The sequence below is a fragment of the Lepisma saccharinum genome, chromosome 3 (assembly GCF_977018435.1).
Source record: "Lepisma saccharinum chromosome 3, izLepSacc3.1, whole genome shotgun sequence".
Classification (NCBI taxonomy): domain Eukaryota; kingdom Metazoa; phylum Arthropoda; class Insecta; order Zygentoma; family Lepismatidae; genus Lepisma; species Lepisma saccharinum.
Genome location: NC_139231.1, coordinates 31809361 through 31877660, shown reverse-complemented (window position 1 = coordinate 31877660; position 68300 = coordinate 31809361). Strand labels below are relative to the sequence as shown.

Genomic DNA, 68300 nt, shown 5'->3' with positions numbered 1-68300 from the left:
GGCGGACTTCGCTTAATCCGGACAGGCAAAATAAAAAGAAAAGCAGAATGCAAGGTTTTAAATGTGGCTAGAAGTCAAGAAGATAACTTTCCAAAGAAAAGGCAGTCAACCACTGATGAAAATCTGTTTCCCGCAGACTTTGTAGTGTACTATATAGTGTATTTAGGCCTATGCCCTTTAAATACACCATAATAAACGTGTTTTGTTGCTATAAACGGAGTTTTAATGCACTTTCTACTGTTCTTTTAGGTTATTTCAGTTAATCCGGACTTTCGTTAAACCGGTCAACTTATCCCCCATTAGTCCGGAAGAACGAGGTTTTACTGTACTTGAATTCTTATGCAAATGACAATTTTAGATTATTCACTCACAAGATAGGATAAAGTTACAGCATTGCATTTAATTTCAAAAATTGAGGTTCGCACGGAAAGTCCTACACCCACACATACACTCCCTTGCCAGCATGTAGAGCGCCCGCCGTAAGCATGGGCAAGAATTATAGCAAAAGAATTTAACCCTGTCCCGGAAATCTCTTTAGGAAGCCAACGAAAACAAGACATCTGCTCAAGTAGTGACTTGAGAGGGCCGGACCAATGAAGTGTCTTTGGCAGTGTCTCTGCTGGCATAATATTATTTCCGTGGCGTATTTTCGACAGTAAAAAGAAATTTAGCGTTGAAACAAGAAAACTTGCAGTAATATCCGATTGACAGAATCTCTCAACAACTTAATTTCCTCAGTGTTTCGAAAAAAAGCATATCTGTTAAAAGTAGGCAATTTTTTTGCAAAAAAATCTAGAAGGGGATCCTATTTACACTATACTATATTCATTAATCCGAAGCCAGTCTCTTTTGATTCTTGCAAAATCAGTATCAGTTGTAGAAAACCCTGATGTTTCAGAAAGAAGACAAAGTTTTTTTCTTCCTTCTACGTAAGGTGCGGGTGGAGAGCTTAATGCACCCCCCAAAAAAAGTGGTTTATTTTGCACTGCAGACTTTGAGAAACCTTTGTTCCTTAATGTAAAGACTTAATGTGGAAGATTAGTGACACTATAATCGAAGAAATCAAGGGGTTGCTAATTGTTTGTCGAGTGTCAAACAACCGTTTTTGACTTTAGGGTCATTCCACATCAAATCAACGCAAGAAACTAAGATTTTGTCACCCATCTCCTAAGTTGTTTTCACTCTATCTCAAACGGTTTTCATTTTACAGCACTTTGAAATGTCATTAAATCAGTGTTGTCTGTCACTCTTGAGACCCTCGACACAAGATACACTTGCTTACATTTTATTTCTTTTCTCCTTAACCAATCATCAGATCTGTTCGAAATTTTACACAAAGTTCAATGAAATAATGAGGATTTCAGAAAAAATACATCAGTACTCAAACAATTTTACAAATGCCTATAAAAAGACTTTTAATGGACTTGTAGCCTAATTTTTGTGGTGGGAAAACTAGGTTACGAAAATCTGAATTTTCATCATGTGGGTATGAAGAAACCAAAGGCTTTTTTTGTTGAAAATCATTGCAAAGACATGCTCTTTCTCTACAATTTTTTTTGTTTTTTTATTCCTTCTAACAAAAATTTTACGTTTTTTGGACATTGCCTAAAATTTCAGGGTCAATCCGCACCAAATGGTCCAGCACTGGTCGCTCGACCATTTTTAATTTTTTTTATTTGTTTGTCGTTGTAACCCCTGTATAAGGGTAGTTCAAAACAGGCATTATTTTTATAAAACTAGACTTTCTTTGAAAATGGCGGCCATTTTTGTTTCATGACTTGCAACATTTTTGGCCTATGTAAACAGTTCCGATAATTATGATAACTCAGCTAAGAAAAATTATAGAAATCTGGAGTAAAAAACATTGCTTTCAGTACATTTCAGGCTACATTTTATGTTCCTTATCTTTTTTCACCACATCTAATGCAAATGGCTGAAATTTAGGGTCAAAACTGACTGATATTCAATTTTGAAGGTAAATCAATGTATAAGATATATTTTTTTTATTAGGTAAGCAATGAAATATCAGAGCTGTTCTATTTTTTTTAGTATTTTTAGAATTTAGAATTTTCCATCTGGTTGGAGGGAGGTTGTAAGTTCACTCTTAGGGGATATAAAGGTAAATTTAGAACCAAAATTACCATAAATTAAGTCTTTGTGAACAATTGCTTCCCCGTCCACCCATGAAATTTTTAAATGTAAAACTACAAAAAGCTACAAAAATAACATCGACGATTTTTCAAACTTGTAAAAATTTTAATTTTGTCCTTGCAATGTGTTTGTTGTGTAGAGAGGCAGTCTCCAGAAGTCTGCGATATTGGGAACTTTTAGTTTCATAACCACTGATGCAAGGCTACTAGCAGCGGAGATTGCTCCTGCAATATGACCTCTTAATGCTAAGCCGTGTCTACCCAGACCCGGTGGAGTCACATAGTGGTTCGGATCCCTCTTTAAACTGTAGGTCCAGTCCTAATTAGTCTCTCTGTGCATAAAAGTGGACCTAAAACAAAAACTCAAACTCAAACTTGTCTACCAAGAAAAAGTAAATTGTCCTTGCCCCACAGTTTTGGCACCCATTAACAGAAGAATTTGAATTTAACAGGGTTGTAAAGCAAGGAGATGGACTGTCAGCAGTATTTCTTATTCTAGCGCTACACCATGTTATAAAATATATTGATCAAAGAGGAACAATATTTAATAAAACAAGTCAGATATGTGCATATGCCGATGATATTGCCATAGTAACAAGGTCACAGAAAAGAATAATTGAAATATATAAAAAAACTGGAGGAAAGAACAGAACGAACGGGACTTGCAATGAACGAACCAAAAAACTAAGTATATGATTCTGTCAACATCAAAAGCTAGAACACAACTACAAAACTTAAAAATAGGAAAAAAAATATTTGAAGGTGTGAGGAGACTTAAATATCTTGGCAACATGGTGGATAGTGAAGCCCAAATTAGTACAACCATTAAAGATAGGATACAAGCAGGAAATAAAGCATACTTTGCTAGTCAAAGTATGCTCAGAACAGAAGTAAATTAATTAGTAGAGCTGCAAAAACTCAGATATATAAAATTCTACCGTTAATAAGACCTGTCATTACATATGGAGCAGAGACGTGGACGCTACCAGAAATAGAAAAAAATAATTTGAGAAGAATTGAAAGAAAGGTGGTAAGGAAAATATATGGACCAATATTGGAGAATGAACGATGGAGACATGCACGTCTAGAAATATGTTTCGGGGGGAGGGGTCCGAACCCAGTGTCTCAGGAATAATAATAATAATAATACTAATAATGTTTAAATTAAAATAATTATATTAAATCAAATTAATACTAATTACATAAATTAATATTATATTATTATTACACGATTAGGTAAAGAGACTGTATAAGAATATAGATATAACAGCGCATATTCATTACGTAGCTTACCTGTCATTAAGATTGGAATAATTTATATAAAAACAAGTGCCCTGGCAATGAAATTAATGTCAAATAAATGAATAATTGAATATTTGTCGAATAACAAAAATGATGTTACATGTAGTTGCTGGAGAAATGTAGTTTCTGATTAAAATTTTATGCATATTATTTTGATTAGTAGTGTACATAAATCTTCTTTGTAATGCCATTCAAAGCCGTATGATCCCAATATAATCCTTGCTTTCTAAAAACGTCAGAGGAAATTAATAACCATCGATTATGCAACAAATGTTAATATTTTAATTACTTAATTTTAGTACTTGGCAAGTCTTTCGGGGAGTCCGGACCCCTCGACCCCCTAAATACGTCCTTCCTGTCCTTTAAAGCCGTATGATTCCAATATAATCCTTGTCTTCCAATAAGTTCAGAGGAAATTATACAACAAATGCTAAATGAGTATATTTTCATTATTTAATTTTCGTGCTTAATAAGTCCTTCGTGTGTGTGTGTGTGGGGGGGGCGTCCGGACCTCCTAAATACGTCCTTCCTGTTCTTCAAAGCCGTATGATCCAAATATAATCCTTGTCTTCCAATAAGTCCAGAGGAAATTATTCAACAAATGGTAAACGAGTATATTTGCATTATTTAATTTTCGTACTTCATAAATGGAAGTAAGTACAAAGAATGGAAGTAACGGCAATGTCGAAAATAATAATGAATGCAAAAATATATTCATCGAGGAAAAGAGGAAGACCAAGATTAAGATGGTTGGAAGATGTGGAAGAAGATTTGAGAATTATGAAGATTAGAGTATGGAACGAGAAGATGAGAGATAGAAGACGGTGGAAGCTGATTGTTGAGGAGGCTCACCCACGGCTGTAGCGCCGAGTGGTAGGTAGGTAACTGCAAGGTCTCATCATGGCTCTCGTTTCTGTTTTCTAGCATGTTTCCCAGGAGATTTGAATAGGGGTTCACCGATTTCTGTGGTAAATACTTTACCCTGTTTTATAATACGCAACACAGTATGCACACATACACCACACGCTTTAGCCGTAAGTTCTCGATTCTGAGAAAACACTGTTTCAGCACGCACTTCTTCCGACAACAATTCCTTGAAGTAAGAATACACTGTAAAAATAAGATTTCTGTCTTGTGAACGTAATATTTTACCCTTGGTGCCTCTAGAGCGACATTATTAATTTGATTTGATTTGCTTTATTTTACTTCGCTTTTCTGTCACTTTTGGCTAATTGCGAAGATGGGAATGAGTAAAGATATGATAAAATTGATGGATGGACATTCACAAACATCCATGTCTAGGCCGGGATTCGAACCCGGGACCCCTGGCGTCGTAGCGCGATATGCTAACCACTCCACCATGGCGGCCGGCGCGACATGATTAAATAACACTCACGGAACACATACTATTGCACAACTATCGAACATAAGGGCTGCATTGCATTGCGCGCTACAACGGGAGGGATCCCGGGTTCGAATCCCGGCCCAAGCATTTATTTATTTATTTACATTAATGAACTCAACAGGCTGGCGCCCAGTTAGAGAGTTCAGCATAGGTGTTTGTAAGTGTCCCTTCATCAACTTGATTATACCATCATCACCCATCCTCATATTTGCGATTAGCCAAAAGTAGCAGAAAAGCGAAATAAAATAAATCAAATCATATAATCAATCAATAAGGGCTGTATTGAATCGTCTCACAGTCACAACTGTTCTTCGTGGCGTACGAGAAAAATTATCTTACACCGCCCTTGTTACGAAAACGCTGAACTGAAAGTGACTTAGACTCGCAATGTTGGTGAACGCCCACGACAATCAAGGGTCATTGTGTGTATTCAGCCGAATTTGACACCCATGGTATAGACTATGCCCATAGCTTTACCAAGACACAACTCAGCGGGGTCAACGAAAAATAAAAAGACGGAAGACGTGTTGTTTCCCTTGTTTCTTCGAGAAACGATAACTCCGGCTGTAGGCGACGGAAATTCATGGGACTTCGACAGTCAGGTTCATAATGTAGTGTCCCATGTAATGATGAACCTTAAAGTGGCGAGTTTTTTTTTTTCAAACAAAAAACAGAACACGGCGTTGAACTTGCGCGCCGCAGTTTTCTAACTGTACAACGTTGCACTCCTGCTATTGGCAGGTCGCCAACTTAGAGTATACTCTAAATTCTGTACTCTAAGGTCGCCAAGGACACGCTCTCCGTAGCACCATAGAATGTAGCACATACTAGCTCGTAGCTGTCAGAACTATATCGCTTGTGCATCGTATAATGAAGCGTTTCCTTTATAAAAGGAACACACTTGCAGATTCCTTATTAATCATTATTCTTAGAAAATAAGTCGTCTTTGCATTATGTTTTAAACGTTTTATTTGTTTACATTTAAACAAGTTTAAAACAAATAAAACTGTTTGTTTTGTTTCTTAAAAAATGACCAATTTTGCCAACACTGACCACAAACTATCAAATATTAGTATCAAAATGTGTTTTAAACAAGTCAGAAAAAAACATGTTTAAAACTTTGTTTTAAACATTTGTGAAAATACAAAGCCACGTGTTCCAAATAGGGGTGTGCGGAACAGAATTTTTTGGCTCGGGACGGAAAATTTTTTCAATCCCGACATTCGGGATTGGAAAAATTCGCCATTTCCCGACAAAGTTCTAAATTTCCCGAAGCTCTGGAAATCTTGAATTCCACAAGTCATCTTCACTTTAAGTGATTGTTTTGTATTTCAGGAATAAAAAACTAACAATTTCCGATAAGTTCCAGACACTTGCAATGCAGAAAACGTCGAGAATTAACGACTATTTAAAATGACTATTCGGTATTTACTCGAGCGCTCGGGATCGGGACGGGAATTTTTTCTCCACGATTGCGACTTTTCGGGATCCCGCACACTCCTAGTTTCAAACGTTTAAAACAAGTTGTTAAAACACTTTAGTTTTAAACATGCCAACCATTCTCGAAGTATGCTCGCGTCAAGTCATTACCTTCTCAATATGAAAGCCTCATGGCTTGCTTCGGTCACGTGACTAAACGTCATCAACTGGAGGCGAGATAGCCGCCATGTTCGATTTGCTTCTTCAGAATCAATGTTGGACCTTTTTAGTGAATATGGAATTGTAATGCAAATTTAGGAACTGTAATCGAGTTTACATGACGTGTAAATATGCTTAAATGTTGAAGAGGTATGGTGTAAGTGCTCAATTGCAGAGGAAATTATGATGAAAAAGGTGAGAGTAACGTTCACATTTCTTCAACATGTTGCTGAAAATGAGAAATGTGTAGGACAATTCCATGTGATTCGGTCCCTACAAAAAGATACAAGTTAAGTAACAAAGGTTTTATACTCATAAATAAATAAGAGTAATAGTTCATGATGTAAACATTTCATGTGTACAGAATAGGCATCTAATATACTCTTAAATGTGGTCATGTTTTATCTCTTGTCAACATTTTTTTTTTTTAGAAATATCAAATAATTTACCCTGAATTATTACAAACGTTGGTTAACGTTCAGATTATTGTTTATGACTGTAAATTAATTTGTTTCAAGATTTAGCCAACGTTTAAAATATTACGTTCGTGTCTACTAAAGCAATTTAGTGTAAATTTTATGTAAGCATTCGATAAAATTTTCATATTAATTAGCCTACACAAATTTTCAGTTTCAAAATGTTATTAATGAAAGAAAGCTATGCAACGGAGCAAAGTTGATACATGTGACATTTACATTCTTATTTTATCTCGCTTTATGCTTCTTTATGCTAATCGGAGGCTAATGGAAGATATGTTGTGCATTCAAATACAAGGGTAACAAGAACTTCGATGAAATATTCGTGTGTAATACTATCCAAGAATATATTACTTACGTTTCAAATACAAATGTTTTCACATACAAAGCATTTTGTTACCTAGCTATGTTAATATGAACTACAAATGTGTTAAATTTTATAAAACTGTTTCATATGAACTGCTTTTTATTTTTTGTCTTTGTGAAGCTTCAATTTTCGTAACTTTGATTATTAAACAGTGATTTATATCATAATTTATTAACATTCTTCACGATGTTATTAACAGAATGTAAAAACAGTTTAAGGAAATATTCCAAATGTTTATATCCCAAGTGAACGCTAAGATCGAAATATTAGTCTGATTTTTTTCAATGAAACTCTTAAGTTATTGTCACAGATCTTACTAACGACAATGAAAAGATTCAATTTGTTTATTATCTTTCGTTCAATACAGTCAATAGGATCGAAATTATAATATGACAAATGATTTAGGTTTAGTCTTTATTCAGATAAATGTTACATTGCTCTTGTACCAATTGTTTCGCTTTTGCTGCAAGGATATGGAAATTAAGCTTTTGTATTGCGATTATATAGCTAAGCAGAATATCTGCATTATCTGGTTGATTAATTTTGGGTAAAGGTAAAGACAATTTAATTGATTAGGTAACTTGGAAAGTTTACGGTCAACCTAACATGTTTTTATTTATTTAATCAATTGATTTTACATACAAAAGTTCGTATAAAAGCGGTTATGAGTTTTACTGTAGCTGACAAATATTCCCGATAATATTTTTCAAAGATATACAATGTTCAAATTTTTCCGACAGGAAGTTTCTAACGGTTTTCAACTCTTTCATTGTGCTATGGTAGGAATTTTTGTGGTGGCTTGAATGAAGATTTTGGTGCAAATATTCAATATTATACATTTTTCTTCTATATTCGTCGGGAGGGTAAATGTCAAAATTTAACTTCATAAAAGAAATAAATATACCTTAATTATCTACGGTAAAATTACGACAAGGGGTTTTACAGCGTTAAGACGATCGCCTCCAGATGATGACGTCTTGACTGAGCGCTGTGGCCTGAACCTCAAGATGGTCTTGGTCAAGTACGGTGGTCCTGCATCTTTCGGACGGACACGGTAGCCCACGATCGTGTTTCTCGGAAAGGAAGGAGGTTGAATAAGAGTTGTTATCACAGTCACCCTCACCCTCGTAAAGATTGGAAAAACTTGTCTGCACATATTCCAGTATTATTGTGTTTCGGTGTTTTGCAGTTATATGCAATTATAAAAAATGGGAAAACTCGACGTAACTGTGATGCGTTATTTATCGAAGGAGGATTTTCGTGTATTGACAGCTGTAAGTATGTCAGTTTGGAGAAATAAAATTATATCCGAAAAATATTTTCCTACTTGGCGCTGCTTCATTTTATTTTGGTAGGCGATATCGCATATTTACCATTTTGTTTTGTATTTTCGTTTCTAACACTATGCTTGATGCAAGTATTTATGTATATTGCAGTATGTCTAATTGTACAATGATCATTATAAACTACATGTAAGCCAAGCGTCAGGTTAACCTTGCAGCAGGTTTTATGTATCAATCCGCGCGAGAACTGAGCTCAGAATCTTCCGTGCCAGTCTTTCCTCAACCGCCGAGCTGCTTACATCGGAGACACTGAGAAAATCTACAGTATTGCCAACCGCACAACACATCAAAACCCGCATGCATGTCAAGTGGATTGTATTTTTGCTTCTCTTTGTCTCCTGAAACATAACATTTTAAAAGTACTTTCTGCGCATATATTATTTAATAAATGTGTCATTAATATAAGAGCGAAACAACTTCTAAACATGAGAGCATGTGTGTATATTTCGAGCACGCAAAAATAAAAATAAACAAAGATAAAAGTAAACAACGATAGGCTCCTCTTGAATTTAATGACAAATTATTGTTTTTGGTTTAGAAAGAAATAGATTTATGAAAAACTTGGTTGCTTCGTTCGCAATACATCCGTTACTGTAAGACACACGCACTTCAAGTTGTACCACCAAAAAAGCATGATTTGTTATTGGTGATATATACAATCAGGTGCATTGTCTGTCGCTATTACTCTGGTTTCAATTTATGAATCACTTCACTAAACCAGGATTCAAATCTTGGTCTGTCCATTTCTTGCTGATAATCACCCTTCCCTTTCTTTGCGCGGAACAGTAAATATGCGCCTTCAACAAAGCTTTCATTGCCGCCAGTGGGTGAAACAATAAGCCTCCCCCTTCCCCTCATCGTCGGTTTCTTCAGCCCTGGCGGTGGTTTTGCATGGTGGTATCCTTCCATGTTTTATTACCCCTTCCCCCACCCACCGAGTTGAAGGACGTCTCGTCCAAATAATAAACATGTTTCTTCTCACTGCGATATATTTTAATACCGCGGAGATTCTTTTGTCGTCAAACAACAAACAATCGTTTCCTCTTGCTAAACTCAAACCGCAAATCATTCAACACCCGTGATACAATTCGTGTGCACATTGACGGCAAATCACCTCACGCCCTGTTTTACTTTGATCTTGTTGCCGCAAGGAGGATTATGCATTTAAAACAACTTGCTTGACTTTGAAGAACATTTCCTTTCGGATGAAGCCCAAAATAACATTCGGGTAAAACCGCGCGCTGAACAGGAGATTCAGCCATTCTCGCCGCTCTACAATAAACATAGGGTTAAAATAGTGGGAGGTGCAACACTGGTACCAGCGATTTCACGCGCTCTGCAACGCATTCAGTCTCGCTCGACTCGCTCTAAAGTTTCAATGTCTCTTCAACGCATTACAGATTCGAGTTGGCGAATCTGCGGTTCTAAGTTCGTCTGCACAGTGATTGCAACCAATTAAGTCCATACCTGCTAATCAATGTATTATTTTGTCTGTATATTACAAATTAAATAACTGTTTTCTTGCAAGTATGCAGTTGTGTCGGAATAGAACCCGTCTCAGTGGAACTATATTCTTGCGCGCACGTTTGGATCTACATATGCTAAAACCTGCTGCAAGGTTGACCTGACGCAGGGCTTAGATATTTTTTCTCCCTTGCACTTCAACACAAAAATTGGTAAGAATTTACAATATAGAGAAAGTCTCCAATTTCTTTAATTTTCGGTATACTAACTAATTTTGGCCTCCTAATCACGAATCTGTTGTAAAAAACCGGGGGTCACGTCTGGAAATTGTACATTTTGATGAAAAATTGTTCGTTAGCGCCAAAAACCATCTACGGGTAATCCCAAAAACCATCCACGTGTAGCCCCACGAACCATTCACACGAGGTTAGGTTAGGTTCCATTAGCACTCATTTCACCCTCAAATTCATCGGAAAAATAGGGATCGTACTAGAATTGAACATCATAAATCATTTTCTTGTAAAACAACGGCGTGGTTGGACACAATGACAGGAGATTACATTTTTGTTCGTAAAACTGCACATATACACCTATATATATATAAAAAATTCAATTGGCTTTTTTTTTTTCAAATTTTCAAACGTGACCCCCGGTTTTTTTTTCAACAGATTCGTGATTAGGAGGTCAAAATTAGTTAGTATACCGAAAATTAACAAAAGTGGAGACTTTCTCTCTATTGTAAATTCGCTCCGGTATCCAAGTCTGTCGACACATCCTAATCAGAGGTTCCAGGATAAACCGTCCGTAATACGCAATCAGTGGCACATTTGGTAACAGTTTCATACATCGGAGTCACATTTCTTCAATTTTACACAAGAAACTACTTACGGTAATGAGTTTCTCCAAGGTTTACAATGTTCATCAAGGTATTTTCTTTCATCTTGGAATATATTTGGGTAACAGTTGTATAAGTCGGAGACGGATTTCTTCAAATTTACAGGAGAAAAGACTAGAAAGTACTTACGGAATTGCGTTCTTGAGGACTTTCTGAAGCCGGGGAAATTGTTTTTTTTCGAATCGTGCAACTTATTTGGCCTGTAAGTAAGGTATTTTTCGTCATTCATGCATCTGCGTTCTACGATAGCTCGTGCCGCCATTACCGTCGACTACGTGAATCAAATGTTCCGTGCGTTCGACTATGTAACCTCCTGTCAGTGTAGCAACCACGCGGTAGTTTTACAAGATGACATGTGAGTGGGGTTTTTTTCCTAAGGAATACGTGTCATATATCGTTTGAAAACTTATTTTATAAGGAATTCAACAACGTAAATCCCAAGGCGAGGAAAAATTTCCTGAAGGAGTAAGTTGAGAAAAACCGATGTTGTCTGGATATGCGTAATTGAACGTACTGAGGAATTTTTTAGATGATGAAGCACATATTTAGGGGTGAAATGAGTGCTAATGGAACCTAACCTAACCTCGTAGGCATACCTCGACCCCGTGAATGGATAGTGGGTCTATCGTGAACAGAAAGTGTAAAAAGAAAAAGGTACTTACCTGAAGAGATGTCGGGTGCCGCACCGCGAACGCAAAGAAGCAATCACCATGCAGATAAAGACGTAAAGTAGAGTCTAGCCTCAATTTTCACTTAAAAACCTTTTGTGAATAGTTTGTGCAGCATTTATCGGTTCATAAGTTTGGAAACATTGCACATCAGCTGACAATACTGCATATCAGCTGACGATAGACAACGTGAGTCAAGATTTACCCGCCGAATTAGCAACAACCAATAAATGATTATAATGTTAAAATAACGCTTTTTTCATGGGAAAAAAGTGATCCCCAGCTTGAAAAATGTTCTGCTATCCATATGAGGTAAGTAGCAATGATTTTTATTTTTTTAAAAATAAACGAGTTTAATGTGTCTCCGGCTTATACAACTGGTACCTATATTTGACCGGGAAATCATATATTTTTCAAGAGAAATATCTCATCGACCCAATTTTTGGTAAAAGCTTACTGTCCGTCGGACACCTATAACTTCTTTTTTTTGTTTAAAATTTTTGACTCAAATTTCCCACCGATTCCGGGCTCTGCCCCTGGGGTAATTGACCTACCGCCCCCAACCGCTAACGCGGCCCCACCTTCTCTCCGGCTCCCCTATAGACACCCTGTTAAAGGCATGTTAGAAATTGGCCGGAGTCCCCAAATGAGCCCCAAACTTTGAAATTTGAAGAAATTCGTTTCCAGGATACGGAAAAATTACCTGAATTTCACACAAAACACCTTCCTGATGTTAGACAATACTCAGGAACTTATTACGGTAAGTAGTTTCTTCTGTAGAAATGAAGAAATCTGTCCGGCGGATAGTAAACAAGTCCCCAATTTTTTAAGGGGGTATAGATAGAACCTCACAATTGTATGTTTAAGGTCAGTGGTGGCAATTGGGTTCCAAAAAAAAAGGGGGGCGAGGTGCAAGGAAAGTTTACTTTTTAATGGTAGACATGGCTTAGCATCAAGAGGCCATAGTGTGGAGGCAAAAAAATCGTCCCCACTGTTTAAGGCTGTCATTTTAATCAGAATGTTAAATTTGAACATTTTCCATGCATTAACATTGTGTGCCGGAACCATCCTCAGTATCTGTGTTTGTCCATTTCTTCTCATCAAACATCTATGGTGTCTTTGAGTTTTTTTTACAAAGCTGGATCGCGAAACAATTAATGCACAGTGAAAACCCTTTCGTTCCCAACATATCTAACATATTGTCTCCCAATATGATCAAATGCTTACTCATTTCTCTCCAGTGACGTGCCCAAGGTAGGGTTGGTGGTGCGTAACCCCTCTCCCTTCCGAAAATCATGGGCACGCCACTTTTTATCTTGGACACATTTTCTAAAATCAACTCACCAGACTGAAGTAAGATGCATTCTTCCTGCAGGTTTGGATAATATCCTTTAGTGTGGTGTCGCCTACCTTATCACCTAACTTTAACAAAGGCTAATTTTCCATCCTTGTGACTTGGATCTTCAAGATTTAGGAAGATTTCAGACTGAAGGGTCACGCGATACATGTCATTTGGAATGAGCCAATCAACAGCCACGTTTCACACCATAGCGACACAAAATGCCGCACAAACATACTTTCGACTTGTGAAATCCTCAGGCGACATAGTGTGAAATCACCATTAGTAAGCCACCGTCATCATCACCTCGAAGTGGTAGATCTTGTTGACCACAAAATAGAAATTTATCCTCAACTGGTGGGAATGCCCCTCACTATACAGGCAACATCTTACGATTTGACATACATAGGACATGTACTATGTAGAAATTTTAACGAAAAATCAGTCTTAAGTCAAGAGTGGCTCAGTTGGTAGAGCTATGATTCGGCTCCTGGCAGAGCTTGTAATATCCGCTAAAAAAATCTACATATGCAACATCATCTTGCTTTCGGCTGTCCCTTTGTGGTAGTTAAGTGTGTGTTGAACCCAGTAGGCTTAATGAAAAGTATTTTATTTAAGCCGTGAAATTCTCGGACTGCAAGCACAAAATTTGGTCCTGGCACAACTAAAGCATCACTGAAAACTTTGATTTTCAGTTTATCTGTGTAGCTAATTTATTTTTTAATAAGCCACTCCAATACCCGCTACTGCTGAAATATTCACTTCAGAGAGAGAGACCTTCGATCTCTTCAGCCCTCGACCTGAACCAGCACTACACTGAAGCTCCGGAAGTTCCGCTCTCGTCAACGTCTTCATCTTTGGACCCGAACTGGAACTAGTAGTCGACTTCGTTACTTTATGGTATTTAGTCCTTTTCATTTTCGAATCACCAGATCTTATAAAGCTACCAATGGACATTACTGATCACTAATCAACTGTATGAACTGTCACACTTACCCCTGAAGTCTCATTAACCGTTTCTTTGTACAGATCAACCGAGAAATTGAATCTGCGTATTTATATCCTCATTATATTCTAGAACGTTCCACAGATTAAATGATTCATAAATATTGCCAATAGTTCGACTCCTCTTATTCAAGGACGTTCCCTCTCTCGCTGTCCAGAGATTAAAAATTACAACAAATCACCCTATGTGTGGTGATTGTGTTGCTATGCAGCTTCCAAATGTTGACAAGTCTCTATATAGTGCTCGAGTTTGCTGCGACAACACCGAAAGTGCAAGAAATATCTAAATGCAATATTATGAACAACAGGGTTATAGAACATTCTCCGTCTTGCCATGATAGTATTTCTTTCCTTAAATTATCGTCCCATTATTCAAGAAGACAAAAACCTAATTTTATGTAATGTAAACCTAAAAGAAAATCCTTGGGTGGGGGGAGGGGCCTCCAGCCCTCTGATCCTCACCTTGCACATGTGCTGTTAACAATAACAGGATTAAAGAAAATTCTCCGTCTTCTCTGGATAATATTTATCTCCTTAAATCATTGTCACATTATTCAAGAAGACAAAAACCTAATTTTATATAACATAAATGGAAAAATTTCGTGAGGGGGGGGGACCTTGAACCACCTGATACCCACCTTGAATACACGTTACTAACAATAACAGGGTTACAGAACATTCTTCGTCTTGCCTCGATAATTATTTCTCTCCTTAAATTATCATCACATTATTTTATTTCACACCACAAGAAACTAAAAACCTCATTTTAACACCGAAAGTGCAAGAAATATCTAAATGCAATATTATGAACAACAGGGTTATAGAACATTCTCCGTCTTGCCATGATAGTATTTCTTTCCTTAAATTATCGTCCCATTATTCAAGAAGACAAAAACCTAATTTTATGTAATGTAAACCTAAAAGAAAATCCTTGGGTGGGGGGAGGGGCCTCCAGCCCTCTGATCCTCACCTTGCACATGTGCTGTTAACAATAACAGGATTAAAGAAAATTCTCCGTCTTCTCTGGATAATATTTATCTCCTTAAATCATTGTCACATTATTCAAGAAGACAAAAACCTAATTTTATATAACATAAATGGAAAAATTTCGTGGGGGGGGGGGACCTTGAACCACCTGATACCCACCTTGAATACACGTTACTAACAATAACAGGGTTACAGAACATTCTTCGTCTTGCCTCGATAATTATTTCTCTCCTTAAATTATCATCACATTATTTTATTTCACACCACAAGAAACTAAAAACCTCATTTTAACACCGAAAGTGCAAGAAATATCTAAATGCAATATTATGAACAACAGGGTTATAGAACATGATAGTATTTCTTTCCTTAAATTATCGTCCCATTATTCAAGAAGACAAAAACCTAATTTTATGTAATGTAAAGCTAAAAGAAAATCCTTGGGTGGGGGGAGGTGCCTCCAGCCCTCTGATCCTCACCTTGCACATGTGCTGTTAACAATAACAGGATTAAAGAAAATTCTCCGTCTTCTCTGGATAATATTTATCTCCTTAAATCATTGTCACATTATTCAAGAAGACAAAAACCTAATTTTATATAACATAAATGGAAAAATTTCGTGGGGGGGGGACCTTGAACCACCTGATACCCACCTTGAATACACGTTACTAACAATAACAGGGTTACAGAACATTCTCCGTCTTGCCTCGATAATTATTTCTCTCCTTAAATTATCATCACATTATTTTATTTCACACCACAAGAAACTAAAAACCTCATTTTATCTAGTGTAAACCAAAAACTTTCAGGGGGGGGGGGGCTCGAGCCCCTAAAGCCCCCCCCCTTGGACACATGCCTGCTAAGAACCCTAAACCTGACCCATTTAACCTAACAATAAAACATTTAGGGACATTTAAGGCCTTCACATGGGAGGTCATATGATGTAGTATTAGCAGCATTGCATATTCGAGGCAAGAGTAAACAAATGGAGACAGAATGTTTTGCTTGTAAATGTGCAATAAGTATCACTAAACCAAGGAAGTGTGTGTGTGTGTGCAAAGACATGAATAGAAATTGGCAGCCTCCGTGGCAGAGTGGTTAGCACAGCACGGCACGATGCCAGGGGTCCCGGGTTCGAATACTGGCCTGAGCATGTGATTGTATCTTCATTAATTTCATATATCATCACTCATTCTCATCTTTGTGATTAGCCAAAAGTGGCAGAAAAGCAAAGTAAAATAAAGCAAATCAATCAATGAATAGAAATTGAACAATGTTAATAGTGCAGTGTGCAATAATTATTCAGCAATTTTATTCATTATGGTGTACAGAAGAATGTGAAAATGTATTGGAAAGGAAGTTGCATGTGGTTATGTCATTAAAGTATGTATTGCATTATCAGGAGTTTCAATTGTTTACAGGTGGCAGTAGTGCATTGACTACAGTGAAACTGATGGATATATTTCAGACTATGTCTTGTAGTGAACATCATGTGCTGCATGTCTATGGTTTGTGAGGTATTAGCATAATTTCAAATCTGGGCACGAAAGTAGGTATTTGTATTTTCCGGTGAACGAGGTTGCAACACTGCATAAATCGGTAAGACTCTACTTACCTATACTGTGGGTATACTCTACTGTGATGATACTTCTTAATTTGTAATGACAAGGAAATTATTTCAGAGTATACAGAAATTTAAGGGGTAACATTATAGTATAGGGGTGACGGATTTCTTCAAATTTACAGGAGAAAATACTTACGGAAATCATTTTCTGTAACGTTGTGGAAGTTCGTGTATGTAGTTTTGATCCATTTTAACGCGAATACATGTTGGTTTCTGCGAAAATCTCTGTCCGACATGCTGTTTCTGCTGCCATTATTTGCTTTCTGCACAAGAGCACAATGTTCCTTGTGTTAGATGATGTAACCCCATAGTCAGTGTTTCAAACTCGCGATGTTTTCACTAGAACATGACGTGTCGAATTTTTTTCCCCCCTAACCTTACGGAAAATGGGTTTTGGGACTAACGTCTATGGTTTGTGAGGTATTAGCATAATTTCAAATCTGGGCACGAAAGTAGGTATTTGTATTTTCCGGTGAACGAGGTTGCAACACTGCATAAATCGGTAAGACTCTACTTTACGTTCTTTTCCTAAGGAATACATGTCATATATAGTTGGAAAGCTTATTGTATAAGGAATTCAACAACGTAAATCCCAAAGCGAGGAAAAATTACCTGGAGGAGGAAATCGATAAAAGTCGATGTTGACCGGATATGCGTAATTGAATGGACTGAGGAAATTTGTCGATGATGAGGCACATATTTAGGGGTGAAATGAGTGCTAATGGAACCTAACCTAACCTTGAAGGCATACCTCATCCCCGAGAATGGTTCGTGGGGCTACCCGTGCATGGTTTTTGGAGCTAACGTGAATGGTTTGTGGGTCTACCCGTGCATGGTTTTGGGGGCTAATGTGAATGGTTTGTGGGTCTATCGTGAACAGAAAGTGTGAAAAGAAAAAGGTACTTACCCGAAGAGATGTCGGCTGTCTGCAAACATGTTTTTTAACGATGCACTAGATTATTACTGGGGATAAGCGTATTTTACACTATCTACAAGTTTTTGGAACCTGTTCTTTTTCATGCACCATACACACACACACAACGCACCACGAACGCATAGAAGCAATCACCACCAAACGAGCAAAGCACACACATTCACAACGTGGACACAATATATCAGTTATTTGTAATTTCTATGCCCTGAAACTAATTTTATGTTAGCCTACATAAAACATTGAAATGTATCATTTATTTTCAACTTTGATGCAAGCTGTGGTCATTGTCACGAAGACACCTTCCTTTAGAAACAGCATTAAGCAGTGCTTTTCCTAGATTATGTGAACTGTGTAACCTAATACCTAAAGTATACAACATGTAAATGATATGTACATGTAGATTTAAGATGGAGACTAGTGATTTATTTTTATGGCCCCTAAATTGTCTAGTTTTTTCTAAAATCCACTTTCTGAAGCTAAAAGTTTTGTATAAAAGTAACTATGTCAAAATATATGCTCATATGTGATAATTTATGCAGATAAGGCCAACCCAAATTAATATGAACAAGGCCAGTTTTCGTAATTAATTATCAAGACTGTACATGGAAACCATTGTTAATACATTCAATTTTTCAGATTGAGATGGGAATGAAGAATCATGAGCTTGTTCCAGGTCCGTTGGCAGCCTCCATTGCAAATCTGCATCATGGTGGAGTACACAAGTTTCTTAGAGAAATGTGTAAACAAAAGTTGCTTAGTTATGAAAGAGGAAGACGCTGTAAGTACAACCTTATTATATGCCCCACTTTACTTTTTGCTATTATTATTATTAACTCCCATTTAATGTTTTCTTTTAAGTCCCTTTGTGGATGTAATTTCTCTGAAAATTTTCTACAATGGATGAGTGTAATATGAAATTGTTTATAACTACTACATGACATGCATAGGATATATGATGTTCATGGTTCCAATTGTGTAATGATTTTAGTCATACAGAAGGATGTGGAATGCATGTAGAATACTGGAAATGGTTGTGAAATTAAGGTTGCGTTTCGAAGAAATTGATTTGTGCAATTTAACCTTTTGGAGCCCAAGGCCAATTTCACATGTAACCCCGCTTGATGCCCGAGTCGATTTTGAGCAAAATGCAGATTTTCAATTAAGTGAGTGTAGATCGGAGGCTAATTGCCCTTGAGAGACGAGTGATATACCGTTGTACGCAGAATGAACCAGAGATTCAGACTATATACAATTTATGCAATTTGGTGGGGAGGGGGAGAACACTCAAAATACCAAAATGTCTGAAGAAAATGGGGATTGATCCCCCCCCCCCCCAAGAAAAAAGTACATGAAAGTGTTGACATGCACATGAAAATATTTGCTGACATGTAAGGGAAATGTAAGGAACACTAAAATATTTGCATTATTATCGTATGACCAATGTAACGCGAGTTGTACCCCCAAAAGGAATGATCAGCACGCCACTGATTCAAGCTTCAAAATGCAGCAGTACTTTGAAATGACTGTAGCTCAGAGGCATATGTATTTTTCTCAAATACAATGCAAGTTATCTTGCAACTCCAAAGCTTTACATTTATCGCAGTTATCATAAATACAACGTTTGTGGTTTTACCACCACTACTCTCCTAAGCTATGAAATATTATTTTAAAAGCTTTACTGCAAAATTGTGGACCAATGAAATTTCTGAAAATGACTCAGTCTAATTCCTTGTATTAAAAAAATGTATTCTAGACAGCTTCGAAAAAAACAAAAAAAAAACTATGTAGAGCATAGTATAGAACCTGCAACATTGAGAAAATCATATTTTGATATTTTTATTGTCAAATTATAGTGCAAGTACATTATGCTCCTGTAAGTTTTGTACACAAAGCTGAAATTGTGATAGATTATGAACGTGCACGACTTTCATGGGTATAGAGCTCCTAACCAGACATAAATAACATTTATCCTGCATAGGCAAGCAATGCATTATGATGAGAAATTAGCAAAATCATTTTAAGTGTGTTCGAATTTAATTTTGCCACAATTAACAACATTTCAATAAAATGTACTCAATTCTCTGTTAAAAAGTCCATTCTAGCATGATTTGAGGAAAATACAGTACTATGTTTCAACAGTCCCCCCCCCCCCCTAACCTTCCTAGTTCAATGCACCTAGGCCACCGCTTGATAAGGGCACTGATTCCACAGGAAAAAATCTTTTGGACAAGTGCATAACCACTCATGCACCGCTGACTGGACTTCGTTGTCATTCTGGAACCTCGATCCACTTAGTTCATCTTTCTTTCAGTGGGCCAAAGGTGTGGAAATCGGAAGGTGGAGTAAGCACTCAATTTTAGGTCCTTGATGGTAGACAATGTGACACTGGCAGTGTGTGGTCTCGCATTGTCATGGAGCAAAAGGACACCAGTGGACACCAGACCATGTAGTTTGTGCAGAATGGCTGGTTTCAGTTTTTCGTGTGAAAGGTTGGAGTAGGTGGTACTGTTTACATTATGACCTCTGGGCATGTAATGTTCAAGAATTGGCCTCTTGTGGTCCCAAACATGACCTTACCGCCATTCCGTTGAGCACACACTTTCTTCGGTTTGGGAGACGAAGGATGTCGCCATTCCATTGCTGTCCTCTTACATGAACCCAACTTTCATCTCCAGTGACAATATGATGAATAAATGCCTCACTGTCAGCTTCATAGTGACGCAAGAGCTCCCTGCACACATCAACACGTCTCTCCTTCATTTCCAGTGTCAAATGTTTCGGAACCCACCTCGAATTACACTTTCCTGAACCTCAGTATGTCATGACTGATATGGTGGGCTGATCCTACACTTATTTCCATCTGGGAAGCAATTTCACTGACAGTAATACACCAGTTCTCCCGTATCAAGTCCTCCACTTGAGCAATATTGCTTTCCGTGACTGCAGTGACAGAGCGACCTGGATGCGGAGAATCTTCAACACTGGCTATGCCCTGTTTGAATACTTTTTGACTTAGTTTTTTCGAGGTGGGTTTTTCTGGAAAAAACCCTTGTTGGAAAAAGTGGAGTGGGCCCACCTGGTCCAACCCTGATTTCTACTTGTTCAAAAGGTTTTCAACACTTCATATTTGTTCATACCTGTATGTTTGAATTGGGGGAATATTATATGTGTAACCCATTTGTTTTTCCCCTCTATAGATGATGGCTACAGATTAACCAATTCTGGGTATGATTATTTGGCCCTGAAGACACTGACTTCCAGAGGTGTTGTTTCGTCTTTTGGTAATCAAATTGGAACTGGGAAAGAGTCCAACATCTACATAGTGGCAAATGAAGAGGGGGAAGAATTGTGCTTGAAGCTGCACAGGTAACCAAAACAATTTATCTCTTGTAATAACTTTCTGGTGGTTAGGAAATTTACTTTTTCTGGAAATATCATGGAAATTCACTCACTCTGTTTCTGTTTTCTTGGTTTTGCAGGTTTTTGTGTGTAGGTTGTTGAACAAACCAAAAAAGAGGAAAGCAAGAAGTTTTAACTTCATTGTGGACAAACTATACTTCATTTGGTTGGACTAAGTGTTGCTGGTAGTTACAGCACAATTTGTTTTTTAAACACTCTAGGCAGTTTCATGTACATACATAAGTATGGTGATTTGTATAAACATTACAGATTTTTCACTTTATTACCAAAAAATGGATGACTACAGTCAACTGTTCAGTTACATCAGTGATTATATTTTAAGACAAGAGAAAGAAGCATGAGGACTGGAAAAAAGCAACATTTCTATCCTTTGAACACATTTTAACTATGATCTACAAGTAGATAAAGTTTGGTTCTTTCAGAAATAATTATTTAAAATAGGTCACTTCCAATTAATATGTGCACTTTTGTGAACTACATAAACCAACTTCATAACATTTCATAATTGTAAACAATTGTCAACATTTCTTTTTTTGTCAAAAAAATAAAGCAAGGAATTTTTTTTTTTTTTTTTTGAAAAGCTTGTCATACTGCAGTAGTTACTATATGTTAATTTAATTATTTATTCTGGTTGCAGGCTTGGGAGAACTTGCTTTCGGAATTTGAAAGAAAAACGTGATTACCACAAGCATAGGCATTCTGCATCATGGCTATATCTTTCTCGCATTGCAGCTACAAAGGAATTTGCATATATGAAAGCTTTACATGATCGTGGATTTCGTGTACCCAACCCCATTGATTTTAACAGACATTGTATTATAATGGAACTGGTGCAAGGAACGCTGTTGTAAGTACAAGTGATATAATTAAGATGTAATATTGCATTATATTTACTGTTAATATATATTACATATAGTAGGGTGAAGCAGATACCATATTGATGCCAATACCCTTTAACGATTCCCACCAATACCAATCCTAGAATATTGTAACATAACTTGTGCTTAGAATATTTAGAAATATTAATATACAAGTACAGCATGGTGGTTACATCAAGCTACGAGAGTTGTCCTTTAATATATTCGAAAGTAATACATAAGACATTGTTGGAATATTGAAGTAACTACCACAAGCTTTTGTGTGTTCAATTCAATTCAAAACATAGAGAAAGAGTTTAGATCACATTTGAGCCTATGAAGGTTCGCTTTTTCAACAAGTAACAAGTTTGCTAGCTAGCTTATTTGACTGGCTGCCAAATGAGAAGGAAATAGGAAACACACTCTAGACATTGGAAAAATTGGCCACTTCTTCAGTCATAGGTGAAATATGGCAGAAATGGAAGTGAGTGACCTGCAGAGTTGGGAGGTCCAGAGTGAATGTATAGTTGCCATGGAAAAACATAGTTCTCTTACTGTGTGTGGTAAGGTGTGATGCAACTTCATAAAGTGTTCTTGCAGTTGCAATCGTAAGCAATGCTTGAGGATGAAATTAAAAGGCTATTTGATTGAAATTCCATTGTCTGAATGTATCATTTGTGTAAATGATCTACGTAGCTTTTACGGACAAAAAATCTAAAGCCAGTAGAATAAGTGGAATTAAAAGGCTGAATCACACGGAACTGGATTTCTGGTTAGTTGGCGCTGAACTTGCTACCTGCCCGGATGTGATGGCTACCTGGCTGGCTGCTTGACTGGTTTTGAGGAATAGGCCATGTTCAAATTGCTGCTGGCTTTCCTCGATTGGATTCTGTGGAACAGCCAATTGGAGCAAATTTTGGCCATGTGAAGATAATCTGGGAGTTTACAAAGGAAATAATTTTATCTGTGGTTTCCGAGTGTTGCCTGTTTTTGTTTAGTTTCTCGATAAAAAAAAAGTAACGAGATGACATGCAGTGCATTTGTGTTCAGTTCATTAATATTTAGGTAGTAATGCAAGGCGATGAGATGTGTACGTGACAAATATGATTATCCGAAAATGAAAATTCTGCGAATCTCATGTATGAATAATGAATATGCATGCCCCGAGTTCATTAAAAAGCTTGTTCGGTACGCATTGATTAGCATATGTTTTCGAACCAATTTCTCCATACTTTTCTTTTTAATTTTTAATAAAAGCACAAAGGAGTAATTCTCCTACAACGTTTTGCAAATTGCTCATCCATCTCTACAGATTGTTTGCTCTGCGCAATGTTTTATAGGAACAAAAGTCTATCGACAAGTACGGTAACAAGTATCGTGGATGGTGAAAACTAGCAAATGGGTAGCCAGTCCAACACCAACTAGGGCATTCCTACTGGAAATCCAGTTCCGTGTGATTCAGGCTTAATATAATTTGCATTGAAGCCAGTAACTTACAAAGGTGCCCATATCTCAAATGATGATATATCATTGATATAAGATAATCGAGTACATACTTGTCTAAAGGTACAACTTCTTGCCAACGTTTTTAAAATCTATTTTATATAGTATGCCAAACGACTTCTTGATGTCAGAAATGCAAATATGTATATCTGTACTGGACCTATAGTTTAAATTGGGGCTCAAGCCCATCTGCAATATTCCTCCACTGGAAATTTAACCTGTGACCTTTTGATTACAAGGCAATGGCAGTACCTACTATGTTGTAAACATGTATTTTATTTGGTTACAGTTCAGTGAGATATTAAATAATATAAATTTCTACCAAGACATTAAATCAATGGCAACCTGCATAAACAGTAATAAATAGAGACCATGTTTTCATTGTGTAATGTCTTCACTGAAATCCTTTAATTTTTTTTTTTTTTTTATTGTTACAGGACTCATGTTTATGAAGTTGATGATGTAGAAGCCTTGTATGATGACCTGATGAATATCATCATGGAGTTGGGCAACCATGGAGTGATTCATGGTGATTTTAACGAATTCAATATCATTCTTGATAAGGAGGAGAAACCTGTTATGATTGATTTTCCACAGATGGTTTCAACTTTACACCCCAATGCTGAAATGTAAGTATCCATTCCTTTTTATGTATTTAGAAGGGGTTGAATTGAGTTGTCATGAAATAATTTGTGAGAACTTTCAGTAATGTTAATAGATGTAAAGATAGATGTCAGATTTTTAAAATGAATATGAAGTGCAGGAACATGGTCTATCAGTTTCAGCATGTACAAATACAATAATTGATAATGCATGGCTAATGCCTTGTAATATGAATACTTATATTCTTTTGTTTTCTCTTCAATACTTATCAACCAGGAATGAGACCAATATGCTATTGTACTTGATACTAATACACAGTTCCTTTATTTCCTATTCTTCCCTTTTTAAGTCAATTTGCTATTGTGACCCAAGTGGTTATGATGCAAAATAAATTATTAAAAAATGCTGTGTTATATTCATTTATGACCATACAAATTTCTACAGTATGTCTCATTCTCGATTTGTCCTTGGAGCGGTGGCCAGCTTGCCGGGCATTGGGTGTATCCAGATTGCTGGTGTCTAGTTTGCATGTGTTTGTTGTGTGTTAAGATGTTAACAAGTGTTTTAGATTGTTTTGTTTTAGTTTAGTTTACGTATTACTGATGCTTTTCCTCATGTTTTTTTTTGTCCAAATCTTACGTCATTACAAATCCTTGTAGGGAAGGAGGTTAGAAGGCATTTTGCAGCAGTGTTCCACAGGGAGACAGTGTTCAAACACGTGTGAAGAATTGAAAGAAATTATCAGGAGAGAAATTGAAGCAATTTCGGAAGAGGAACCAATATGTGTTACTGAAGATTTCCAAAAAACATGTTAGGAAAATGAATTTATAACTTCGGAAACAAGAGAAATAGAGCGGCGGTACATGGCTCGTTATCTTCAGCATGGGAGGGGCTACATGATGATGTAAGTGGTGTTGCGGCCAAGTCGTGTCCAGTGTGAAATAAATGCAAAATGGCACATACAGCCCATGAGAACTCAGCGAACAGTACAGTGCTTTGAAAATAACGGATTCTCCCCACTTTAAATGCTAAACCCTGGGCCACCTAGTCAGTTACCTTTTCATGCAAGGATCCAAGGTTACGAATTTGTGTAGGTAAGCATCCTGGTGTCAGCTGGGGTGAACTACGATCGCAACTGCAGGTTGCAGGGGGTGCAGAAGGGTTAAGATTCGGAAGGTTGAACGTGCGTCAACATGATAACCACTAAGCCAGGATGAAAAAAGACAAACGTAGCAACACACATCCAGGTGGGAGATTGATAGGTCCCGGGTTCAATCACGAAAAGGGTCTCCGTGCATGTGCATATATAGCACATGCAAACTCTGGTTAGAAGGGCAGGCTCTCAAAGAAGCTTGTTTATTTCAAGCTGAAGCTGTTGATTTCCTTTACGTTTTGGCATTAAACTGTAAAAGGAAGGACATGTGATCAAAATGTGAGAAACACATTGCATAAAGGACCAAATTTTAAATTTATTTAAAATTAAAATATATCTATAAAAGGCTTTAAATCGTAGTCAAAGCAAGTTTAACAATGGCAGAAAAAATCCCATTGTTGGTGAAAAAGGAAGATAAAGATGCATAGTGGGATCAAACTGTGAGGGAAACATTGCAGGGGAGCTCAGATTTTTAGGAAAAAACAAACGAAAGATGCTCGAAAACACTCGACCCTGGCTCCCAAGTCCACCGTCTGTTACTAACCATGCAGTAATAATTTTGAATAACTCGCTTGAAAATGAATGTAGAAAGGTGGGACTTTTTTCTTGCAAATTCATTTGTGGCATAGTGATAATTAGGGAATGTATTCTTAGGTGCTAAAGAAAGAGGGATTTAGGATTTTATAAACTCCATTTTAGTACTTTTAGGTGCTTATAATAAATTAATGGGTATAATTATTAATTAATAAAAATTTTATGAAATAACTAATTTTAGATGCAATTTGTACACAAAAGGGCACTAGATTCAGTGTGACGAATTCTGTTCTTCAATTATAAGAATATACCATTTCTACAATACAAAAACTTTATCATATTTTGAAGCACCCAGTGGTTAGGATCCCACTTTAAACTGTAGGTCCAGTCACGATTAGCCTGTCTGTGCATAAAGTGCAAAACAAAAATCTCAAACAGAAGGCAGGTCTTCTCTCCTCGATGAATGAGAGCAGTTATACTTTACAGGCCGAACCCTCCCCTTTTGCCTAGACTGTTATGTCAATTGGGGGGATGGATATGCAACATGATTGATCACTTGTGTGGCTGATTTTCCTAAGGTGCTCGAAACAACCAATCAGACGAGCGTATTCTTGGAATCTTCCCATACTCTTACAGTGTTGGAGGCCAGGAATAATGCCTGCCATGCTTACAACAACTGAATGATTTTGTAGCTAGAATTCTGTCCCAAAACAGCCTGCATCTTTGTTTGGCATGATACACCTTCAGTCCCTTTCTTTGCCTGGCGAGTGTACAGCATTCAACAACAGATAATGCCTCATCCAGCCAGTGTCGCTCCACATTTTTTCAGTTTTATGATGCAGGCTGGAAGATGGTGGAAGTTTTCACAGAGGAGATAGTGACACCTGTTTTTGCATTCCTTCGTTTGCTGCTCAAATTCGTTCAAGGTTCCAGGGGCATTTAAAAATCCCTTTGTGGCAGAAATTAAGGATCCTTCTTAGTAAAAAGTTATTTTTAAACTTACGCGAAAGGTTTAAAAGGCATTGTCAGGTACAAACAAGGCTTGTAGCCATTATAGGAATTTTTTGTTCATTTAGGCATTTTAGATTCCATAGAATTTCAGTGAAGGAATGCTGTGTACATCAAAAGCAATTTGTGTGATTTCAAATTAAATAAACAATTTATTATTTTCCACTGCATAAATGGACCTGGTGCATTTTAACTGTTCACTCCCAATAAGCCCATGAAGCCTGCTAAGCTTTGGCCTATGGATTTGCCAGGTTTGTGTGCTGTTTTGTAATTCTGTTTTTCTGGGATGCATCAGAGTTTGGTGGATGGGTCTGGTGCAGGTGGTGTCCCTAGCCATGGTCGGGAGTCCTCTTCTTCATTTGTGGGATGATTGCTTCTGGGTTTTTCCCCCATTTCTTTCACTTTTTGCAGGTTCTGGTCTGTGACGCTGGGTCTGTAGCCATTGAGAGAGGCTGTGGAGGCACATAGTGGTTCGGATCCCACTTTAAACTGTAGGTCCAGTCCCGATTAGCCGTACTGTGCATAAAGTGGACTTAAAACTCAAATCCATCAATCCCAATAAGCCCATCTACACTGGTACTGGAACTGCAATGACTAGAGACCAGATGTTTAGGCACTAAAAATATATAAAATAGGCAGGCAAATAAGCACTTATAATTTTCAAAATAGGCGGTAAAATAGGCATTAAAATACAAATAGGCAATAAAAAGGCAATGAAATTTAACTCAAAATAATGAAGATAGACATACAAAAAGAAATAGGTGTTTAAAAAATATACAAACATTCCAAGTACATTTTTTATAGTTGCTTAAAATAAACCAGGAGCTGATCATTAGAGGCAGCAGTCCAATATTGTACTTAATAAATCACTTTAAACAGGAGTCACGTCAGCCCAAAATTTTTCATTGTGTAATGGCTACACACAATAGTCTGACAAAAGAAATTGTTGGTTACTTCCAACCAGTACGCAAATTATTTAAATATACACTTTATCACTGCACACAGGGTTATTTCAGTTAAAAAATTTGCACTATATATTCCACACAGCAGTTCGAACTAAGAAACTGTTTAAATGCATTTCAAGTTTGTACTGTATGGTTTGGCAGTCTCTGAATAAGAATCACTAATTGCGGTTGTACATCACAACAAGGTATTTCTTCAGGTGATCAACTGACAAGTTATGTCTGCGATCGGACAACACATTTTTTAGAATTGAAAAAGATCCACAGATGTTACCGGAGCATACTTAAATATGTGGATCTAACTTTCAGAACTTTTGAATTGCCCTTAATTTGTCCAAGTCCTTATTAGCTGCAATAACTCACTGACATTTCTCACAAACAGCCTGACTTTTAGCACCTGATACAGCACAAATATGGTCAACTGCAGAATGAAAACGGTCCATAGAATTTATCAGTGTTTCACTTCTCTCTTCCAGTAATGTTATTGTGTCTGGTAAATTTGAATAATTGGTGGTGATGAATCCTAAGTCGTTTCGCACAACAGAATTGTTCAAAAGACGCTGTGTTATGCGAATTGATGTTGCATCATCTTCAGATAGGGAATGAATTACTTCAGCCGCCTTCTGATAAACCCGGGATGGTGCTTTGAGGAATATTTTCTTAGCATTGGAAATTACAGAGTCAACTTCGGGAAATGAAACACAAATTTCCTCTGCAACTCGAATGGAGAGCATGCACGAGACATGTTATGTGCAGCATAGTGGGGAAAATAACTTTAAGGGCCGTTGCTGCTTTTTTCATATATGGCGCTGCATCTGTTACAAACAAAAGCACATCTTCATGCTTAACACCATCCGGAAATTGTATGCACCGAGTTCAGTCATGTCCCAATTTTAAAGAGAATGCCTAAAATAGGCAATATCTGGCATTTATGAAATAATATAGGCAATATCGTATAAAATAGGCAAAATTAAATTGCCTTTAAATGAAGCTAATCCCTTCCCCCTGGCCTTCGCAACATTCATTTTCATCATATCTCTAACAGGAAAGAATAGGCATTTTGCCCAAGATCCGGTCTCTAGCAATGACATATGATACACAAATGACATTACCATTGGTTTGAGAACTAATAACCAGCAAGTGTGTTAAACCTCAATAATTAGACACAACACTTCTTCAGCAGTAATATTGCTCACTGTGATGGGCCACAGTTGGCTGACGTACATTTACAAACAATGCCAGCTTCCCCAACAATAACAAGTGCATAAACTGCAATCAGATGATAAGTCGCACTGCTGTTTCTTTTTCTATGGACTTGTCACCCATCAAAGCATGGCAGTTTTAACAAAGAAAACAATATGCATCGTATTTATCAGCAAATATGACAACCTCCTTTATACAATTCCTACAAGAACACGTGCCGGAGCCAAGAGTTGAAATGATCATGGAGCCACATAATTTATTTATTTTGAACAATTCCAAATGGATGAAACATGCAAATTATGTGAAATAAGCCTGTTGAAATATGTACAATTAAATAAGTTTTGCTTGAATATGTAAAAATATGTATTAAAGGTAGAAATATGGAAAAATATTGACAATAAAATGTGTCTTAAATCACTACAAACATTACTGTTCGTAAAGATATTACAAAATTCAGTGGTCATTTGTCAAACTAAAAGTATGTGTTTACATTTAAATCCTAGCCCTGGTGATAATTTTACCACCTTGTAATCAAGTTTGATCCTTGGTTGAGCTACAGTTCACAGTGTTTCAGTTACCACTTTAAACCAGAAGTCCAGTCCTGATTAGCTTGTATGAGCATGAGAGTGGATTTAAAGCAAACTTGGACAAGTTTTTGAAATACACAAAAACCATTCTCAAGTTTCATTCACACTTAAGCATGACATGGACAATCACTTACCTATAAAAGTAACATGTTTTTAAATTTCATATATGCTGCATCCCAGACAAAGTTTTTTTACTTCGGTCACCATTGTTTATAACTGTACATAATTGCAATGAATGGATATTTACAACTTATTAACTTTGCTACACTAAGTAGAATGTATGTGGAATTTGTTCTTGAATTTTATCACTGATGCACTATTAACTGAATTTTTCTCTTTTTAGGTTCTTTGATCGTGATGTGAAGTGCATTCGTAACTTTTTCAAGAAAAGATTTAGTTATGAAAGTGACTTATACCCAACTTTCAAGGATATCAAGTATGTGGTATTAATAATAGCTATTGTATCTACAGGGTAATTCAAAAGTTGCCATACATACATACAGCACACTCACTGTTCTTTTGTTTTAGGTGATACATTTATGCACGTCAGAAATAACACATTAATAATATGTTACTGCAATACAGAATTCACAACAAAGGGGGTCATATTGAACATATTGTGTAACCACAAAACTGCTTGTATGCTATTTATGGCGACTTTTGAATCACCCTGTAGATACAATTGCATTTCTCATGGAAAACTTAATTTATGTATAAATCAGTGTTGGAACAAATAAATCTGTCTCTGAAAAATATGTGCTTTTGTAAAATGAAGAATAATGAACAGAAGAAACCATAAAAATATCCATCAATATTTGTTTGTTCTGAAGAAACCCCATAATGAAAGTTAAGTACCTGGACCGAAAGCTAGTAGAATTTAATATTCCTTCTGCATGTTGTGCAGATTTTTCTTGATTGTATTCATTTCAAGGTAAAAACCTACCCCAAGCAAAAATTTCATGTAATATAGAGGTAAATTATATACAGGGTGTCATTTTAATGGCACCCACAGACCACGGAAACGTATAGAATACATCAAAACAAACAACTTTTCTCAGTAACATTTTTCTCGTTGGAGCGTCGTTTCGGCGCTACAGTCGTTCAAAAAAGCCCGTTTTGCCACCTGAATACTGGCAACCCAACACAACATTTGATAGCATTTGTGACGTCATATCCCGTCGTGAAGCGATGTATTACAGGGTTGCCAGGAACCAGCGGCGGCTCGTGACTTTTCAAAGATGCGTGCTACAACTGATGCTGTTTTTCATGTACTTATAATGACCCCTACCCCCCCTTCCCCCACCCACGAATGTTAAGTGGTCGACTTTCGATCTCGCCATCGAAGTTCAGGGTTGGAGTCTCGGCCCGGGTATGTGTACTCTTTGTGAATGCTCCTTCATTAATTTCATTATTACAAAGTACAATATTACAAAGAATACCCATACCCGGGCCAAGGCTCCAACCCGGAACTTCGATGGCGAGATCGAGTGCCTTTAAATACAGTGCTATTGTCAAGATGTTCTTTAACAACGTTGTCTAAACTGCTGACAAAATTAATGAGCCATAAAAATGCCCCAGGGTTTGCGGAGGAATCTTTCATCATGCAGTCTATGATTTTTGACAAGACGTAGCGATTTTTTTCAACTTGTTCATTATGCGATTCTAGATAAGCGTGGCTTAACTGCGTTGCTATGTTGACAGTTCCGAGAGAGACAAAATTTAACTCATTATTCATGTGCTTTTTGCTTTCACTATGCTTCTCATATATTCACTTAAATGTCCTAGATCTTTTACCCCTCCTTTAGACCACGAATCATTACTTCCAAAAAGTATGCAAGGAAAACAGAATAATGCATTTCGAATTTGACAACCACAAAGCCATAGTTCACTATCGTACAGTTTTCTATTAAATCACCTTCTATACGTAGCGTTCTTACCTCCCTTTGCATTTTGCGATAGATCTAAATCTGGCAACGGCCGTCCTACCGCTTTTCTTTCCAACTTTTCTTCAAGTGTTCTTTAATAGAAAGGTCGCTGCAACAAAGAATCCACCGAATTCATGGTACACTAACACACACTCACTTTCACTTCTAACAACAACAAACAGCTAATCCTTCACAACAATGACCACCACTTCACACGGCACGCGATTGTAACACAATGAACAGCGCGGAAAATTTTCGGGTCTGGAAGCGGGGGAAAAATGACGGTACTCTGTAAGTTTGTTTCTTGACGATTGAAGTGCTACGTAAACACAAGGAAATATATTTCTAGCATTTAAAAACAGGTAATTTAGATAAAATATAAAATTAAAATTTCCTAAACATAAATTACATAGCAGAATCCACTTTCGGAAGCAAGAAAGGCACGGACTATAGTTTCAGAGTTGCAATCTGTACAACTTACCACCGAAATAGATAAAATGCTAAGGGGTAGTGTCAATTCGCGTTCCAACTTTTTGCAGTTGCTGCTAATGTATACGACATGTTACAAACATTCCATAAGTCTACACTGATAACGTACAGAACGTTTGAAAATGACATTAAAAAACGTTGTTCTGTCAGAGGCAATAGGTTGTCGTAGACTTTCTTCTTATCCTGAGATGGCACACTTACCGTGCTGTGTCTTCCTGTAGCACGCTAGCAGACGATTTTTCTCGAGCTGAGACCCTATCCCCGTACGAATCGAGGAGTGGGGCTGTACAGTATTCATGCGCGGAGTGACGAAAAAGGGGCGAAAACGTGCTGTTGAGATTCTAGCACGGTACGGTATTCCTTACAGCCCCAATAGCGCGAGGGAAATGTTGAGGCTCTTAACATGAGAAGTTTCATTTCACTTTAGGGCTTCATTAAACTTCTTGCATCTGTGAGATTTGCTTTTTTCTTCTTTTCATTTTAACAAATTTAGCAACGTGCTATAGCACGGTAGCACGTATTAAGCAGCCGCCACTGCCAGGAACACACATATTCTGTGAAAAATGACATAGCTACAATCAGCCACATTATGTACCGTAAAACAAAACGAGAAAACACGTTCTGTAACTTAACAGGAAGTAAACAAACAATACGAAAAATGATAGAAAGAAAATATAATTCAAGTGGAAATGGCCATATCGAATTTTGTCTCAGCTTACATGTCAAATATTTGCAAATCTAGTTACCAAGTTGGCATCTAAAATTTCGTCTATCCACTTCGTTCTTCTGATACTAGTTGTCTGTGACACACTGAACAAATGACAAAATAGAAATGAAAGAACTCAAAATTCCAAAGATAATCGACACATAATATAATGTATATTCAGGGCATTGTGAGGCAAGTAGCAAAAATGGTTGAAAATACAGGGATATAAGTAGCAGTAACACAAACTCTCCGACGACTGTGTTTATCTACGCACGGGATTCACATGTAATAGTTTGCAACTCTGAACAGGGCAGTATATTCGTTACTGATTCGTCATTATGATGTTACTGTGGTTGTACGTGTTTTTAGCCGTAATGATACTTCCGTTATGAGCACAAAAGTACAACAAGGCATCTGGACACAAATCTGTAGATATCAAATTTGCAAATATTTGACATGTAGCTGTGCGTAAACAGCCACATGTAAGCTGCAAGTCCAATAAAATTTATTGTTGTTGATATTTGACATGTAGGCTGAGACAAAATCCGATATTGACACGTCATTTTGAATACGGTTTTTACCATTTCTCATATCGTTGGTTCACTTCCCCCTTCCCCTGAGATGACTGCTGATTTTCTGGCAGGTAGTCTATGGTGTTCGGTCTTCTGGATGAGTTTCTCGCTTTGTTTTACAGCTTATAATGTAGTTGGTAGTTTGTCATTTTTCACAAAATTTGTGTGTTCCTTGCAATCCTGCCGTGTGCTGTTTCACCGCAGGAAATGACGTCACAGATACGATCAAATGTATTGTTGGGTTGCCAGCATCCAGGTGGCAAAACGGTCTTTTTTGAAAGGCTGTAGCGTCGAATCGACGCCTCGACGAGAAAAATGTTACTGAGAAAAGTTGTTTGTTCTGATGTCCTCTATACGAATCTGTGGTCCGTGGGCGCCATTAAAATGACACCCTGTATATGAAAGAGCTATGGCAGTTATTATAGCTGTCTGAAAAGGTTGTGTGAAAAGTGTGCCTTGTCCACGAATTGAACCTGGATCCTTGGAATTCCATTCCAATGCTCTGCCACTGAGCTGACAACCAAACCTCGTGTTTATGAGAAAGGATATTTCACATACACTACTGACAAAAAGTTTAAGATCACCATGAAAAACGGCCAAAAAAATCAGTATGAAGTGTTGTATGTAACCAACAGTTCCTGTCCAAGAAAGACGTGACAATGATACACATAGAAAATGCAATGTAGTCTAGTTTGAACCTCGCAAGACACGAAACCAATTTTTTTCCGAATGTGTAGCATGTGGTTGGCAAAATGGAAAGTGACAAAAACATTGCTGAAGCTGGCAACATTGCAGCTGTGTGCATGAAACCGGTCAGTACGGTAGCCAGCCTCATGCTCATCCTTATCAGTGGCTCAGGGTCAGTTGCTGTTCATGCAGGCAACATTGCGAACCCATTATTGTGTGTGAGGTGTGCAAAGTAAGTGGAGCTGTGTGAAATGGCCCGTCATCGTGGGGAACTGGCGATTTCGGTTGAAAAGCGTGCTGTGATATGTGCACTGAAAAATGAAGGTTATTCGGAATGCGAGATAGCAAGAAAACTGAATATTTCCAAGACTGGTGTTCATTGTGCATTGGACAGATACTGTAAAACCAACAGTGATGCTGACCATGCACGTAGTGAAAGAGCTCGTGTAACGTCTGCAGCTGACGATAGATATATTACAGTAACTAGCAAACGGAACAGGCACCTAACAGCACCAGTCATCGCTGCTTCCCTGAATAACAGCAGAGTGATGCCTGTGTTTGTGTCAACGGTGAAGAATAGGTTGCGTGAAGAAGGGCTGCATGGCAGAGTAGCTGCTAGAAAGCCATTGTTACGACATGTGAACAAGACAAAATGATTGGCCTGGGCTAAAATGCACCAAGGTTGGACTGCGGATAAGTGGAAATGGATACTCTGGACTGACGAATCCAAATATGAATTATTTGGGAGCAATAGGTGAACCTTTGTGCGTCGAAAGGTCGGCAAGATAATGAAAGAAGAGTGTCTTGTTCCCACAGTGTGAAACATGGGGGTGGAAGTGTAATGGTGTGAGCATGTTTTGCCGGAAACCAGATGGGGGACCTTCATAAAATTCAGGGACCATTGGTAAAAGAAGGTTATCATCAGATATTTGTGCACCATGCCATCCCCTCTGGTTGTCATCTTGTTGGTAATGGGTTTATTTTTCAACAAGATAATGATCCCAAACATACATCCAAATTGTGCACGCGGTGTTTGGAACGCAAGCCAACAGCAGGTGCATTAGTTCTCATGACGTGGCCACCACAGTCTGCTGATCTTTCACCAATTGAACTGCTATGGGACCAAATCGATAGGGGCATCAGGAAGAAGTTACCCAGCAACACTCAACAGCTATGGGAATTCATCAACGATGCCTGGTGTAACATTCAACCATCCTATCTGGACAAACTATTGGAGCGCATGCCACGTGTTTGCGCTGCTGTCATTAAGACCCATGGCGGACATATTGATGAAAGGAAAATATGAGGTGACATTAGTATGTATAGTGGATGTACCTACGGTATGTTTGTACTGTACATTGCCAAGCAGATTCTTACATCTGTTTGTTGTACATTAATTACGAAATACATTCATTTCTACTGATTTTTGGCACTTTTTCCTGGTGGTCTTAAACTTTGTGTCGGTAGTGTAGCTCATGGGGAATTTTGTTTGTTTTGGACTACTAAATTCCAACTAAGTAACTGGTTGGAAAAAAGAAAAGTTGAAACCCAACATTCTTATTTTATTGGACAGTAAAAAAAAAAAAAAAAAGTCTCGACCCATAGTATTAAGGCTAAGATTTGTGGTATGAGCTTTTACGTTGAATGGAAAATGACCTTGGCATTTATCGCAGATAAATATTTAACCCCCACCCCTCCGTTGAAAGTGCACCAATAACTGAGGCCTGAATGAAACAAGTCTGTACTTCAACTTCATGGAAAGAAACGTGGGAGTATTGAAGAAGATGTGCTTTAATAACAAAGCTTGGTTTCATCTCTCCAGGCATGTAAATTCTCAAAACATGAAGAATTTGATACTGTGTAGTGCATCTTGATGCTTGCATGGCTGTTGTCAAAAATATTTGTAGGGTGGTAGGGCTATTAATAAAATTTGAATACTAGAAATAATAACAATAATCATTATTACCATACTCTTTATTATTATAAAATAATTACTGTTATAAATTAATAAAAATAAACTTTATTCCAAATATAGTATGTCATATTTGGGGGCAAATTTTAGTCGTGGTATTCATGTTGTATGATCTCTCACATAAAATTGTAATGTTCGTAATTTTGAAAACTTTGAAACCATTTATTCTTTGGTTTGATAGTAGAATATGAAAACAAATTGTTTCTTGTATTTTACACTCATTTTTTAAAATGTAACATATTTTACTTTGTTATTCTCTTTGAATACTAATTGCACTTTATTTATGTTATTAACAATGAAAATAATAAGCTTTCTGATTTTTGTAATTTGAGATGAACAATGATAATTTCCAGGGAGGGGGGAGGGGGTTGATGGACCATTTTGACCTTTCCCATTCCCGATGCGTATTACTAGAACTGACAAGTAAGCCCAAAAACATCTGAAATGTGCACACCTAACCCCTCTGAACCAAACTCCCAACATTTTATGTAACTAATGCTGTGACTGCAAAAGTTACAGCCTGTTGGTTGTAGTTTTATGTTTTTTTGGGTGTCTTGTGTCTACTACATGTATTGACGGCTTATCAGACGAAGTACTAAACTTTGATTCTGGTTTGATATTTACAGGAGAGAAGATATGCTTGATGCGGAGATTTCAGCCAGTGGTTTCACACGCCAGATGGAAAAAGATTTGCAGATCGAGTTAGGCCTCAACACTGAGGAAACTGAAACAGAAGAAAGTGATGAAGATGAAGAGAAGCATCAGCCGTTTGCTGAAGATGAAATTGACGAGTTGAGGAAAGAAGTGGAAAAGATGGTAAGTGACTGTAAATCAAAGCACAGTAAGGGAAGTGAGGAGCCACAAAAGTCCTTGGACGAAAGAAACTCTGATGGACAGGCTTGCATGCAACAGGTGGATCATGGGGAACCAAAAGACATTGCCGAGGAATCAGGGAAACCAGATTCCAAAGATTATGAACAGTATGTAGAAGAAGGAACTTGGAGTGACGTGAATAGCATGCGCAGTGTGTCGACTGCTTCGACAATTGCACCAGATGTGATTCGTTCAAGAGTGAAAAAGTCCATGGAGAAAAGAGAGAATAGTATTATTAAGAAGAGGATACATGCGAAAGGAGAAGCGAGTGCTGTAACTCGAAACAGACGAGAGAACAGAATTACAGTTAAGGAGTATACTGGATTCTCGATTTGGGAGTAGTGGAAACTGTTTTGCCTATGAAAAACAATAAAACAAATTCCAAATACTTAGTGCATTGTTATTTCATTGTGGTATTTTATCTATAAACTTAATATCAACATTTAAAGCATATTTACTAATGCAGCACAAATCATCTGTACAGAGTACACTAGTAGAAATCAAAGATATTTCTGAAAATGAGAGAAAAGTGATACCAACCTCATGACTTATGTTATTGCCCATTTGCAGAGGGAGATGATTGGTTTGGTAAAAAGTGAAATTAACCTGGAAAATCATTATAACCTGAGGGAAATGGCTTCTTTAATTTTCTAATACTTCCTGAGTACACAATGTTTGTCATAAAGTAGTATATTTTAGTTTGAAAGCATGCAGTATGTAGTACTTTATGCTGTTTATAAATCTCAGAAAATAGTTTTGTTGCTTTTTCCACCTCCAAATTATATCGAAAAGTTATTATTTTTATTACTTTTATTTGCAAACTCTTGAATCACCATGTAAATAAGCTGGTAGTTGAATTGGGGACCACCTCGATGGTGTAGTGGTAATGTCATCGCATTAGAATTAAGGGGTTCCGGGTTTGATACCCGGTGGAGGCACATTGCACAGTGGTTCGGATCCCACTATAAATTGTAGATCCAGTCCCGATTAACCTATCTGTGCATAAAGTAGTCTTAAAACAACAATTCAGACAAACAATAGTTTGAGATGGAGTGGGAGGCTGGAAAATAATCATTTTTTCTGACTATTGGAATACTCAGATACCTGGAATAGGATATTTGTCCTATAGCTGCTGAATGTCAATGTTACTAACATATTTTGCTTTCATGAAACTTGAAATAATTGCTTTAAAAGTAATCTGTAAGGAATTTAGAAAAAGTATTATAAATTCTTTTAGGGAAATGTTATTATACAATGCTTGGACAAATATGAATTATAATGTGTAAATAGATCTATACCTGCAATTCCTTTATTGAAACCAAAGTAGCTAATTTTCAAAATACTCTCCCTGTTTGCCAATATATTTGCGCCAGCACACTGGATGCTACTGGATGCCGCTCAGGAAAAAGTTCTTTGGTTGGTTTGCTTGTAGTTACTGAAAACAGAGCAGCCAGTGCTTACTATAGTTATACAAGTAGCTTTGAGGTGATTGTCACATTCCTCTCAAAATTGATTGACCATGCTTGTTATTGACTGGGCAGTGGTATGCAATTAATTTTTGAGCTCGTCCAGGCATGTGCAAAACATCCTTAAGCCACTGGGCCATTCGTTTTTACGACTAATTACTTTTTTTTCAAAATTTCTCGTTTGGAAAAACTGCTAGGTGCTTTTGTTGTTGTATAGATATCTGCAATAAATTCGTACATTACAGAAACTATATAAATAAATACTCTTTTAGCTCCAATGTGTATTTTTTTATATATATATTGATAGGTTTGTACCTGCCATTAGGCTATTATGTTGCTTGCCAGTGGAATCAGATATACTTATCCCCTCAACTCATAAGTATACCGTATTTGGTAGCTTTCCAAGTTAAGGTTTCATTAAGATTCTCTTCGGTAAACACACAGAGTAACACTGCAATAGAACTAACTTGATCAACAACATGCAACAACAGATCCATGCCATCAGAGGAGCATCTACTGTTGTGAGTGTCAGTATTTGCTTTCATACAGTCGGATCTGTCGTGTTGAAGAAGGATTTCTGTTTGCTTCTGTGTAGTTTGTTAACTAGAATGGCGAAGGATCTGATATCCCCTAAAACAGCGGAAAGGGGTCACTTTGACCCTTCATAAGAAATGCATTTAATATTGTAATTATTTTAGAATGGGAACATATTTTTAATTTATATTATTTTCTGTGCTTTATGTATTATAATCATCAACAACTGAACACTCCAGAATATGCAACATTTCACCAGATAAACTACTACTTGATGTGACATGTTCAGAGACGTCCTTCCTTGTCCAAGAACACTACCTACATGACAACATGTAAACTGTGACAAGTGGGAACATGCTAAGACAGGTTGACACAGGAACAGCAACCTAAGACTGATATTGCATCATGCATAACTGAATCTTTACCGGGGTCAAAATAACCCCTCCCGCTGTTCTAGTGGTATAACATGAAATTTCACAGAAATAAATGATATTTTGTAGATTTCAATATACCATCTTAACCCATTACTGCCCACTGCCGACATTTGTCGACATAAAATTTAATAATTTAGTACAATTTTTTTCTCATGGGTTTTGTGATATTTGTTTACAACGATAACTTTCGTGGATGAGTTGGCAACTACTTCAGCGACTGCAGCAGAGTGACCTTCAGTTTCCCTCCACAGAGCTTGGGGAGTCATTGTTGTTCACACGTGTTTGCATGGCTGCTAGCAATAGGTACGTTTTTTCGTATTATCCTAAATCTTAATTAGGTTATTTTTATGTGTGCATAAATAGCACATGTTGGTTATATTTACGCTATGTTCACTTTCGTTGAATGGTTGTTATAATCTTCTACGTACGTCGTTATAATTTAGTGTCGACATTTGTCGACAGTGAGCACGGACGGGTCCACTGTTTTCATCACCGGCCCTGTTACGATATCAGTTGTATAATTTTTCCAGGTTGACTGTAGAGCAGGTTGCTTGTGTATTAGAAGAGACAGACGACCTCTTAGATGCAATTGTATACATCGAGCCTCCTGAGAATGTTCTTCTAAGCGATGGTGATAGAGATGAAGATGAACCCGTTGGAGATATGAACAAACTTTCTGGTAATCAACTTCGGACAGGTGCAGTGCTGGTTTGCTCCAAAATCACCGATAAGTGAATAGTGCATTTGAAACAGGGTGAACCAGATGATGATGCGTGCGATAATGTTGCAGCTGTTTCAGTGTCCGATGTGCCTCAGTTTGATTTTGGAAGTCCTCCGCAAAAGCGACCAAAATCTGAAGCGTCAACAAGCAAAGATCCCGGTAGTTGTGTTCAAATTGAGAGTAAACAAATCAAGACTGGAGTAAAAGTTATACATTCACATCAGAGAATAAAGTCTCAAGTTCGTAAGTGGGAAAAGAGTGACATCGGAGACAAACCTCCGATCGAGTTCACACGGCCCGACTTTCTTCAAAATGATTTCACACCGGTACAATTGTTCGAAATGTGTTTTGGACGATGAAGTTATTGAATTTATAGTTCAATCCACAATTGAGTATGCTGTACAGAAGGGAAAACCTGCATTTACATTGGGCAAGGATGAACTCAAACTTTTCTTTGCAATATTATTCCTTTCTGGGTACAATGTAATGGCTAGAACCAGAATGTATTGGGAATTATCTGAAGATGTACATCACGCAGGTGTTTCGAAAGCAATGTCAAGGAATAGGTTTGAAGAAATACTGCGATACATACATTTTTGTGACAATTCAAAACTAGACGCTGTTGATTGTTTTGGGAAGATAAGGCCAGTTTGGTCTATGATAAATGAGCGTTGGCTTCAATTTTATCCAGGTGATACATATCTCTCAATTGACGAGTCAATGGTGCCATATTATGGGAGACATGGCGCCAAACAGCACATCCACGGGAAACCCATTCGCTTTGGTTTCAAAGTATGGGCATTGTCGACGCGTCTTGGATATCTTATTCAAGGAGAGCCGTATCAAGGTGCTGCGACGGGAAATACAATACCAGAATTGGGAGTAGGTGGCTCTGTAGTCTTGGATTTGATATCCGAACTTTCGGCTCGTTCACGGCTCTCTTTGTTTTTTGACAACTATTTTACTTCCATTCGTCTGCTGGAACATTTACAAGGAAACGGTCACGATGGAACTGGTACGGTTCGCCCAAATCATGTAGAAAATGCTCCACTTCCGGATGTTCGTGCAGGAAACAAGAGCGGGGAAGTTACCGTCAACTAACAGACAAAAGTACTGGCATTACTCTTGTACGCTACCATGATAACAACATCGTTACGGTAGCATCAACTGTCTCGGGTGTCACCTCTGGGACATGCAAGGCGATGGAGCAATGCGGACAAAAAATACATTTCAGTTCCTCAACCTTCGTGTGTTGCTCTATACAATACTTACATGGGTGGTGTTGACCGCATGGACCAAAACATTGCATGCTACTGGATTAGTATCAGGAACAAGAAGTGGTATTGGCCAATGATAAGTTATCTGCTTAACGTTTCCATGAACAACGCATGGCAACTTTACCGCCTGACTGCTAAAGGAAAAGAAGATGGGCTTGATCTGCTCTCATTTACGAGGTATGTAGTACGGAATTATATGCAGTCGTACGTGAAAAACCGTCCACTAGCAGGAAGGCCAAGCGTTAAAGTCTCATCCAGAGTATTGCCTGAAGTGCGATTTGATGGCACATCACATCATTTGGAAACTGTTTCCAAGCAAGTACGTTGTGGACATTGTGGAAAGGCTACAAGGAAGAAATGTAAGAAGTGCAATGTCGGATGCCATATACAGTGTTCAGAGGCATTTCACACACAGAAATAGATCAGCAACACTTACACAAAGTATGCATTGTTTTCTATTTCCAAAATTTAATTATGTTTTTATTTAGTTAGGTTCGAAAGTAGCAACTCAATTCAGAAATAATTGATAGAAATTTATTATGTACCGCTGCAAATGTAAAAATATGAATGAGCATTGTAATTTCTTGTAAATATGTTCATGTATCAATATAATCTGAATGTCAAACAATAAAAATATAAAATATGTGGAATTTCGTTGTAATAACTGCCCATATATTTAGTAAAATAATCATGTTTATTAAGGTTTTGTTATTCAGTATTGATGGTGCCATCCGTGCTCACTGTCGACATTTGTCGACATGCTAAAACTAAAAGACTATTGGTCGAAAAAAATAAGAATCATTATTTTGGCATTATTTTAGGCAAACTACAAAAGGGTTTCAAAGGATACAAGAAATTTCGAAAAATAAATAATTTGGGCAGTAATGGGTTAAGAAGGACAAAGAATTATGAGAAGTCACAAAATTTCGAGGAAAAATAAAAAGAACAGGATAGTTATTAAAGAAACTGTGAAGGTAGGGGTCATTTTGACCCCTCCCGCCATTCTAGTGATAATGTGGTAAGTGTTATTTGTAGGGCTGAGCCGATACTGATGTATCGGTATCTGCCAATTTCAACGGTATTGATATCAGTATCGGTTGAATTTTTTTTACCAAAACATTTTTTTAATATACCACGATTTCATATTACCCTTTTTTCTTTGACAAGAATGGAAATTACGTCTTCAGCTGTGTATGATTCACAATGGTGAACACTTTGAACACATTCTTTAACTGTGTTGTACAATAAGTTCCTAACATATACTTGTTTTGTTCTTCTCCTATGGTTCCAGACTTACTTAGTGCAATCAAGAGCAACATTTGTCCTTTTCAGGGCCGGTTTTTCAATTTGAGATTAAAAGTTCGGGTTGGGCAAATAACTAGAGGCTACTGCAATTTTGGGTTTCTCATCAGCGGTCAACTTCTCAACTGGAGGTTAAGTGGCACTGAACTTGATCTGTGCTTCATCTGGTGGTTAGCGAGATGACTCATAGTTTCCGAACAAACATGGCTGCCTCATTGGAAGGTAGATCTTCACCAGACAGTTTCTCATGCACATTGATCGAGAAATAATTCAAGAAAAAGCTACATTGGTGTAAAAATAAACTTGTTCCACTTGGCAAAGTTCAAGTGAAGTGCGCAGTAACAGGCAAAACAAAAACAAGTGGTCGCCAAACTTTGATTTGTGTCCACGTACTGTAGACATCTCTGACGTATGATATGATGAGGGAAAGGAAGGAAATCGGAAGGTGGCAAGTTGGTGTAGTGGATAAGGGTGGTAGCTTGGAGCGCGAGTTCCATTTTATGTCGTGAGTTCGAGTCTGCTGCTGATGTGGGTTTTTTTCCCTTTTTTTTTTTCCCTCGTTCATTTACCACGAATTTGACATTGATTGTGTTTTATTTTGCGCGATTCTAAAATATCAATTAAAAATTGTTGTTATATCATCGGGTAGAGTTACGGTGTAAACGTTGCGTATAGATGTTCAATAAAAATATTTAATTTCTCTGTGATGTTACTTTTTCCCGGTAAAAAAAAAAACTTGTACAAAGCGAGGTATTAACTTCTAGACAAAATATATGTGTAAAATCTCAACACATTTTCCTAATTACGTGGGATAGATAGTAATTATTTCCATCTGATGTCTCAAAATCCTGTATGAAAGAATACTTTATTTGTACTACATTTTACTATTTTGTGTTTTGTGAAGTCCATCTGGTTTATGGCAAAAGCCAAATGTGTAGTAATTGTTTTTGCTTTATATGTATATTTTGTAGCAATGCAATACATGCACATTAGGCTCTGTATTTGCAATGTAAACAATGAATTTCACCAACCGCAAGTGCCCGATTGTAGTTCTACCTTTTCACACCAGGCGAAATTTGATTTGAATTTAGAAATCTAAATGGCAGTGGGATCGAATTCCTCGCATCAGCATTACCAACATACAGTTGTTCCGTGCCCAACCTAATGTCAGCGAACCTCTGGTTATTTTCACATTGAAAAACCCAGTGTTGGTTAAGAGTGGAGGTGAACAACTAGTTGTTGGCTGACCAAAAAGTTGACCAGACATTAAAAAACCGGCCCTCAAAGGTTCATTCACATTTCCTTGTGACAGATTGAAAGGGCTGCACAAGTTGTACCATGTAGATTTTCCGAGAAATGCTGGATAAACCCTCAACCCCTGGGAAGCAGATGATTAACAAAATCAAAGGGATGAATAAAGTGAAAGCTGCACCCAAACTTCTCGAAGGCATGAAACTGCCTGGTAAAGGTCATGTGGAAATAAAAGAAATCGCTCATTTCCAATTCTGTTTTAAAACCAATATTACTACTATCATGCTGAGCTGATACCGGGCAGACGATTTCAGAGTATTAAGGTCATTGTGGAATTTGCTTTGTTTTACACTCATTAAAAATAGTTAAGCATATACCAGATTCTGTTGTGTTGAGGTGGAACCGATAGCATTTTATTTCATGTGAAATTCAGAACAGTAAATACAATGAAAACTTACACTTCTCGGTAAGTAGAGACTCAGTATGAAAAGAAAAAAACCCAAGAAAACACTCCTTAAGTGACTAAACCAGACAAAGTAAGGAGCCTCCTCAGTTAGAACATCACAAATGAAAGACAGTTTCACGTGAATCAATAATGTGTTGGTCCTCCACGAACCCCGAGGCACTCTTGAATGTGACGGTGATATCATCACCAAATCATTGAGCATTTCTTGAGGCAAACGGTCCCACTCCTCGATGGTAGCATCTTTTAGGGCCTGAATCGTTAGTGGTTGATGTTGGCGGTTGGAAATTGCTCTTTTAAGGACGGTCCATGCATGCTCTATGCAGTTCATGTCCGGGGACGATGCTGGCCAGTCCATTCTGCGGATCCCACATCTCCAGGTATTCATTCACAGCTGCTGCATGATGTGGACGAGCGTTATCGTCCTGTAGAGTAAACCCATCTCCCACAGTCTCTGCTAAACCACTATGGATCGGAAAATGTTGTGTTTGTACACTGCGGCCGTCATGTTTCCTTGAATGTGAACCAGTGGTTTACGGCGGCCGAACATAATACCTGACCAGAATGGTGCTGAACCTTCAAGCTGTTGGTGACATTCTTCTGATAATGATTCATTGTAACGTTCCCCTCGTGCCCTCCATATATGCACAGAGTTGTTATCAGGGTGTAAACCAATTCGCATTTCATCAGTGAACAACATTGATTGATCTCGTGTCCACATTTGATGTGCTCTAGCCCATCGGACGGGAGCCACCCCATGATGTCGTCGAAGTGAAGGAGTCTTGAGGGGTCTTCTCAAATGCAGTCCCCCATCATGGAGTCTGTTGCGCACAGTTTGGGTACTTACATTAACTCCTGAGCTGCCTCGAAGCTTGTGGCGTAGAGTAGTAGCTGTGAATGTAGGGTGTATATGTGTGCAGATATGCGTATGTACCGGTCTTCAGCTGCTGCTGTTTTGCGTGGATGGCCCGCGCGATGAAGATGTGCTACTGAATGGGTGTCTTGGAACTTTTTCCACAACCTGGACACAACACTTTGATTCACATGAACAATATTGGCAATGTCATGTTCTGTTCCATCAACGTGATGATTTTGATGCATTCTGCCATAGACACCATTTGACGAGGCATTTTGGTGCACACAGACAAGCTTCCTCAGAGACGAGGCACACTGAAACAGTTCCTTGGACGTCACCTTAGCTCTAGCGTATTAGATGTGTTGCCGCTACCTGTGCAGAAGAAGAAGAAGTCAAGGTTGCCATTATTGAAACATGATTTAAACAACGTACCTACTACCTAAACATAAATGAAACCTCAAAATTCGTCATTGGTGGGTAAACTGCAAATATGCTTAACTTTTTTTGATGAGTGTATCTACGTTCAAGGAGGGTTGTAGATTCCTTATGCTTTTCCCTTCTGTAGACTGCCATGACTTGTTTTTATTACAAATGACAAGAGAATAAGGGTCAAACAGAGCGGGTCAGATGATCGTTATTTTAAGAACTGTATTTGTTATTTTTACATCCCTTTCCTCCCTCTCCAGGTTAAGCGAAAGGACAAGAATGAAAAGTGTTTACATGAAATTGAAGACAAGACGCAATCCAACTACTTTTTGGTAACTGCAACACTTTTAAGAGTCTTGCAACTTCAAAAACTTTTTCTTTTTTTTTTGCATCCTCTGGGTCTAGAGAGAAGTTTGCTTTTTACCAAATATCAATTTATTTTAAAGTGTTGTCATGCTACATAAGAATTATTTGGGAGTTATTTCATGTCGTTAAAGGAATTTGATGTGATTAGTTAGTATGACTCGTGAGCCTTTGTTATTTTACAATGGAATTACACAAGTATCGGTATCAGAAAATGGTGGTATCATATCGGTTCAGTTATTAGTGTTGTTATAATGATGCAGCTGTGACGTGCTCATTGCATTTAAACAAAAATGTTTTGGAATCAAAACAATCTTACCATTTTATGCAAAAGGCTAACGACCACCTCACATCAGCATTGGCCAGTCAGAGGAAAAAGGCAGAACAACTTATCCATTAATATATGTGTATACTGAATCACATGCAACCTCTCCCCCCTTTTACTAACTAACTAACTAACTCTCGAGCTTCTTAAACCTGAAGGTTCATGGCTGCAGCAACACAGGCCTGCCATCTGTTCCTATCCTGAGCAAGATCTATAAACTCCTTTCCATCCCTACCGATTTCCCTTAGGTGTATCTCAACATTATCCCTCCATCTTCGTCTTGATCTTCCTACAGGCCTCTTACCATCAGGTTTCCTGTAAACTCTTCTTTCCTCTCCCATTCATGTCACATGGCCTGCCCACGTAAGTCTTCTTGATTTAATCATTCTAATAATATCTGGACATGAATACAAATTATGTAGTTCTAAATTATGTAACCTTCTCCACTCACCTGTCTCCTCATCCCTTTTCGGTCCAAATATTTTCCTAAGGATCTTATTTTCAAATACTCTCAATTTATTTTCCTCTTTCAATGTAAGGGACCAAGTTACGCATCCATATAATAATACAGGCAAAATTACTGTTTTGTATATTTTAACTTTTAGTTTCTTAGATATTAAATGAGAAGACAAAAGTTTATGGAGAGAAAAGTAACATGCATTTCCTGAATTAAGCCTGCTTTTCATTTCCTCTTTAACATAATTTTAATTTGTTAGTATTACTCCTAAGTACTTGAATTTGGAAACTGGTTCAAACGAGTTGTTATCAATAATTAGATTTTGATTATTACCTAACACTTGGTTTCAACCTGTAAGCAAATATTTAGTTTTCTCTTTGTTAACTTCCAAACCTATCTCTTTAGCTGCTTTGAAAAATATGTTGGCACTATTCTTAATTCGTATTTATATCATCCCCTAATAAGTCTACATCATCTGCATATGCTAACAGTTGAGTCACACTGTTTAATTTTAGTCTTTCGTTAGTTTCTTTTACCTTTCTTAACAGCGTATTCTAAGGCAAAATTAAAGAGCAATGGAGATAATGCATCTCCTTGTTTTAACCCATCATGAATTGTAAATTTGTCAGACATATTCATATCCACACGAATTTTACTTTGTTTCACTGGTGCATACTTTTATCATATTAACAAGCTTCTTAGTAGTTGCAAGGTGCAAGGTCTGGAATGTATGTGAATGATCGAATACCTCCCAGCGAAAATAATTCTATCATTATCATCCGCATACAGTCCAGACCTTGCGCATAGCAACTACCACCTCTTCCGCCATCTGAAGACCTTCCTGGTAGGCAAGCGTTTAGACACTGATGAAAAAGTGAAAACAACCTTGAGTAACTAGCTATCTCACAGGCGGCAGAGTTCTATGAGGAGGGTATACAAATACTCCTATTTCATTACTATAAATGATTAAACCGGCAAGGAAATTATGTAGAAAAATAGAGAAGTGTATGTAAATTCAGAAAATAAATGTTTTTTTTAATAACATTTGTTTACTTTGTTTTTATTGCAAAACGGACCTTACCTAAATGATATCCCTCGTAATTGCTTCGATTTGTATCATCAGATTTATTTAACCACTTAAGTCTAGCCTGATTTTTTATTTCTATTAGATTATGACATTCGTTATCAAACCATGGCTTACTTTTTCTTGGTTTATGGTATCCTATACTTTCTTGAGCTTCTGATTCTATTGCATTACGTATGTGTTCCCAATTCTTATTTACGTCTGTTTTATTTCTAATTTCATCATCATTTACGTAAATCCTGCAAAACATCAAATCTATTTGACAGTTTAATTTGATAATTTTTCTTAATTCTTTCATCAGCAAATTTTCCTGTATTAAATTTTAGAACTTTTAGATGTTGTTGCTTATGATTTATCACTGCGAGTCTTTCTCTTAATTTAGCAATTACTAAATAATGGTCACGGCACAGTCAGCACCTCTATGTGAACGAATATCAATTTCGGACTACAACTGGGGCGAGATCTGCTCTCGAGATCTATTTAAGGGGGGATTCAAATCCGTTGAGCGAGTTCCGCCCTGTCGTTAACCGTGCTTTTTGCATAAAGCTGAAGTTACGTTATTTCAACTGATTTCCTGTCGATTCCGGAGTCAGCGGACTTTTTTAAAGATCCACTGAAGGTCTCCGGTTTAATATGTTTGTAATAATTTACTTCCAGCACCTCAGCCGGACCCCTTGTCGAAGTGATTAGTCTATTGTGCTATGACGCCAGTGGTCCTGGGTTCGAGTCACGCCGTACGCTGGAGAGGATATGTTGCTTTAAAAAAATCAACTCTGTTTTCAATAATTCATTTTCATTTCTGTCACACGTTGGAAAACAGTTCTCTACATTAAAATTACTCGTCCAGGGAGAATCGAACTTTTATCGAATCGTGTGATAGCTTGAGGAGTTATAGCTGAAAATACTCTAGTATTTCGCCTTTAGCAAAGTTAAGCTGTTACATTACACGCATATGCTTCATGTATACCTTCCTAGCTTTGTGTTTTAACTATTGATAATATTAGAATACTTGGGGAAAATAATGGAAATTAACAAGCGCTTCTCAGGTTGTCGCCCGGTGATTTTGTTGAATTACTGCGTTGTGTAATCTATGAACTTCCCTTTCTAAACATAAAAACAAATCGATGATATTGGATAAAAATTATCATTTTCACAGGATTCAAACTCACGAACACCTCTGGTCTACTGGCAGATGCCTTATCAATCTTGACTTCACATTCCGCACTGTAATGTTAATTTATAATCGTATTTTTTTAATATATATATATATATATATATATATATATATATATATATATATATATATATATATATAATCACATGTGCTTTACAAGTAATAAATACTTCATCCCTCTCAAAAACCATGCGAATGTGTATTACTCAATATATATTACCTTTGGTGAATGATGTTAGAGGAGTGTTGTGAGCACGCAAAAACATGTTCTGCAGCTTGCCTGCGAGTTCAAGCGCACCAGGTGGGGGAGACTGCTCATTGCAGACACCACTTAGCTCGTACCCCGCTGTCTGGAAATACAAATAATTCCCACTGTACCTGCGTGGTATGGAGCGAAATAACGAGTCGATCACAGACTGAGGGACTTGAGCCATTCCTCCTTCAGCTGGCCGAACTTCTCGTGGGCATTCTTGGCTGTATTGTGCTTGAGGCATCGCTGCAGCTCATCCCACATGCTATCGATGGGATTCAAGTCCAGACTCTGGCTTGGCCACTCCATATGAATTATCTGATTGTGGTCGATCCACTCCTAGGTGACCCCGATCTATGTTTCGGGTCATTGTCCTCCTGCAGGATGAAGCTGCATCTGAGATGATGATGAGCTAATGGGTACATGACATTTGCGAGAATGTCCCTGTACATCTACCGTTCCCTGTTGCCCTCGATACGGTGAAGGGGATCCATCCCAAGTGCAGAGAAACACCCTCATAAAATCACATTCTCACCGCAATGCGCAGTTGGTACTTGGGGCCGTACCTTTTCCCAAGGAACGTCGTATCCACTCCCCTCCGTTTGTTTCAAAGAGAAGGTAATTGCTCCCATCGGTCCACAGCACATTGTTCCACTGGCTCCGTGTCCGTAAGGTGCTCCGTCGCCCACTTCAGTTTGGCCTTCTTGTTGTTGAGGGAGATCAATGGATTTTTCACAGGCCGACATCCGAACAAAACCCTCATCCCCAGCCACCTCTTCACAGCGTCCACGGACGGTGGCTTTACTCCTGTTGCCGTTATTTCCCGAGTAAAGTCCCTGGAAGATGGATGGAGATTATCACGGGTAGTAGGCAGAATGCTTCGATCGTACAGGGAATCAGTTCAGTCACACATAGCTGCTTGGACGTGGGCATCTTGACAATGCCTCACTGTACCATGGTCCACTGTAGAGCTCCGCAGATGGCCGAACTTGAGATGCCAAACAGCCTCCCGAGCTGAAGGAAGAATGGGGAACGAACCAGTGACGTGCGGTGACGTCGACACTTGGGGTAGCACACAGTGGCGTGCTCAAGGTGTTGGGGTTGGTGTGGGTTATACCACTCCCCCTTTAGGACACAATATTCCTAAAAATAGAACGTCAATAACAGGAAAAGATTGCAAAATGATGAATGAGTACTAAAAAAAGTACACGTAACCTCCACCCCCTTTCGAAAATAAAAAAGATTTGATTTGACTACTAAGCCAGAGATCCTGGATTCGAATCTCGGCGTGACCATGGGTATTCTTTGAGTGTGTCCCTTCATCAATTATATTGTATCATCTTCGCGATTAGCCAAAAGTGGCGGAGAAGCGAAGTAAAATAAACCAAATCAAGCAATCAATCAATGATTTGACTTGATTTTTGTTACTTAGCGCCGCTTTTTTATCATATTTGGTTAATTGCGAAGATGATACGATAAATTAATGAAAGGACAAACACAAAGAACACCCATGCCCAGGTCGGGGTTCGAACCTGGAACTCCTGGTGTCGTAGCGCGCTGTGATAACCACTCCCCCACTGTTGCTTGATTTGGTGTTTTAAGTACACTTTATGCACAGAAACAAAACAGGTAACAAAACACATTCTTTTGTAGTTTCTTCAATAATATTCATATGGCTTCTTGAGTTCTGAGATACATTTTTCATTTCAAATTATTTCATTATTCACTGCAGAGTACAACACAGGAACAAGAATGGGCGCTCATCACAGTTTCGAATCCCAGCCTGGATTGTTCGAGGTCCCTTCATCATTTTCATCATATCATCACTCATCCTCATTTTCGCGATAACCAAATGTGGCAGAAATGCGAAGAAAAATAAACCAAACCAACAACAATATGAACGTGCGTTCTCCTGCCCAAATAAATACATCCGTTAGAGGCCAAAAGATTAATATATTTAAATAAAACACTACTGAAAGGAGAGTGAGAGAGAGCCTGAGCAAATATTTGTAATTTAATCATTACATATTCAATATTTGAAAAAAAAATAATAAATAAAGAAAGAAAGCATAACATTTTTGTCTGCACATAACACGTTCCCATTTCATAAATAATAAAACTACATCCCATAAGGTTCTGTAAATACAGAGAACATACGTAAGTACTGCAGAAAATTTTCCCTTGAGTTCTTTAGAGGTTTTACAAAGAATCAAGGGAAATCAATCCCCTATCTGTCCTATAGGAGATAGACTGGGGAACCTGAAACCACGGGCTTTCAACCATTGCAGCGGGGGCGAGGGGACAAGGGTGGTAGAGGCAGAAATCTTCTCTTTTCCTTCGAGCGATTGTTTCTACCTGGAACTGCTAAGGCAGAAGAAGAGCGAGCTAGGCCAGTTTTGCCCGCGGATCACAACGAGGGACGAGAAGCGCATGGAAAAGAGTGTTGCATATGAACTGTGGCTTTAACAAGACAATAAATATTGTGATTTGAGAATAATTATAGATGTGAAATTGATTAATCTATCTCTGCTAGACTAGCTACTCCTCAGTGCACGTCACTGGAACGAACCCTCCCTCGGTGATGCCACGCAGGTGCCAGGCTGGGATTGATGCTAAGGGTTTTGAAACCAAGTACTAGAGTGAGTTGATAGGGCTGACTAGTTTGGTGATTGTTCCTCAAAGCATTCATGCATTACGGTCGAAAGAATGAAAGTGTCATTTTTGTGCCAGGTTGAAAAAAATCGAATAAAGATTTTTAATAATCTTGTAAATAGTCCGATCTGGTCTACCACCTGTTGATAAAGGTGTTCCTACCTTGCTGCCCAACATATAAAAATCTTACTTGAATCTATGAAGTTTGAAAAAAGCTACCGCAGGAAAACGCGGTTGGTAAACCTTTGCACGACACTGTATATCAACTTGAAATAACATTTCTTATCATAGGCGGATTTAGAACTTTTCTCTGGGAGAGGCAATAAGCATATAAGATGTAACAATGGAATCAATGTAATATGCAGTGGAATCAATATAGTATGTAGATTTTTCGACATAATACGAAATAGTGTGTGTCTTTACATCAAGACAATTATAGGGTTGGTTTTCGGCTAGGTTTGTGGTAAGATGAACTAATCGAGACCGGACCTTCAAAGTGGACCAGACCCACTGCACAATGTACAGTCACCAGCACTAAAAATGGGACACTTAGATCCTGAAATACTCGCTTCTCTGCAAGGCGTTGTGTGTCTTGCCTAACTCTACGGCGGTGGTAAATGTTGCCATTGAAGAAATGCTATTAATATCGACTTATCGCCGTAGAGTTAGGCAAGACGCACAACGCCTTGCAGAGAAGCTAGTATCTCAGGATCTAAGTGTCCCATTTTTAGTGCTGCTGACCAGGGCCGGATTAAGTCGAAATTGGAACTGATGCTTGAAATCTTCGGTGAACAATAAACACAACGACGTTATAGTTACGTCACAGCGCAAAGAATAATAGTAACTGTATAATACGTAATGCTGTGTCTAGGCGCCCGAAATTGGGGATCCAAATTTCATTCTAAGATTTATTTTCAGGTTAATATAGGAAAAGAAAACTGTTCAGCTTTCGGAAAATTCTCGTCTGTTTTCATCTGGGCCTATTTCAGGAATGGGCCTACTGCTGCAGCATCAATAGCACCCACCTTAATCCGGCCCTGCTGGTGACTGTACCTCCACCAGGGAACGAACCCAGGATCCTTTGATAATAAGGTGATAGCATTAGTAAATTTAGTGATATATCGTGTTTATCCAGTCATTTTATGGACTAAGTAGGTGAACCAAAGGTGGCCTAGGGCAATTTACAAATCTCCAATGAGAGAAGTTTCTGAAATTATAAGAAATAACTCCATAACTAATTAACAACGTGTACTAAATGGATATTTTGTAACATTGCTTGTAACTTTTTTTTAAAAAAAATAATTACAAAACCGTTACATTTATTCCGAAGGTGGTCCACGGCTTAGTAGTTGCCTTAGTGCTCAGGAAAACATATTCATTCATGTTTATTCACGTTTCCACATCTTATTAGTGAAAATTGTTCGTGTAAAACTTTTGATTGTTGACATGCATTATGTACAGTAACGACGAATAGCCGACCTCCGTAGAGGAGTGGTCTGCACAGTCCCTACGACGCCAGGGGTTCCATAATAACTTAAATAAAAAGGCTGCTGGCAGCCCGACACAGTTGGTTTTCTGCATGGTACACCTGAGGGGGGACTGGGTACATTAATGTAGTGCCAATTGTTAGCTATGTTAAATACTAAAATTACACTAATACTAAATACTAACTACCTTTGGCTCATCTACCTTATGTTTTTAAGGACCGTGTGAGACTCCTCTTGCTGCCTTCGCGGACTGAGGTATGGTCACTGGCATGGGCGTATTGAAAGGGGGGGATTCAACGGGTCCAATTCCCCTTTTGGTACAGTAAAATTACCAGGTTACTGGTTCTATCCGCTTGTTCATAAACATTTCTTCGGACTTATTTTATTCTCCTCAATTAAAGACGTACAGGACAGAATACGGTTGGGAAGGAAATTACGTAATTCCACACACCAAATGTCTACAATTTCCTGGTAGTTTCGGAATTTCTGCGACAAGAAACTGCATTGGGACTGTCAAATAAGTTATAATTATTTTCCCTCGAGTCTTCTTAAAGGAATTTGGTTTTTAAAAAGACAGTGCAAGAAAACCAGGGAAACACGGTAACATTTTCAAGTTGTTTGACACAAGATGAACAGAAAGGTATCAATACTAAGTAGCGTGACTTGTGGAATAGTATTCACTAATTGCTTTAGAATCGGTTTGGAAGGGGTACGTGCTGTTCGCATTAATACAAGGTTAGTCAATCTAACTGTGAAGAATAAGGTTCAATACGCTAACAATGGCAGTGAGCCCAAGCCTGTAGCTACCATCAGCCCCCCCCGGCACTGCCATCAGCCCCCCCCCTTGACATTAGGTAAAACTATTTTGTATAATTTGTTTGCAGTGAAGAGTGAAAATGTGGAAGGTTCAAAACTTTAAGGATAAATGCACAGAACATGAACAGCTTCTATTACATTCGCTCATTTTGTTTATGAGCAGCAGTAGCTGCAAGTGTTAGAAGATTATCTAGAGTTTGTAAGTCCTTTCATGCGGGAGCTTCTTTACCTGTACCTTCACTGTCCCTGTTGCGGCCTCCATTTAGACAGAAATTCTGTGACTTTGATGTCATCATTCAAATTTCCATCGCAGCTGCATCAAAGGTCAACAGCTCCCATGTTTTGGGAACGAAGGGGAGTTTCATTGCTTCGGCCGAGAGTGGAATGTACTGTAGGCACTGTGATTGAATATTGTGCATTTTTTGTGTGATATAAATAGGGGTGCGCGGGATCCCGAAAAGTCGGGACCGGGTTCGGAAAAAAAAATCCCGTCCCGATCCCGGCTTCGGGAAATGATTTCCCGACTTTTCGGGATCCCGAGCACTCGGGAAATACCGAATGGTAATTAATTCTCGACGTTTTCTGCATTGCAAGTGTCTGGAACTTATCGGAAATTGTTAGTTTTTATTCCTGAAATGCAAAAACAATCACTTAAACTGAAGATGACTTGTAGAATTCGAGATTTCCAGAGCTTCGGGAAATTTCGAACATTTCCCGTCCCGAAAATTTCCCGACTTTGTCGGGAAATGGAATTTTCCCGTGCCAACCCAAAAAATTCTGTCCGGCACACCCCTAGATATAAATGTCTATCATCTAAAGCGGTATAGAGTGGCAAAACTGTCTTTTTTGAAAGGCTGTAGCGTCGAATCGACGCACCAACGAGGAAAATGTTACCGAGAAAAGTTGTTTGTTTTGATGTCCTCTATATGAATCTGTGGTGCGTGGGTGCCATTAAAATGACACCCTGTATATTTCTCAACTGAACATCATCATTAACCTTAGTACAGCGTCTGCAACCTTAGCATTTCCTTGTCATCACAGTCACTTCAGACTAAGGTTGCGATTACTTGCGGATTACAAAATAATTTCTCATAAGTTATCGTGAAAATTTGCGTAAATATGAAACTAATTTGTACCATTTTTCGGGCCCTCTTAAACTTCCGGCCATGGGCGGGGTTTGAGCTTTTGCTTTGGGGGAGGGGAGACTCTGGAGAAAGCATATGATTGATGTACCTGAGGGTTATTGAATATTCCCTAGTTTATAAGAGGCCTTCTCTCGGAAATTAAAAAAAAACAACTTAAAAACACTGACTGAATTTTAGGCCTTTTAGATTTGAAAATGTTAAATTTCCTTGCTTAGGTAAACAAATACTAATTAGTATATTGGTTGTCAGTTTTAAACAAAGCAAATCAGTACGATTATTGCATTTTGCATTTCATTAATTTTTTGTTGATACAACACTCGTATTACTTTAAAAAGTTACGGTACAATATTAAGCTTCAGAAATTTTAGAAAAATTAAATTGAAAAGTTCTTTTTATGCCTCAACAGTAACTGTTGTCTCAACACAAAGTCATTTTACGTTTTTCTTCAAACTGTACACATCAATCAAATCGTCTAAGTTAATTTTTTTAACAACATCTGCTTCAGAGTATAAGATCATTAAATTGTTCAATCTCTCTTGACCCATTGTGCAACGCAACCAGTTGTGGATTCGCCTCATAGCAGAAAATGTCCTCTCACAAGTGGCACTATTTGATGGCAGGGTAAGAGCAATTTTCAGAAGAATGCTAAAATTTGTGTATGTTTCTGTATGTTTGCTCAAAACTGTGTCCACTATCTTTGGAAGAACATTCTTCAAAGGCGCACTTATCAAACTCAAACCTGAACTTTCCATTACATTTCTTAAAATGGTCATTTCTGCTTTCAACATTGGGCCCGTTTCGAAAGTCGCACGAGTTTAACGCGTTAAACGAGTTATGGTAACTGGCCGTTCCATAAGTGCTTCCGTGCGTTTCGTGAGTTTCATTATGCTGTCCCAAAAGTCGCATTCCGTGCGTTTCGTGCAAGAACGAGATTCACCAAACGCACGGGCCAGGATGCTGGTTTGTTCCGTGAAAATCGTCTGCTCCTTGTTATAATTTTAACAGATAGCGATATGAAGCAACATGCACAAGATAAGTATGCCTTGACCGTTCTTAGAATGTGATTAAAATGAGTAACAGTGGCCATAATAAGAGTTTATTTTTGCCATAAGGACATCCCTTCCGCTGACGCCATGCGGAAACTTTCTCTAAACAAAACGCTGCGCCTGCGCTTTCGCCTAGCGTGTCCCATAAGTCTGTAAAATAACTGGTTTCACCAGATTCACGAGCCCAGTTATTTTCGTTGAATGCGTTCGTTTCGTTAAGACTTTCGGAACGCACCCATTGTTGTGTCAATATCAGGAATGGAGTAAATCTCAATGAAACGTGCAGCTCCTTCTTCATCCAGACGAATAAATATTTCACTGGCTTCAGCAACTTCCGAAGTTTCACCACTAAATCTTCTTTTCAGTTCGCCAATCAAAATATACAGCAATGGATAAAAAAAATCACACTTGCATTTTTTTCTTCCAGTTTTCTTCACTTTGAAATGTTGAAAGTGTTTCAGCAGATGTTTCTTCTCTGGTTCTCTGGCTAACTAAAGAACGAACCAGATAAGCATCTAATTTATTTGATATCAGTCTAGGCCGTTTTGGATTTGTAACTTCTTTCATCTCACCTCCACCTTCAAAAATGTTTAGACCGAATTCTTTGTCTACACCCTTTATTCCATTCCATTTTTTGTCCCAAGTATTCTAGTTTCGCTGGGACTCAAGCTCCTTAATCACTCTGTTGCCTACACTGGAACTTTGAGGAGGGGGGATATTCAGAAAATACTGATGAACATACAATGAAATCCAACGATTTTATAGCTGCAACCAGGCCTTTGGCTTCAGGGTTTTTAGAATGTCTTAAATCAGACGCTGTCGCAGTGAGTACAGCAGCAAGCGCAGGATAATTGTTTTAACTGCAGACTGCACTGACAGCGTGGCTAGGAATTCGGACGAGTCTATTTTAGGAGAAATAGGGGAGAAAGCTAGTGAGTTGAATGTTGCGTCAGAGCCAGTGTTTCATATTCCACTTGTAAGAACTAATCGCTATTGCGGCGCAATTGCCGCATATGCCATCATGCCAAACTCAAGATTTGCGGTATGGCTTGATAACAAAAATGTAGTAACTGAACTTAATCATGTGTTATTTATTTAGTCTTTTTTTAAGTTGGGGGGCAGGCCCCCCTGGCCCCTCCAGAACTCCGACTATGCTTCCGGCCCTCCCGTATTGCGGGTTCCGCATATTACGCCCGCTTCATCTTGCACATAATACCACAAAATAATATGTAATTTAAAATTGAAACACTAATACAATACGCCAGCATGTAAAAATATATGGGAAAAAATTCAGATGTTTACTAAAAATCTCACTAGATGGCAGCTCAACTTTCCTTTTTAATTATTATTACGTTAAGGGAAGAAAATGAAAATGTTGCTGTACGTTTCTTATATAAACAATTGTGAATTAATACTAGAGCTAAGAAAATATTGATTTCTTTGTGTATTAAGTCAAATTTTCGTGTAATTTAAAAAGTTTTCTGTACTTCTCGCAGCACCATTGCTGGGATCTCTGCTTAAGAAAGCAGTACCCTCTGGCGTCTACGATTAGCCTATCTATAATGTGCATAAAGTGGATATCGGGTTCGATACCAATGTTTTTTTGCAGTGTGATTGTTGTACATTCACACAGTTATTGAAATGAACAAAATTGAAATATTTTTTATTAGTTTAAAATTACCGAATTTTAAAATATATTTCAACGGAATTAATTAATTTTTATAATTATATAAGGCAACAAACTATCTATACTATGGGCTTACCATATTTTTTGGGTCCAACCGGGGCCTCCGAGATGCGTATACTTCGTGTATACTCCGTATACGGGCTGAAACCTGTGATGCTAAAAGGACTGATGACGTCAAAAGATTCAAAAGATAGACGTGCGTTTTGGGGAAATACATGTATTTGAATGAGCGATTTGTACTATAAAGAGTTGATAAAGAGTTCCTGTAAATCTATTTATTTCAAAGTAAGAATAATTATTATTATCACAAATTAAACATAGTTGTATCCTGATCAGTTACAAGGGTAACACTTTACTATACCGGAGACGGATTTCTTCAAATTTACAGAAGAAAGTACTTACGCAAATCATTTTCTGTAGCGTTGTTGATATTCGGGAATGTAGTTTTGATCTATTTTAATGCGAATGCATGTGGTTTTCTACGAAAATCTATTTCCGACGCGCTATTGCTGCTGCCGCCAATTGCTTTCGGCACGAGAGCACAATACGCGCTATTGCTGCTGCTACAAGCCGATGTTGTCCGTATATGCTAAATTGAACGAAAGGAGTGCTAATGAAACCTAACCTAGTAGGCATACCTCGTCCCCGTGATGGTTCGTGGGGCTATCGTGAATTTTTGGGGGCTACCCGTGGATGTTTTGTGGGAAATAAGGAACAACAGAAAGTACTCGTTAATGTAAGAAATAGACATTATTTTCGTTAGAAATTCATTATTTCACCTAAAGAAATGTTCTGCAATGCAGAATAGTACGTTAGCAATGTAAAAAATTGCGAAATATATCATTGATAGGTGTCTCCGGTATAGTAAAGTAGTACCGTTACAAGTAAATTTATACGTTTGTACGTAGTATAACATTTAATTATATGTTAGTAAAATAGAAGGCTGTGTTCAACCAGTACGAAGTATACGACATTTAACAATTTGTGAACATAGCTGAATGGTAATATTAATTACATGGATGCCGACCTTATAACTATTATATTCCTTTATTTAACACGAAAAATTGTTGATTTGTTATTTATATGTCTGTATTATTGCTCATATGTTGTCTGAAATTGTGCAGTTCAAAGTGCAAGAGTCACGTCTTTAACACATTTACTTTCTAGTCACAGTAGGGGATATTCACTTACTCTTCATGCTATGTTGCAGTTTACAAGAATCATGTGCTTGGTGATATATATATGACGCGATAGAAATAAATATAATGCACTTCAATAGAGTTTCATGACTTTGTTCAATTTTATTAGCCTATAAATTGTGGATAATTTTGTACCTTTGTACTCAGTAATGGATGTTATAATTTCCCTTTGTCGATTCTTTCTGTCAAAAACAGGAAGATCTTTTTCATTATTGCGATGTAGTTAGAGAACTATATAAAATCGTGTACTTGTGTCACCAACATTTAAGGTATGTGGAAATGTATAAAAGTTGTAAACAAGCTGCAAACATTTACTATGGAAATAATAACGATTAGTATATTTGCATAGTCAGTCATTGTGATTTCATGTAACACATTTGCTTTATATACATTTATGCTCTGTGGAAAAGCATAAAAGCATATGGAGAGCGAGATACCTACTCAACTTATTCTAAATATCACAAGTACAAGGGGGAAATATAATTATCAACTTACATGTCAGCGAATATTGCATGACACGATTTCAGTACATGTCCAGGCACAGTTAGAAGTAAATTGGCGTTGTTACGGTTGAATGAAACACACGCCTTATCCTGAAAAAAAACTTGTCTCTTGATTTTTACCATTATCTAGCTTGTTTACCGAAAATGGGATATAATGATAAGGACTTTAGAATACGATATTCTTTTAATAATAATCTCCTAATAGAGCATGAAGTTGAATGTGTCCTCTTGCTCTTTGCTTTGCACTTCTTAATTAAAGAAAGTTGCTTGCATGTTGTATTAATATTCTCAAGGAGCTTCATTTTCCGTGTGATCGTAAATCCCTTTTCATAGGCTTGAATTACTGTTAGATCATTTAAGTTCGGTGTTCTTAGCATCTGGGTATTGCGATTAGGTTAGGCTAGTACGTTTGTTGCATTAGTATTTGGACGCGCTCTCTCTTTTTGCTTGCATGTAAGATTTTAATGCGAAATATGATTTTAAAAAAAAATGTAGCCTACAACCAAACCACGGAAACTTGTGCATCCAAATATTTACCAGATTTCTAGAAAACTAAACGTTTATTCAAATTAGACACGGGAATTGAATTTCCAAAGTTGGAAAGCTTATTTACCACGAAATTCCAATCTTACAAACTCTTTCCTCAACCTCCTGTACGTAAACTGTTACAAAATTATTTGCATTGGACCGTAAGTTTTTATACTAACGATGATAATTATTTACGAACTTATTGCCTTTTTTCCAATGGTAATTTGAGTAATGAAAGTACATTATGCAGAACGGTAAATATTGGATTTTACTTTTATCGATATTATATACATATTTTCTAATGTCGTAGGCTATAACATTTGAAATGTTCTTCAGGTGAAAGCAACGTTCTGAATTAATAAGAGAGGACTATTCACTCAGAAAAATAAATATTATACTCTTACAATATAATTTGTTAAATGTTGTAAATGGACTATATTTGACTAATCCTGTGACGTCACAGAAGGTGGTGTGAGGCCCGTATATAAGTATCTCGGAGGCCCCGGTCCAACCCAGGACTTATTCGAGATCAACTCGTTACTGCTGTGGCTGTTGATCGTGGGTAGGTACGGAAGCCGGGACACCTCTGCGGACCCCCTGCTCTAGAGTGGAAGGTGAAGGGGATCGGAGTGTCTGGTCGGGAACGGAGCCCGGCGTCCCTCTTGCTGTCAATTAACGGGGTACGCATATCCAGACAGACTCCGACCCAGACTCCTCTTGCTACGACGCAGACGCCTTTCATAATTCATACCATTTTAATTAATTAACTTAGAATCACACTAAAATTCAAAATTTAAAATGCAAATTACCACTTCCCACTAACAACCCCTAGTTTGTACCAAATGTTAACTCTCTTCTTAGGTTCCAAATCCCTCCAAATTTATTAAAAATCTTACACTTGTTGTCCCATAACAACCCATACCCTGTCACAAAATTAAAATACACATGTCATACCTTATGTATCTATAATTGATTGGTTGGTTTTTTACTGCCCCTCAGGCAGGTTTTTTCTCCATCATACGTTAAAATCTTTTTCTTCGCATTTGCTGCAACTTCCTTCCTTTTCCTTCTTCTCAATTATACCACCCGAAAAGTGCCGAAAGGCAGAAGTCGGAGATTACAACTCACACTAGGTGTGCTTTCCATGTAGTTTACACTCTAACCGCATGAAGCATGCTACACACAAGGAGGGCGCTCTAGAGCTCTACTTTACCCGCCTCCATAGGCGCCGACTCCATGGGGCTTGGGAGGGCTCGAGCCCCCCCCCCCCCAATGTTAACGATGTGAGAGCAGAGTTCCCCAAATAATTTGCTTAAGATGATCAAATGTATTACTTTGCTTCTCTCGTAAAGTTTACCTGAATTGTGCCACATGAACTTAACTTTAAATACACATTTGAAATGTTCTAGACCATCACCGCTGGTGGGCTGAGACCGCTAAACCATAAACTTGTGGGGGGGGGGGGGTATGACCAGAGACAGCAAACACACGACTTATTACTATATACCTACTAACGTAAGTATATAATTATGAGTATTGTTAACATTTTTACTAAAGAGTTTCAAAGTACGATGTGCATGAACTAGGGGAGTGGATGGGACGTTCGGGCTACAAATGGCTCTAACATGACTTTCAGAACGAGATCATTGATATATTAGGGAGATCTGTTTTGCGCTCCGTGGTAGCAGATATTAAAAGTCGGGAATGTGAATAATTGACATTCTGCATTCGAACTGTGAATGAAAATTTTGATATTTTTGAGGAATTCATGGACATTTACGAGATTCCGAACACTGAGGCCAAAACTTAAAAAAGGGAGGGAGTGAGTCATTCATTAATTTATTTCAGTGATCAGAGCCCCCCCCCAATAATTTTGACAAGTCGGCGCCCCTGCCCGCCTCACGGGTGGTCGGGCTCAAGAGTGGCTGCCATTATATCGCAGCGCCGTTAGATAAGGCTGGGCCCCACTTAATACGGCGGAGAACTTTGGGGGCCGTATTAATAATAATAATAATAATAATAATAATAATAAAAATTTGTTTTTTTTTACAAAAATAAATTGAAATTTCTTAAAAGCCTTAACATTTTATTGGAACATTAAATTATAAACTGTACAAGAAAAAAATATTAACATTATTTTCTAAAATCAATCAATTAATTTTCAGATGTTTAATTGAATAATATATTTTCTGATGTTTAGGAAACCTCTCTGTTCTAGATGGCATTATCTGTTAGTTAACTCAATTGTACTTTTCACTAGAAATGACTTTTTCAGAAATGGCTTGTTTGTTTTAATAAAATCATAAAATTCACAACATGAAAGTTCTGAATTACTTTTAACATTCAGCAGATGTTTAACAGTGGATACTAGAAGTCTACCTCTTTCTGCAGACAAAAAATTCCCCATAATTGAAAATACTCTCTCAACTGGAGTAGATGTTCCAGGCAAAGACATAGCAAACTCAACCATTTTAGAAATGTTGGTACATGAAATATCAGTCTTTTGAAATACCTTAAAAATTGCTTGCTACACTTTTTGTTTTTATTGATCGCAATATTCAAAATTTGCAATTTCCCGACTGAACCAGGAAATTTTTGGGATGGGAAATGTTCGAAATTTCCATATTCTTTGGAAATCTGAGGCGTAGGGGTGTGACGACCCCATCACCCGGTGGCTTGTTCACTGTAGTTAGTCAACCAACAGAGTGTAATGGCCAACATTTTGCTCTGTTGGGATCTACAGAGCTGACCTGTCATGACTCTATGAGCGTCCCACAATTAGCAGAAGTGGAGTATTGTTGGTAGACTACAATGTGATCCTCCCAGCTAGATCCGCTGACCATTGACCAACGACAGGTGCAGTCCTCCATTCATATTGGGGGTTAGGCGTAGAGCTGATAACTCGGCACTGTAAAAAGACATGTCAAGAATCAGCAATATGCGCCCATGGATGTTCCCAAGGTAAAATATTCCGGAGGTAAAATAGTCTCCCATTCGGATCTCCGGGCGGGGACTACTTTGGGAGATTCCTGGACTAAGAATAAGATCTACATTAGGAATAAGGATGTTAAATTAGGTACTTGTAATGTTCTGAGTCTTTACCGGTCTGGGGCATTTCAGTGTACAGTTAATGAGATAGTTAAATATAAATTAGAAATAGTAGCTAGCTATCCAAGAAGTTAGGTGGCCAGGAGAAGATAATTGTAAAACTAAAAATTATACTTTTTTCTATGGTGGTACTGAAAATCATAATTTTGGAACAGGCTTTTTCATCAACAATAGAATTATCTCGGCTCTTAAAACAGTAAATTTATTAATGATAGGATATCATATTCAGTTTTACAAGGTAGGTGGTGCAAAATTATTTAAATAAACATTCATGCACCAACGGAAGATAAAGATGATTAGTGTTGCTCACGGGACGGGACAAGCCTTTTGAAATTCGAGACGGGACGAGACGGAGTGCCTTTCTCGTCTCGTTTTCGAGACGAGACACGAGACGGGACGGGACGGCTTTTGAAAAGTATCGTCTCGTCTCGAATGTCTCGAAAAAATAAAAGCAAAATATTTAATCAGTTGCAAATACTGGTTTGCTTGGAAAAAGGTATTTCAATTAGAAACGTTGATAAGCGCGTGTTAAGTCAAAAGAAGACTATTCTAGAGAGAGTAATGAATGAATTGAATACCTAAACTTATTTTCAATACTCTTTCGAAACACAGGGTTACTCTCCATTTTTATTTTTCAATTTATTCCAGGTTAATAACTTTATGTTACGATAGTACTCCAGATACTAATACAATTCTGAATAACATCAAGTAAAAGGGCAGGTAGAGAAGGTGGAAGGAGGGGCCAAAAGATCGTGGAGTATCTGAGTCTGAGATTTATCTTGTAAACATAGTCTCAGCTCTATAGGTTGGAAAGATAAACGGACCGACGGATAGGGTTTATTATTATTATTTAATTTTTACATCAAAGGGTGTACAGAAGTGAATGTTATTAGGAAGTAGGAAAAACATTGTGGGAAACATGGCAGTACAAATTGATAAGGAGTTATTGGGAAAGTTATTAAGGAGTCCAAGATATTAGCAAGACTAAGAGAAAGATATAATTAGGGACAAATAATCTTGATTATCCCACTCCGAACAGCTGAGAGCTAAAGAGGAGGAGAAATACGGGTGTTATGGAAAGAAGTAATTTGGTGATTTTAGTGTTTACAGGGAACCATGACAAGATTTTACCACGTGATTATTTGCACGGTTTGCGAAATTTTTAGAATGTTATGGTGACGACGCCAGAGGAGGCAGGGGGACGCCCCATGTCAGACACGTCGCCACCCTCCCCCTCGGGCCCTCCAACTGAAGTTAATTAAATATCGAATAATAAGAGAGTTCATTTATAAGAGTATGACGATTTTCACCTTTTCAAAGTGGTGTATTCCATGATATCACTTTCCTGCTTATAATACCATCTTGATTAACAAATATTAATTTGTTTAGTATATATATAGCTATGTGTCTGTGACTTTCGTTCAAGATTCGAGCGCCGACCTGGGCATAGATGATTTCTCATTCATTTATGTCCTGTAATAGCCGAGATTAACCTAAGTTTTAACCAGTCTTAAGAACTTGGAAAAAGTGTTGAATGTGGATGGTTTTAAAACATCACGAATATTTTTAGGACCACAAGACATCATCTGTAGTACGGGCAAATTATTCTAATCGTGGTCGTTAGTGACAACGCTAATTAGTAAAAGACATTCAAAGTTGATTCAAGATTTTATTTGGTTGGTTGATTTGATGTTTTAAGTCCACTTTATGCACAGAAAAGCCAATCGGGATTGGACTTATAGTTTAAAGTGCCTCCACTGGGTATCGAACCCAGGACCAAAGGTGATCGGAGAAAATCCGACACTACATGTCAGTTGTTGTGGATTCATCGCGGTTTCTTACTATTCAGGGACTTGAATTTCGAGATGATGAGTCTGAGGAAACCTTAAAAATGGGGGTTTCTTCGATACTCTTGAAGTTAATGAGGGGATATTATTTGGAAATGTATTGAACGTGAACCTTAAAATGCAAATTATACTTAAAATTCGATTCAAAACATATCGCGGGCAGGTAAAAGAACGCTTATTAGGATTTGCCACTCTTCAATCATTGGATGCAGGTTCGCTCTTTCTCGTACATATCAAAATCGAAGAACCTCTTCCCACGAACTCCATAGGTGCCTGTAATTGTGTAGCACAGAAATACGTTGGAGTGGTAGAGTAAGAGTAAGTAATGGCAGGGTCAGAATATTTCTTGAATTATGAGATAACTGTAACCTTTGTCTGATTCTTTTATCCTGTGATAACATTTCCCTGAAAGGTGAAACACAAATTTTGCTCAAAACTCTTCAGCATTACGAAGATGGTTGTCCTTAAAATCTTTGAAAAGGCTTGCTCGAAACAGGATGCTGGATGCAAACTGCCTCATTTGGCTGTTCTTGCCATTGAGAAGAAATGTCAAGTCCTGGACGTACCAAAGGTGGGCAATGTGTTCTCCAAAGCACATAGAGCAGAATTCTCCTACAGGAGAAGTGTCTCACATTGTTTCTAATACTTAAGAAGATTCATTTCTTCCAACGTCACGTTTATTTTGCAAGAAAATTAAACTCTTCGAAGCATTTTTTCGTCATTTATATTATTATCTTATAACTAAAATATTTATATCAGTAGTTTCATCTCAAGAAAGACGATGAATTATAAAATTATGAATGTCTTCCAATACTGAAATAGGCCACTAGAGACAACGCAACTTCTCAATAAAAAAGAATTAATGTCTTTATTAAAACGAATCATGTGGAGATAAACTCGTAATCAAGAAGTAAATTTAGGCAGTAAACGTCCACTCTAAATAAAAGACAAACACAAAACACCATACATGAATATAATAATAATAATAATTATTATTATAAATATTATTATATATGTATATATATGTGTAGTGTTTTCGGGCGTTTTAATGTGACTGCCCCCTTACAATATTTTGGCCAGCCTTCCGCCCCCCCCCAGTCACATTTCCCTGGCGCCGTCACTGGTTGGAAGTAAATTTATTAGGACGAGGAAAGTAACAACATTAGCTGTTGACAGTGTTGCACCAAAGGACGTGATGTGTGCTACTGTTTGTATAAATTATAGGAAATTTAAGCAAAAAATTATAATTGTTGAGACTTGAGAGTTGTTTCGTTCATTTGATCGTAGGAAGAGGTTTTCTGAGACAGAGTGGGATTATTTTACACATACATGAGAAAGGGTGGTTGTTTAAAGATAGAGACGTATTTTGCAGATAAAACGAGAATTTAGCCTGACTCTTATGAAAAGAAATAACGCAGTACAGGGAAAGAATAACTCTTCACATTTCTCGCACCTGGTGGGATGCAACCCACATGCACAAGAGTATTGCAGGAAGTCTATGAACGAGGATGAAGAGGGATATTCACCTAACCGGGTGAATTAGTGGGTTCTAATATTCTTAAGGTTGATATTGGGTTTTAAGTCCACTTCATTCACAAATAGGCTAAATCGCGAACCGACCTACAGTTTAAGGTGCGATCCGATCCACTTTGTGCCTCCATTGGGTATCAAACGCGGGGACCCTTGATTACAAGACCTCGACGTTATTACTACGTAATCGGGGAGGCACCCAATTTACACAAATATGTTGATTCCAATAACACGTTATATGTATAATCTGATAATGATGCACTTTTGGTGCATCTAAACACATTTTTTTCAACTATAGCATGTCTAAAAGAATCATTGAAGTTGGGATTTTTATAACTTCAGCAGGCACGGCTCTGTAAATGTGCGATATAAAATATATGCAGTTTGCCTTCCATACGTGTTGGTTTTGTCACGTTTCTTCGCTTCGTACAACATACACTTTTGCAGGAACGGCTTCTTGCATCCTCCTGGGACCTTGCTCTAGCTAAACAAAATATATTTCTTTAGCATAATCGAGGGTTACTTTTTCATGCCGAACAAGGATTTCATTGCGATCATACGGCTTTGAATGACAGTGTCAATGAAGATTTATGTACACTACTACTTATAATAATGAGAATAAAATATTAATCAGGAATTTTATTTTCGTCAAGTGGACTTAACATCCTTTTTTGTTATTTAGCAAATATTCAATTCATCACCTTTTTTGACATTAAACTTCTTGCCAGGACAGCTGTTTTTATGCAAATTTAGGCGATCTTAACTACACGTAAGCTAGATATTAGCTAATATTCGTGCTGTTATATTACTATTCTTCTACAATCTTTGTAATATTTCATGTAATAACAATAATAGAATTGATTAATTTACATATTCAAGTGAATAGACCTATGAATTATATTAATGTATTAATTTAAACATTTGCTTAATTGTTGTCGTTAATGTTATTATTATCATTTTTTATGAAACACTTGGCTCGGACACCCTTCCCCGACATATATTTCAAAATGCGTGCCTGCCGAAGGATAAATTAGATCAAGCGGTGGTGGTATCTGACTTAGAGGCTAAAGAGAAAACAAAGAAGTATGTGCGTCATAAGCGGAGCATAAGAAACAGCACAATATCACAAAGAAACACTTTTTGAAACTTATGTCATAGAAGATGTTTAACAATATTAAGAACAATAAATGCTTTCTATTTGTAATATACTAAGTATTGAAATTTTAAATAGTCTTTTGTGATCGTACTACACATTTAAAAACTTTTTTGTTGCTCCCGAGCGCCAAGCTTAGAATTTAAAGAAGAAATGTACATTTTCATAGTGCACGGAAGTTCGACGTTCAGAAAGAAAGAAGGTCTAGTGGAAAACATTTCAAAACTTCCAAAAGGTATAGCAGTAATGAAAAGAGCACTCTTGTATGGAAGCCAGAAAAAACACAAGGTAGATTTCATAAGATACCTAGCAATCAGTAACCAACAAACTGCATTTTTAATATTAATGTCCTCATGATTAACGAACCTTATTTATTCTCACCACGCAATGGGTAAAATATTTGGAGCTTTATCCCACTTTCCGGAAAAAATATTGTGTTTCTGCTACTTTTGACTTTTGTTGGCATGATATCCCGGATCACTTTTACGAGACGAGACGAGACAAAACGAGACGGGACGAGACGAGACGGGACAGAACCCTTCGAGACGGGACACGAGACGGGACAAAC

At 37.7% G+C, this 68300-nt stretch overlaps 1 protein-coding gene across 1 annotated transcript; it reads left to right on the top strand.

The window, feature by feature from the left end:
- Positions 1-8470: 8470 nt before the first annotated feature.
- RIOK2 (RIO kinase 2) lies at positions 8471-37036 on the top strand. The gene is made up of 7 exons (XM_083119794.1): positions 8471-8612; positions 18231-18372; positions 20792-20960; positions 21652-21861; positions 23812-24003; positions 29768-29860; positions 36402-37036. The coding sequence occupies exons 1-7, from the start codon at positions 8547-8549 to the stop codon at positions 36988-36990; spliced, it is 1461 nt and encodes a 486-aa protein (XP_082975920.1). The 5' UTR covers positions 8471-8546; the 3' UTR covers positions 36991-37036.
- Positions 37037-68300: the final 31264 nt, after the last annotated feature.

What these genes read in the sequence shown, in the direction of transcription:
- RIOK2 (XM_083119794.1), top strand. Translation starts at nt 8,547, where the DNA reads ATGGGAAAACTCGACGTAACTGTGATGCGTTATTTATCGAAGGAGGAT. An exon ending in ATTTTCGTGTATTGACAGCT is followed by an intron (nt 8,613 to 18,230) that starts GTAAGTATGTCA and finishes TCAATTTTTCAG; the next exon opens with ATTGAGATGGGAATGAAGAA. An exon ending in TTGTGCTTGAAGCTGCACAG is followed by an intron (nt 20,961 to 21,651) that starts GTAACCAAAACA and finishes TTCTGGTTGCAG; the next exon opens with GCTTGGGAGAACTTGCTTTC.